Genomic DNA, 72,089 nt, shown 5'->3' with positions numbered 1-72,089 from the left:
CATTTTATATAGTTGTTGTTTACAAAAAAAAAATAAAAAAAATAGTTGTTCACATAATTGACTATTTATAGGGTAGTTCTAAACAAAATTTGATTTTTTAAAAAAATATAAATAAACATAATAAATATATATTTTATCATGAAATAAATTTTTGGATAGATATTAATATACAGATTTATAATATTATTTTTTATATAATTTTTACTGATGTTTAATTATATAAAGATTCAGTCTGTTTTGTGCGCAACTAAGCACACTATGTGGTAGCTTGTAGAAAAAAGTAATCCCTATGATATTGACCGATTGAATAACCTGAGTAATCCTCATAACACTAAGGGGGCGTTTGGTTCGCAAACTGGTATGGGGTTGGAATCAGGAATGAAACCATAGTGCACTTATTTGATTCTTGATACCATATGTTTAGTATGCTTATGGAATGCAATTTTTTTCTTTTATTTGATACCTAAAAGTATGGGAATGAGTCAAACCTACCTCTCCCCCAAGGTTTATAAACCTCATACCTTGGGGGTTTGAGGCACTAGTAGAAAAATTGCATTTGGCACCCCCCATATGGCACCGGTTCAGCCCAAACCGGTGCCAAAAACCGGCCCAAAATTGGGCGGGATTTTAAACAAAGGGAAAAGGCACCGGTTCAATTCAAACTGGTGCCAAAAATGTAAAAGGCACTGGTTTGAACCGGTGCTAAATGAACCGGTGCCTCATTTGAAAAAAAAAACCGCGTCTTCTTTCTTCCTTATTCTTCCTTCTCTTTCTCTTTCTTTTCATTTTCGCTGTTCAAAATTATCTTCTTCACTGTTCCATTCTCTAAACCCCTCACCTCACCTACGAAACCCCTCACCTCACCGCCGCAACAGTCGCCGGCCACCATCATCGCCGCCACCCCTGGCCTTCTCTTTCTCCCCTGCCATTCTCTTCTCCCCTGCCATTCTCTTTCTCCCCTCAGCTCAACCCCCTCCACGCCGACGTTACTTGGACCTCCAATGTTTCTGAATTCTTGCTGAAGGTTGCCGCCGCACCACCTCCCTGCTGTAGGTTGCCGCCGCACCACCTCCCTGCTGAAGGTTGCCGCCGCACCACCGCACCACTGACCACCCGCACCACTGACCACCGCACCACTTCAATTCAATTTGAGTGTTTTAGGTATAATTTTTTTTTATTCTCAATAATTTCCCATTTATGAACTTATATTAATTTGTTTTGCATGTTGAAGAATTGTTAGGCAAATTAAAATTTAGGTTACAATATAATTTAACTTCAATTTGTTTCAATAATTGGTTTTTTTTATTGGGAAATTGTGAAAATATTAGAAATTAGTAACTTTGTTACTCATTTAGTTGGATATTAGTATGTTTTAATGGTTAATTTAATTTGTTTTGATGTGTAATTTTGAATAAATTAGAGAATATTAGCCTTGTTACTTAATTAGTTGAATTTTGGTTTGGTATAATGGTTAGAGATTAGTAACCATTTTAGTTTAGCAATTTTGAATAATTAAAATGAAAAAAATTAGAGATTAGTAACCTTTTTAGTTTAGCAATTTTGAATAAAAAATGAATTTTGAACAAATTAAAGTAGTGAATACATAGTTTAGCAATTGTTAGTTCGATGAATGATGTGTTTTAGCTTATAAATAAATTAGTGAATTGACATGTTATGAGAAGTACATACATAATATTTAACCTAATTTTTGTTTTTTTTGTTTTTTAATAAATAGATTCATATGTGAATTGAAGCAAGAGTTTAATTAGCTTGAGGACTACATATTGAGCTCAAGTGGGTAGTTGCTATATTGGTATGACTACTAAACTTTACTTAGATATATTTCTTTCTATTCATCCATTTAATAAAAGTTTATTCATGAAATTGCAACTTGTGTATTGTTTAATTGCAAATAAATACAACAATATATAGAATACTTGAATTGCATCATCATATGCCTAGATACCCGTTCAAGGCTTTCTCATTAGGAGAAAGTCTTGAATAGTCCCCGGTTGGGACTGTTCTTGAATGTGTACTCTCACTTAGGTGGTGAATTTATGTTTTCTTTTCGATTTTAAGGAACATCTCGGCTTACCATTTCCTCACTATGTTCTCTGGGTACATATGTGGGTAATTAATTATCTACATCGTGTACTTGGAGAACTAGGGGGAAATGCTGCCGGATTTTCCTTAAAAATGGAAAGTTGACATACATTCACTAGTGAGAGTAGACATTCAAGGATGGGTTAGGTTGGAGTGATAAGGACCCTTTGGAAACATGCATTTTTTCACTATATGAATGGTATATTCACGTTTTGTACTTGAATTTGATTTACATAAAATATGTAGCACTTACACATTATAATTATATGGTGCTATATATATGTTTAGAGACAATTTACTAAATGGAGAAGGATCGTGGTTGGATGTATGGTAGACGCGATACATTGGAATTTTGGAATGGGGTTCAAGAGTTTTGCGAGAGGGATTTAGCTTATCAACGCACACTGGGAGGCAAAGGCCTTTATTGTCCTTGTGTTGATTGTAATTGTGTGAATGTGGTCGATAGTGTTGAAATCATTAGAGATCATGTATTATGTCCTAGGTTTAGGCAATTTTACCATGTGTGGATTTGGCACGGAGAAAGTGGAGAGTACAGTGGGGATCTTGATCGGAATGATGTGCGTGTTAGAAGCACTGAGATTCATGTGGACGAGGAATACGAGAATGATGAGTATATTGTTGATAATGGTGAGGATGGAGCCGATGAAGATCAGGCGGATGAGGTCGAGGATGAACAAGTGGATGAGATGTTGCAAGGTGTTGAAGGTGAAGTGTTTGAATTATTATCGGAGGCTTCCAAAAAGCCTTTGTATCCCGGGTGCAAAAAATACTCCAAACTATCGGCCGTGCTAACACTTTTCAACATTAAGTCGAAGCATGGGTGGACGGACATCAGTTTTACTTCTTTGTTAACCGCATTAAGTGATATGTTGCCTGATGGGAATGAAATTCCTAAGTCTTATTATTACGTAAAGAAGCTCATGTGTCCCTTTGGTTTGGAATACGTCCATCGTATGGGTCCTAAGACTTTTGCTGAAAAGAGACCTGAGTGGGCCGCTTCTGGTTTATACCCTAAAGCGCTTCTAGTGGCATCGAAGGAACCCTCTAGTTCCACGATCACTACCTTGGTGAGTCATGCTGGTGATTTATTTTGTTCTCTCCATTCGTTTGATGAGAAAACCGGAAAATGGTTCATCAAGGGTCCGGAAGCCAAAAAACTGGCGGATAAGCTAGTAAGTTACCTATGAATTGTTGAAATTAAGTCACTTTTGCATCTAATCACTGTACAAACCATTAACTGTTTTACTGACCTCATTTTTCCTTATGCTATAGCTTGAGCACACTCAAGAGATGGTGGAGGGAAAATTTGAACCAAGTGTGGAGAATGACCCTTTCACCATGGCTTTGGGAAGGCCATACCATCCAGGACGAGTAGTAGGTCGGGAGGGTCATTGCTTGGATGGAATAAGGTGATGGGTCCCGAATACACAAAATCGGGTACATCTCGAGCTAGTGTTAACTCACCGGGGGAGTTGGATGCCAAGGTGGCATCAATTAAGGAACAAGTACGCAACGAGTTAGTTGGTGAATTGAATGCTTGGGCGAAGCTGATGAACTTACCGACTTTGCTGTTTCTCACTCGTACCCCGGTCGACTCATGTTCTGAACCAAAAGGACAAGGAGAAGGTGATAGACATGGAGGAGATGAGATACGTGGTGAAGATGTGCTACCTCAGGTAAAATCAATTGGGTTATTAAAAGTTTTAAAATACCGAGTTAATTGAGATTTTAGGTGCAATGATTGATGTACTGTTGCAGGTTCCTACTCCTACACATGCGGACTCGAGGGAGCTTGAAAATCCAACACCGCATGAATTTCCAGAGTTACAGGTGATTTGTAACCCTCTACCTTAATGAATTTTGTTATATCTATGCTGTTGTAAAAGTCCTATTTAACTATCTTCTTTTTATATATATACTTGTGTAGGAAGACACCCGGTGTGCACTTCTAGCCCCGGGGCATGCAAATAGTACCGTGTTGAGTTTGGTGGCGTATGGTAGTGCCCAACCGACGACGGGTGCTACGGCGGGGCCACATCATTACTCGGTTGGGATCGATTCAGTGGTTGCGGGGTTCGAAGACATCCCACTACCCGTACCAATAGAGGAGGTTGAGATAACAGCGCTTTGGCAAGCTGTAGGTAGCTTCGTTGATTGGCCACGTGCATAGGTGAAGTTGATTAATAAGGAGGTAAATTAGCTACTCACTTGACTATTTTCTTCATTTCTCAACTTTTAAACTCCTTGCATATCAAAAAAAACTCATAATCACATATTTATAAGTGTTTGTCATTTGAAATTACATTAAAATCGCTAAGTTCTAAGGTTTTGGGTCCAATTCATCAAACTAAAGCCACTTTGAGCCGAAATGGCTACTCACTTGCCTATTTTCTTCATTTCTCAACTTATAAACTACTTGCATCTCAAAACAACTCATAATCACATATTTTAAAATGTTTGTCATTTGAAACTACATAAAAATCGCCTAGTTCTAAGTTTTTGGGTCCAATTCATCAAAAAAAGCCATTTTGACCCGAAATGGCTACTCACTTGCCTATTTTCTTCATTTCTCAACTTATAAACTCCTTGCATCTCAAAACAACTCATAATCACATATTTATAAGTGTTTGTCATTTGAAATTACATAAAAATCGCCAAGTTCTAAGATTTTGGGTCTGATTCGTCAAAAATAGCCATTTTGACCCGAAATGGCTACTCACTTGGCTATTTTCTTCATTTCTCAACTTATAAACTACTTGCATCTCAAAACAACTCCTAATCACATATTTATAAATTTTTATCATTTGAAATTACATAAAAATCGCCTAGTTCAAATTTTTTTTTTTTTTAAAAATAAGCAACTTCCGCCGCACCGGGACACCCGAGGGAGCCGCCCCCGCTGCCGGAACAGCAAAGGCAGCCCCAACGAGGCCACTGCAGCCCCGACAGGTGGCTGCCAAGGCTGTTCCGGCAGCGGGGGCGCCTCCCTCGGGTGTCCCGGTGCGGCTGCCGTTGCATTTAAAAAAAAAAAAATTTAAGCAATTTTCATCATTTCATCAAAAAGTAGCCATTTTGAGCCGAAATGGCTACTTACTTGCCTATTTTCTTCATTTCTCAACTTATAAACTCCTTGCATCTCAAAACAACTCATAATCACATATTTATAAGTGTTTGTCATTTGAAATTACATAAAAATCGCCAAGTTCTAAGTTTTTGGGTCCAATTCATCAAAAAAAGCCATTTTGACCCGAAATGGCTACTCACTTGCCTATTTTCTTCATTTCTCAACTTATAAACTCCTTGCATCTCAAAACAACTCATAATCACATATTTATAAGTGTTAGTCATTTGAAATTACATAAAAATCGCCAAGTTCTAAGATTTTGGGTCCGATTCGTCAAAAATAGCCATTTTGACCCGAAATGGCTACTCACTTGGCTATTTTCTTCATTTCTCAACTTATAAACTCCTTGCATCTCAAAACAACTCCTAATCACATATTTATAAATTTTTGTCATTTGAAATTACATAAAAATCGCCTAGTTCAAATTTTTTTAAAAAAAAAAAAAAATAAGCAACTTTCGCCGCACCGGGATACCCGAGGGAGCCGCCCCCGCTGCCGGAACAGCAAAGGCAGCCCCAACGAGGCCACAGCAGCCCCGACAGGTGGCTGACAAGGCTGTTCCGGCAGCGGGGGCGCCTCCCTCGGGTGTCCCGGTGCGGCTGCCGTTGCATTTTAAAAAAAAAAAAATTTAAGCAATTTTCATCATTTCATCAAAAAGTAGCCATTTTGAGCCGAAATGGCTACTTACTTGCCTATTTTCTTCATTTCTCAACTTATAAACTCCTTGCATCTCAAAACAACTCATAATCACATATTTATAAGTGTTTGTCATTTGAAATTACATAAAAATCGCCAAGTTCTAAGTTTTTGGGTCCAATTCATCAAAAAAAGCCATTTTGACCCGAAATGGCTACTCACTTGCCTATTTTCTTCATTTCTCAACTTATAAACTCCTTGCATCTCAAAAAAACTCATAATCACATATTTATAAGTGTTTGTCATTTGAAATTACATAAAAATCGCCAAGTTCTAAGTTTTTGGGTCCAATTCGTCAAAAATAGCCATTTTGACCCGAAATGGCTACTCACTTGGCTATTTTCTTCATTTCTCAACTTATAAACTCCTTGCATCTCAAAACACCTCATAATAACATATTTATAAGTGTTTGTTTTTTGAAATTACATAAAAATCACCAAGTTCTAAGTTTTTGGGTCCAATTCATCAAAAAAAGCCATTTTGACCCGAAATGGCTACTCACTTGGCTATTTTCTTCATTTCTCAACTTATAAACTCCTTGCATCTCAAAACAACTCATAATCACATATTTTTAAGTTTTTGTCATTTGAAATTACATAAAAATCGCCAAGTTCTAAGTTTTTGGGTCCAATTCATCAAAAAAAGCCATTTTGACCCGAAATGGCTACTCACTTGCCTATTTTCTTCATTTCTCAACTTATAAACTCCTTGCATCTCAAATAAACTCATAATCACATATTTATAAGTGTTTGTCATTTGAAATTACATAAAAATAGCCAAGTTCTAAGTTTTTGGGTCTAATTCGTCAAAAATAGCCATTTTGACCCGAAATGGCTACTCACTTGGCTATTTTCTTCATTTCTCAACTTATAAACTCCTTGTGTTTCGGGGTTTTTCGATGTGTCTTGCGGGAGAGTTACAATTCCAAGAATGCCCTTCGACGCCTGTGCCTGCAAAATCACGAAGACTCCTGGGGGTAGGAGCTCCGCCTTCGACGATCAAGTTAGTAAAGATACGGGAGGTAGAATGCACGTAATGTAGAAGTTACTTCTCGCGTAATGGGAGAATTCTGCAATTAATATTGCTCGGGGTAAGTGTTTTTCTTTTTGAGGAGTATTCAATGTGAACAACAAATGTTCCAGCCCCCATTAATGAGGGTCCTTCCACTATTTATAGTGGGGAAGGGATGGTTTCCCTTTTAGGGTTTAGAGGACACGTGTCAGCAGAGGATTGGAGCCCTGCTGACCAACGGCTGGATGCCACGTGTCACTAGGCCATTGGGCCACGTGTTTAGGGTATTTTTACCCCAAACATTTTCCCCTCACTGGTGCTGACGTGGCAGGGTGCCACGTGGCGCCGGTGAAAGGTTTTTTTTTTTTTTTTTTTTTTTTTCAACTCTTCAGATTCCTTTTGAAGGATGGAAAAGCAGAAGGCGAAGAGTCACGACTTTTCACCTTCTGGGACAAATTCTATAAATAGGAGAAGATGTCCCCCGAGCTCTCATTTACAAACTTTGCCAAATTTCTGAAAATTTGAGAGCAGCCGGCAATTTGAGAGTTGAGAGCATTCGGAGTTGAGATTCGTTGAGAGCAACCGGTCTACAGACCGTCTGGGTCGTTGCAAGCTAGCCAAAGGTTTTCGAGAGGGTAATCAGAGAAACCCAGCCGGATTTTGAACCGCCTGCGTCTTCGCAAGCATCCCAGAGAATTTCCAGATTTTCTTCTAGGTACCGTCTCTATTCTTTCTAGCTTTTTCATGTATTTCCGTTTGAGTCTTTTACTCGCATTTTTGTTCATTGGTCCCATAAGTAGATGGACCCCTTATACCCATACCCGGAACCTAGCTGTGAACTCAGCCGGTTTATTAGTACGGCTGAGTCTAGAACTGGGTCTGCCGCCTCTGTTCTTTGGGACAACCCTTTTTCAACACCCATATCGACCGACTCTGTGTCTGTGCAGGACACAATGGCCAGAATTCGGTCTACTGCCAGAGATCCCAACTACAGAAGTGGGAGCTCAGATGAGCAGCCGCCTGAGGTCCCAGCTTCAGGCGGTGAAGTAGAGCATGGAGAGGTAGAGCAGAGAGGCTCACCCGGGGGCGCTCCTAGCACCCCGGGTGATAGAATTTTAAACGAAGAGAGTGCTCCCCTCCAGGAGACCAGAGAGCAGGTAGGCTCTGATAAGGAGGTCTCCAACTCCCCAGCCGGCTCTGATGCCGGTCACATTCAAAGTAGCAGTAGCAGCTACTTAACCGAATCTGAGGATAGCGAGGAGGCGGAGAGGCCTTCTTGGGATAATAGGAACGATCCTCTCATGATCGCCGTCTCCTCTAAGGACCGCGAGCTCATGCGGGCTGCGCTGCCAGATTTTATCAAACGGCGGCCGCTGGGGGGTGACTATACAATAAAAGTCCCGGCTGCTCTGGGAACAATATTGTGGGAGGATGGACAACCGAACGCGAACGCTTGGTTCGGGTGCTACGAGGCGGCCTTCGTGGCCGGAGTCCGCTTCCCTCTCCACGACACAATAAAAGCCATACTTAGGGGGTATGGCCTAGGTCTCTGGCAATTAACCCCCAACTCATGGGTAAATATTTTAGGGTATATCGCCGCCTGCGAGATGCAGGGCCTCAACCCCGGCTGGGAGGCGTTTGCCCACATGCATTACTTGAGTAGGAGCCCAGGCGGCTGGAGAGCCTGGTATACCTTTACCACCCAGCCCAAATACCTTATGACCTTGGACAAGCCATCCAAATGGTCGGACTGGAAGCACCGGTTCTACTTGGTTAAGGCCCCAACTACGGCAGAGAACAGAGAATTCCGGATCTACAACCGGAAACCAGAACTCTTGGGGACCAAGTGCTGCCTGCCCCCTGTCCCGGAGGATGATAGAGAGACCATCCTTGACTTCGGGTTTTTTGAGTTAGTTCCTGACACCCTCTCATCCGGAGAGATAGTAAGGGTACCTAGAAACTGGGTGCCCAAACATGAATTTTTTAGGGACGAATGCTTCTTGTCCGCTTGTGGTCTAAGCAGCATGTTTAAAAAACGTATGTATTCGGAACTCAGCCGGTTTCTTTCGAACCGGATGCTTTTATTTCCTTGCTTATTTATTATTCTAACCGTGTGCCTTTCTCTGCAGAAGAAGCCAAGAGAATGCTGCCCACCGAGAAGACACCGGCTAGGTCGGCTGCCGACATCCGGAAAGCCAATCTCGAGAAAAAACTTGCTGCCCAGGCGGCGAAGAAGGTATAACCGTCTGATCCTTCTCGTTTATGTCAATCCTTTTATCCCATAACTTATATTTTTCTCGTTTACAGGACGGGAAGCAGATGCCCCGGTCCCTTCAAAAACAGGTCAGGCCTCCGCCGACCCAACAAGAGTCTGCATCCAAGGTGCAGAAGACAGCCGACCGGCAAACTACCAGCGGCAAATCAATAAGGGTCCCAGACGGGCCTGGATCTGCGGATGTGCTTTCTGCCATCCCATTGAGGACCGCAACCGGTCCCTTTGAAGGCCGTTCGGGCCGCCAAGGTAACTTCGACCTTACACTACTTGACCTGCCCATGCGGGTCAAGTCTTATTCACAGTCTCGATCGCAGCCGGGGGATTCTCCAATCAGCCGGCAATCTATAGGCAGAGCATATGCGAGTTTCTCACCGTCTGTTTCTGGTGCAGATAATTCTCCCCGCTGGCCGGACGGGGCACAATATGCCCGGGCCATGCTGAAAGCCGTCCCCAGGGACGAGAAGGAGGCGATCCCTGGGATCAACTCCTTTAATGCCGACCGGGTGCTGGTCGACCTGGCCGACGTATGCTCCAACAACCATGCGGTAATTTTCTTGACGTGCATTTTTAAATATGCAGTATTAACCGGCTGTATTTTTGCAGGCTATGCTGCGCGTAGAGGGGCTCAAACGAGCTTATACCCGCAAGTCTGAGGAGGTAAGGAGAAGCAAACGGGCTGTTGATGACGCCCATAATGTTGCTGACTACTCTTTGTACATGCATGGCTTAGAATCTAAATCTATACGCATGGAACAGGCGGAGAAGACCAAGGCCCTCCAACAGCAGATTGATCAGCTGAAAAACCAAGTTGACCAACTGCAGGCGTCCCTGGATGATGCCAATAAAAAGTTGGAGGAACAGACAGAGCCCCTCCAACGGCTGAGCAAGGCGGAGACTGAAAATGGCCGCCTTGCCAAAGAGAATGAGCGCCTGCGCAAAGAGGCGGCTGCTGCCAATGAGAACTTCAAGGCCACCTTGGAGTCGGAGCAGGAGAGGCTCATTGAAGAGAATGAGCATGACTGTGCAAACCGGATGCAACGGGCGTTTTCCCTCATCCACCCGGAGGCGGACTTCACCGTCTGGAAACTCGCCTTCAAATATTCTGATCTTGCCATTCTGGCCAAGGAGGCGAATGAGCCAGGGCCCGGACCCTATGACGCTTGGGTTAGGGAGGACATTGCGCGACGGCAGGCGGAGGCTGCTGAAGAGGAAGAAGTCGTTCCTGAAGCCGACGCAGCCGCTCACCCTGATCCAACCCAGAACCAACCGGAATAGGACCGGCTCACTGTTCGCCTGGAGTAGCAACTACTTCCCGGCGAAGAAATTTGCAAGGGTTGCCAAGAAGACCCCACCGGTAACACTGCCATCTGGGTCTTCGCAAACTAGGCGAAGAAATTTGCAAGGGTTGCCAAGAAGACCCCACCGGTAACACCGCCGTCTGGGTCTTCGCAAACTAGGCGAAGAAATTTGCAAGGGTTGCCAAGAAGACCCCACCGGTAACACTGCCGTCTGGGTCTTCGCAAACTAGGCGAAGAAATTTGCAAGGGTTGCCAAGAAGACCCCACCGGTAACACCGCCGTCTGGGTCTTCGCAAACTAGGCGAGGAAATTTGCAAGGGTTGCCAAGAAGACCCCACCGGTAACACTGCCGTCTGGGTCTTCGCAAACTAGGCGAAGAAATTTGCAAGGGTTGCCAAGAAGACCCCACCGGTAACACCGCCGTCTGGGTCTTCGCAAACTAGGCGAAGAAATTTGCAAGGGTTTCCAAGAAGACCCCACCGGTAACACTGCCGTCTGGGTCTTCGCAAACTAGGCGAAGAAATTTCGACCCAAAACCAAACCGGATGGCGTCTGGGTAATTGCCCCTGGATAGCGGTCTGGGTCTTAGCAAGCCAGGCGACTATCCATATGATATAGCTCGAATATGCACTAAGTGCCAACATTAGATTCGGGAGCCAGTCGGTTTATACTGAATTACCGGTCGGGACTTCGCAAAAGAATCACGCCAGATTAGGATGTCCATTCACCGGTTGGGCTTTTGCAAGCATACCCCTGAATGAATTATGGCCTAGACCAAATGTTTAGGCCTGCTCTTAGAGAGTCAGGCGGCGGTATTGAGTACCGGCTGTCCTTCCAAAAAGTGAGCCGGCTGCAAGTTTGGGGTTGCTAGCCTGCCCCTTTTTTTTTTTTTTTTTTTGGTGCGAGGGATCGTCAGGCGGATTTGTCCGCCTGTGTGATTGCTTAGAACAATTTACCACCCAAATGGGAGATGTTCTCTTCGATGAATTCACCCGTATGGGTGTCACCGGATGATAAAATTTTTAGGCCTGCTCTTAGAGAGTCAGGCGGCGGTATTGAGTACCGGCGGTCCTTCCAAAAAGTGAGCCGGCTGCAAGTTTGGGGTTGCTAGCCTGGCCTTTTTTGGTGCGAAGGATCGTCAGGCGGATTTGTCCGCCTGTGTGATCGCTTAGAACAATTTACCACCCAAATGGGAGATGTTCTCTTCGATGAATTCACCCGTATGGGTGTCACCGGATGAAAAAATTAGTTACTGGTGCCGCTTGTGGTAAGCACAAGACATGGAGGCTGTATACAAAATTGAATGTAATTCTCATTAATCATTTGAAAATTTTCAAAAGATGTACAATACTTAGAAGTAGTATTTTTTGAGGTTATCTACATTCCAAGTTCTAGGCAACTTTCTTCCGTCTGGAGTTTCCAGGCGGTAAGTGCCGTCTCGTACTTCTTCAAAGATCCGGTAGGGTCCCTCCCAATTTGGGGTTAATTTGCCTTGTTCATTGGCCCTACCGGTTGCCTCCATTTTGCGAAGCACAAAATCTCCATCTTTCAAAGGTCTTTTACGAACCCGCTTGTTGTAGTCTCTAGTCATACGCAGACGGTAGATCTCATGACGCAAGGCAGCATTCCCCCTTCGCTCTGGAAGAGCGTCTAATGCCAATCGCATGGCTTCCCAGTTAGCCTCCTCATCATATAACATAATGCGTAGAGTAGGCTCATAATGTTCAATGGGAAGAACTGCTTCAGTGCCGTATGTCATGAGAAATGGGGTTTCACCGGTTGCCCCCTTTTCGGTTGTCCGGATAGCCCAAAGGACATGAGGTAATTCCTCTGCCCATAGTCCACCGGCTCTTTCTACTTTCTTCTTTATCCCGTCTGAGATCAACTTGTTAAAAGCCTCAACTTGACCGTTTGCCTGAGGACGGCCAACGGATGCAAAACAATGGGAAATTCATTGGTCTCCCAACCAGGTCTTCAGGACAGGCGTTTCGAACTGCGGTCCGTTGTCGAAAACCATGGACATTGGAACCCCGAACCGGGTGATGACGTTTCTCCAGATGAAAGAAATCACGTCTTTCGTTTTAATCCCTTTTACCGCCTCTGCCTCAACCCATTTGGTGAAGTAGTCTACTGCTACAAGAATGTAGCGACGGCCGCCTGATGCAGGCGTATAAGGTCCCAAAATGTCCATGCCCCATTTAGCAAACGGAACCGGACTATGGATTGCCGTGAGTTCTGTTGCCGGTTGATGTATCAACTTAGCAAATTTTTGGCACTTGTCGCATCTCTTTACTAGATCCATGGCATCCGCTTCAAGAGTGGGCCAGAAGTACCCTTGCCGTCTGGTTCTTCTGGCCAGGGACCTGCCGCCAATATGCGAGGCACAAAACCCCGCGTGCAGATCTTCCAAAACTTCTCTCCCCCTATCCGGGGTTACACATTTCAAAAACGGCTGCAGGTATCCCTTCCGGAGGAGTTCCCCTTGATGCATAACAAAACTTGAAGCACGCTTCTTGAGCCCTGATGCTTCTGAAGGGTCATCCGGCAAGGTACCATCCGTCAAAAAGGACCGGATGGGATCCATCCAGGTAGCAGTTCTGTCCAAGACTCCAATGGGATCATTCTGAATACTTCGTTTTTCAATGACTTCCCAAAAGACCGTCCTAGGAGCATCACCGGAGGCTGATGATGCCAACTTTGAGAGGGAATCCGCCTGATTGTTTTCAGACCGGGGCACCTGTCGCAGATGAAATTCATCGAAGGACCCAGCCTCCTCTTTGACCGCCTGCAAATATTTGATCATAGCCGGATGGGTGGCTTCGTAGTCACCAAGGTATTGGCTAACGATCAGCTGTGAATCTGAGCAGGCGTCGACCTTTCTTGCACCGGCTGCCTTACACATGCGCAATCCGGCTAGCAGGGCTTCATACTCTGCCTCATTGTTGGAGGCTTGGAACTTAAACCGTAGTGCATATTCAAACTTATCCCCTTCCGGGGAATGACAGATAACACCTGCACCACAGCCGTTCACCGTAGAGCTGCCGTCTACAAATAACTTCCAGACCTGATCAGGGTTTTCCGGGTGCACCGGCCTAGTCATCTCGACAATAAAGTCGGCAAACGCCTGACCTTTCACTGCCCGCCTGGGTTCAAAAGTTATCTCAAGGCCTTGTATTTCAACAGCCCACTTGATCATTCTACCGGATGACTCTATAGCAGTCATCGTACGCTTGAGCGGTTGATCTGTGTATACCACAACCGGATGTGCCAAAAAATAAGGCTTCAACCGCTTGACTGCTACGAATAAGGCCAACCCAAATTTTTCGATCATGGGGTACCGGAGCTCAGCATTTTTTAAGACATAGCTGATGAAGTACACCGGCAGCTGAATGCCGTCTCTCTCAGCGAGGAGAACGGCACTAAGGGCGTGATCAGAGACGGCTAGGTACATGTACAGAACCTCCCGGGGAAGGGGGCTCACTAGCCTTGGCAAAGAATGCAAGTGCTGCTTAAGCCTCTGGAATGCCGCCTCTGCTTCTTCACCCCATTCAAACCTTGACCTCTTCCTGATTGCCTGGAAGAAATAGAGGCACTTGTCACCTGACCGGCTGAGGAACCTCCCCAATGCCGCCAGACAACCGGTCAACTTCTGGACCTCTTTTACAGTGCGGGGAGACTTCATGTCAATTACCGCCTGTATCTTTTCCGGATTAGCTTCGATGCCTCTTTGGTCAATCAAGAATCCGAGAAACTTCCCGGACTCAACACCAAATACGCATTTCTTTGGGTTAAGCATGACCCGGTGCCGCCTGAGTGTGGTGAAGGTTTCTCGCAGGTCTGCTAGGTGATCCGTCTGTAGCTTGGATTTGACTATCATGTCATCGATATACGCCTCTACATTCCTGCCAATCTGGTTGATAAAAACGGTGTTTATCATGCGCTGGAATGTAGCCGGTGCATTCTTCAACCCAAACGGCATCACCGTATAGCAGAATAACCCCTGATCAGTGACAAAAGCCGTCTTCTCCTGATCTTTCTTCCAGAGAGGTATTTGATGGAAGCCGGAATAAGCATCCATAAAGCTCATTAACGCATGGCCGGCTGTTGAGTCGACTAGGCTGTCAATCTTTGGAAGCGGGTAGCTATCTTTTGGGCATGCTTTGTTCAGATCTGTGTAATCCACACACATCCGCCAAGTACCGTTCGGCTTCTTTACTAGAACGACATTTGCCACCCAATCCGGGTAGTAGCATTGCCTAATGAACCCAGCATCCAACAGCTTTTTGACCTCAGCCGCTGCCGTTTGAGATCTTTCTCCACCATGATCCCTCTTTTTCTGCCTAACCGGCTGCTTTTTGGGATCTACGGCTAGCTTGTGGACAGCGAGATCCGGGCTGACGCCTGGCATCTCTTCCACTTCAAAGGCAAAGATGTCTTTGAATTCCTTCAGCAGCTGGAGCAAGCCTTCTCCCAACCGTTCGAAGGCTACCGTCCCGACCTTGACTGTTCTTTCAGGACGGCTGTCATCCAGGATGACATCAAGGCAGTCACCAGCCGGCTGAGGTCGCTGGTCATCTGACCTTTCCCCGGCTAGTGATTGCTATTTCTCCTTTTTGACGGGTGCCAGTTGGTCCGCCTTTCTTTTCATACCGGCTGCCCTTGGAGCCGGGACTGCTGGGTCGCAGTTATCAATATCTATGGGCTCGCCCTGGCCGGCTGCACCCATAGTTGTCTTGACGTCAGAGAGATAGCACTCTCTTGGCGTCTTCTGGTCCCCGCTTAGGGCACCGACTGTACCATCATCCTTTTGAAATTTGACCAACATGAGGGACGGGATGATGACAGCCTTAGATGCGTTGAGGGTAGGACGGCCAAATATCATGTTGTAGGCGGACAGCTCCTCCACAACTAAAAACTTGACTATCATGTGGCGTCCTTGCCCCTTTTCACCCAGCCGGATCGGAAGATCTATGCTTCCGACCGGATGCACTACTCCACCCCCAAAACCGACTAGTGGGTGAGGAGCCTGGTGCATGTTACCGGATGTGTACTTGAGCTTGGTCAAGCACTGATAACTGATTAGGTCAGACGAGCTCCCGGTGTCTATTAGGATCCGGCCAACCTTCTGGTTGGCAACCTTGCATTCGATGACGATGGGGTCATCATGAGGCCGCCTGACCTTGCCCCGGTCCTTTTCAGAAATAAGGACCTCAGGGAAGATGTCTTTCGACGCCTGGCCTTCATCCACTGAGTTGACCAGCTTCCTGATGTTGTCTTTGGTGCCCCGGATGGTGGGACCTCCTCCGGCAAAACCGCCTGCTATGGTGAAGATGGTCTCTTCATCCGTCTCGGAGTTTACTGGGCCGGTTTTTGCCGCCTGCCCTTTCTTGGCCTGGGTATTACCCTTAGCCTTGGGTAGGTAGGATTTTAGGGCCCCCTCATCTGCCAGACGGTCCAATAGCCGCCTGAGGCTATAGCAGCCATTGGTGTCGTGGCCAACATCCTCGTGGTATTGGCAATACTTTCTCTTGTCCCGTTTATTCACCGGGATTTTCATTTCAGCCGGTTTGTCGAGAGACATCCGGTCTTTGATTTCCAGGAGGATGGTGGAGCAATCTTTTGTGAACTCGTATTTGGGGACATATGGTTCTGACTTCCGCCTGATCTTCTGGGCCGGCTGTCCTGATCGGTCAGCTGCCCAGACCCCTTTTCTCTTTTCTTCCTTTCTTGCCGGCTGATGCTGTTGTCGGCTCTCTTTTTTATCAGACTTTTTAGAATCTGACGGCTGCTTAACAGCACAAAGCTCCGTCGCCTGTATATAGGCTTCAGCTTCAATTAATGCCTCTTAAAAGTCGACCCATCCTTCAGACCTCAAAAGAAGTCTGTATAGGCCACTTCGTCTGATAGTCCTGGAATCTGAATTCTCATCAGATTGAACCGTCTAACGTACGACCGGAGGCCCTCCCGGTCACCCTGCTGTATTGCCCCTAGGTCGAGGCTAGTCTTTTTGGCAGGAATATTCATTGAGAAATTTGACGTAAACAAGTACGCCAAAGTTCGAAAGCTGTTGATGCAACCGGCTGGTAGGTTACCAAACCACCGCTGGGCTATGCCCTTGAGGGTAGCCGGGAAGCATCGACACCAGACGGCATCATCTAACCCCTGGAGGTACATGAGGTTAGAGTAGGCCATTAGATGGTCTTCTGGGTTGGTGGTGCCGTCATAGGCCCCCACCAAAACATTCTTGATCTTAGGCGGCTGTGCCGCCTGGGTTATCTCTGGTGAGAACGCCGTTGGCTGTTCCCCCAAATTTAGCAGGCGCAGCTGCCAGTCCGTGGGTTGGAACGGCTGCTGCGCTTGCCCACCGAAAAGACCCGGTGACATGAAAGGGGATCCACCCAACCCATTCGGTGTGCCGAATAGGCCAGGCTGGATCACTTTGGGTCCAGACCGGGCAGAAGCTTCGCCCGTCTGGCTCCTAAGGTTCGTTCCCGTACGCCTGTGTGAGACGTCATGGAAACTGTCCGGGAAGGTCGACGTTGAGGCCGACGCAGACGCCTGACCTCGCTTCTCTTGGAGAAATGTGCGGGCGTCTGAGAAGGTTTTCTTGGAGCCATCCGGCTGTACGTGCCGGATGGCCTTTCGCAGCTCCCCTTGAGGAAAACGGAGTCTGCTTGGATCAAACCTTAAGCCTTCCCCCTCCTTTGGCTTGGGATGAGGGGTAGGAACTCGTTCTTTGACCGCCTTCTTTCCAGAAGGCTTCTTGGCCGGCTGACCCTTCTTTGGAGTAGCTGACCGGATGAGGCTCTTGATCTCACCCTTGAAACTATTCATGAAAGACATGAGTTCGTTTCTTGTAACGGGGGCTGAGCCCTCCACCGTTTGGGCAATTCCAGCCGGTTGCCCGGCTGGGTTGCTGGGAGCAGCTTGGCTGATTTCCCGTTCTCTTCTATCTTTAGCACGAGGGTGCTTCGTTCTGAAAGACCCATCCGGGGCCACATATGTTTCAATTTCGTCTCCACTTTCATGGTCCGTCTGGACCTCAGGCTCGACCACAGGCCGTTTGCCCTGATTCGGTGACACAGTATCAGAAGTCATCTTAGAAGTACTCTCCCCACAGACGGCGCCAAATGTTTCGGGGTTTTTTGATGTGTCCTGCGGGAGAGTTACAATTCCAAGAATGCCCTTCGACGCCTGTGCCTGCAAAATCACGAAGACTCCTGGGGGTAGGAGCTCCGCCTCCGACGATCAAGTTAGTAAAGATACGGGAGGTAGAATGCACAGAATGTAGAAGTTACTTCTCGCGTAATGGGAGAATTCTGCAATTAATATTGCTCGGGGTAAGTGTTTTTCTTTTTGAGGAGTATTCAATGTGAACAACAAATGTTCCAGCCCCCATTAATGAGGGTCCTTCCACTATTTATAGTGGGGAAGGGATGGTTTCCCTTTTAGGGTTTAGAGGACACGTGTCAGCAGAGGATTGGAGCCCTGCTGACCAACGGCTGGATGCCACGTGTCACTAGGCCATTGGGCCACGTGTTTAGGGTATTTTTACCCCAAACACCTTGCATCTCAAAACACCTCATAATCACATATTTATAAGTGTTTGTCATTTGAAATTACATAAAAATCGCCAAGTTCTAAGTTTTTGGGTCCAATTCATCAAAAAAGTCATTTTGACCCGAAATGGCTACTCACTTGGCTATTTTCTTCATTTCTCAACTTATAAACTCCTTGCATCTCAAAACAACTCATAATCACATATTTATAATTGTTTTTCATTTCGAATTACATAAAAATCTCCAAGTTCTAAGTTTTTGGGTCCAATTCATCAAAAAAAAGCCATTTCGGCCCGAAATGGCTACTCACTTAGCTATTATAAGTGATTGTGAGTTGAAAATTATTATTTCTCAAACTATTTCAGATTTCCAATGGAAGCAAAACTTCAAAGAGAAAGAGGGTGGAGAAGCCTAAAAGAATTGATCAACCTAAGAAGAAGCTTAGTGAACAACAGTCCAAGAGTGAACAAGCGTCGAAGTTGCACTCTTCGAAAGGTTCACCCATGCCACCTACTCCAATTGTTGAAGACATTGTTCTTCAATCGCTCTCTACTGACATGACCTTTCTTCACAACCGTGCTTGTCATTTGGTCGATCCCATGGAAGTTGCACTTCCTAAGGCAATGTTCCACTATGATGAGGATGCAATTGCATGGATCAGCAAAGAAGATGTGAAGGAATTTCTACGTGGTGCAAAGCTTAACATTTCCCTCATTCAAACATTCATGAGGTACTTCAATGCCCACATAAAGTTCATACTTTTTTCAAGTTATTCAAATTGATGGTGATTATCCTACATCTGATAAATTAATTAATGTTCATGCACGCAGAGCACTACAGGAGCACTTAACTGACACTGATTCTCCTTGTAAAGTTGGGTGGTTATGCCCCGAGCAGTTATCCACTACTAAAATCATAGGCAACCCCCATGACGTGTTGTACTATGTTGAACAGAGTATAAGGGAATCAACGCGTGCGGGAGACAAGTTCATATTCGCCCCATGTTATAGAGAGTATGACTAACCATGTCAAATTCAATCGATTTGGCCTCATTATATGTTGACTCCTAAATATTAATTACCTTGTCTATTGTGAACTTATGTAGGGAGAATTGGAACCTAATGGTGATTTGTAATTCCACTAACACAATTTATCACCTTGATTCAGCTCGATCATCGGAGAAGTGGCTCGTGAAGTCTATATTGCAAAAGTAAATATATATAGCAACCTATAGTGATGATTATTGCTAATAATAACTAATTTAGTAATCATACGACTAATCAAATTTGATTGTATTTTTTTATACTACAGTGTTATGAAGAAGCTACATTGTCGTGCTCCAAAGGGTCCAACATGGAAGACACCGTTGGTAATTTACATGATATTATTGTGATTATCTTGAAAATCTATGGTAGTAAATATTTGCTCATTTCCTTTGCATGTTTCACTGATGTGATTTGTTTGTCATATGATAGTGCGCACAACAAGAGAATGGACTTGATTGTGCTTTGTATGTGATGAGATTCATGCTTGACATTGTGACTCATTGTACGGACACTCAACAGCTTGATGAGGTAAGTCCTAAAACTTCTTGAAATGCTATATTGATGTGATTTCACGCCTTAGACACTTAATATTACCCAACAATGGCATGTTATGAGAAACAAAAAAAGCTATTTCACAAGAAAGGTAGAAAATGGGCTGAATAGAAGTCATATAGGCCATGTTAGGGCCATTTTGTGTTAATATGCTCTTTTGATGTGATTTCTTTTCTTATACACATATAACTAGATAATATTGACATGTTATGAGATAAATAAATTTCATTTAATAAGAAATGTAGGAAATGGGCAAAGTAAGGTCATATAGGCCATATTCGGGCCATTTTGAGTAAAAAGCGTCGTAAACCTTAATAAAATGCTCTCCTATACAATTTTAGGGCTTACACACATACAACTACCCAACATTGACAAGTTATGAGAAAGAAATAGTTCATTTGATAAGTAATGTAGAAAATGGGCTACATAGAAGTCATATAAGCCCTATTTGGGCCATGTTGAGTAAAATGCGTTGTTAAACTTCTTGAAATGCTATATTGATGTGATTTCTAGCCTTAGACACCTAATATTATCCAACAATGACATGTTATGAGAAACAAAAAGGCTATTTCACAAGAAAGGTAGAAAATGGGTTGAATAGAAGTCATATGGGCCATATTAGGGCCATTTTGTGTTAATATGCTCTTTTAATGTGATTTCTTTCCTTATACACCTATAACTAGATAATATTGACATGTTATGAGATAAATAAAGTTCATTTAATAAGAAATGTAGGAAATGGGCAAAGTAAGGTCATATAGGCCATATTCGGGCCATTTTGGGTAAAAACCGTCATAAACCTTAATAAAATGCTCTCCTATACAATTTTAGGGCTTACACACATACAACTATCCAATATTGAAATGTTATGAGAAATAAATAGTTCATTTGATAAGTAATGTAGTAAATGGGCTATATAGAAGTCGTATAGGTAATATTTGATAAAATACATATTTTTTGCCTAATTAATTATTTTTAAAATAATGTTTTTGTATTTCAAGTTTTGCAAGGTCCAAAAGGATGGTCCGTTGACAATCAAGGAGCTTAATGAAGTTCGTGACATGTTGGCGTCTTTCATCACCTTCAACATGTAAATGGCATGCATTGTAATTGTAAATTATTTATGTTAACTTTTGAACTATATATAACTTATTATTCATTATATTGTATTTAATATTATTTTTGTATATAATAATTAATAATATTATTATTAGTTATTATAATAATAAAATTATTAATTATTATATTTAATATAATTGCTGGAATTACAGGGTATTATTATTGCAGGTTTTTTTTTAAATATTATTGCACGATTGAAAAAAAAACGAAAAAAAAAAAAATTATACAAAAGGCACCGGTTAGAAAGGAACCGGTGCCTAAACTATCCACCACCCAAAAAAAAAATGGCGGGAGAGCAGTATTAGGCACCGGTTAACCGGTGCCTATTCTACCCTATGGCACCGGTTAACCGGTGCCTATTAAACCCTATGGCACCGGTTTTGAACCGGTGCCAAATAGGGGGTTTTTGGCACCCCTCAAATAGGCAGCGGTTCAAACCGGTGCCTTAGACCGGGTTTGAACCGCTGCCTAATGCGTTTTTTCTACTAGTGAGGTATGGGTTTGAAACTCTTAAAATCATAAAACAAACTTAAGGCATTGGTTTAAATTATTCTAAACTCATACCTTATACCTTAATTATGTGAACCAACTAACAAAGTTTCCCCTATAACACTAACAAAATAACCCTCAAGATGGTTGGCCATACGATATGACCAGCCACATATTAAAGTTGATGATAAAAGAAAAGGTCAAATTATTACATTAGCATGTGTGTAAACTTTGACTAAGTCATTTCTTTTGGTAAAGAGGGAGTAGTTTTATAAGTAGATATATATATCAATTTTTTTTTCCCTTTTCCTTTATATATGTATATATATGGGAAAACTTAGAAAAGAACAAAAGTAAATCATTATAAAATTAAGGCAAATTTGTAAAAAAAAAAAAAAAAAAAAAAACCTTTTAAAAGCACCATTTTGCAAAAAAAAAACAAAAAAAAAAACAAAAAAAAAAAAAAAAACCCTTTTAGAAGCTTTAAGGTTAAAAAAAATCACCACATTCATTTTTTTTTGCGAGAGGAAACCTATTCCCCTAATTACCCACCAATTAACTTAATTAAACTCTAAATTCTTCTAATTAACCTCTAACCCACCAACTAATTAATACTTTGTGTGTGTGTATATATATTTATATATATATATATATATATATATATATATATATATATATATATAAACCACCACCCCCTCCTTCCTTCTCCCTTCCTCCTCCCATGGAATCAACCCCTCTCCCCACCGGACCCGCTGTCCAAATCCCCCCACCTCCGGCGACATTCTCCACCGCCGAACGATCTTCCCTTTCCCCCTAACCATATCCCAACAACCATCTCCTTGATTTTGAAAAACCCTAGAAAATTCTTTTAGGGAATTTTTATTTGTGCGTCTTTCTTACAATTGATGCATATTTTGGCTTTGATTCTGTATGTATGTATGTGATGCTAGGGTGATTTAGAAACAAATAGGAATTGATTTGGACTTGATTTGAGCATATTTGAGTATATAAAATCCAAAAATTCGAAGGGAGGTGGTGGTCGCCAACGGGGATAAAGGGGAAAGGGATGGTCCACCGGCGGTGGAGGTAGGTCGCCGGAGGTGAGGGAATCTGGGCAGGGTGGTTGGTTGGTGGTTGGGGTGGTGGTTCTTTTTTTTTATGTATAAATTAAATATAATTATTAAGTAATTGGGTGTGTTAGTGGTTAATTAGAAGAAATGGGAGGAAATTAGAGTTTAATCAAGTTAATTAGAGGATAATTAAGAAAATCCTCTCGAAAAAAAAAAAATAAACGTGGTGGTTTTTTTTTTTAACTAAAAAGCTTTTAAAAGGTTTTTTTTCCGCAAAATTGAGCTTTTAAAAGGGTTTTTTTTTGACAAATTTGCCTAAAATTAAACCACATGTAAGAGAACCAAGATTTTTAGGTGGCATTTAAAAGTGGCTATCTTCCAACTTTCTCAATGGTAGAAAAGTGAGATGAAGTACTAATGTAGTGTTGTTATGCATTTACAAATACTAAAATATTAGAGCATCAATAATGGGGGGTTCTTAGGTGGTTCTTAAGGAGAGAGAAAATATAAGAGCTAGTTCTTAGGTGAGAAATGGGAGTTTCTAATTTAGAAATTGTGTTAAGGGATTCTGAAATAAGCAATGGGTCTTGAAAATAAGAACTGGTGATGAGTTGGCATTAAACGACATGGGTGCCACTATAATGTATGTGCGTTTTGATAAAAATATCCACCGAAACTCTGCATTTTGGCAGAGCAAATTCAGAGAAATGCAGATAGCCTCCAACATTTACACATGGAAAATGCATGCATGCAAAAGAGCTCCAACGGTTCTTTTACTGAATGCATGCAGGTAAATCACTTTTTTTTTTTTTTTAAAGAATTTAAGTTGAAATTTTTTTAACAATGTAATAGTAATATGTAACGGTTATTTAATTTGTTTTTACAATATAAAAGTAGATAACTTGATCACCAAAATTACCATACTTCAATTTTTTGTAAAAATTTTTTCCTTTCATAATTAATATATATTTCTCAACGTGGATAAAAAATAATCCAAATTATAGATTACCCAACTACACAACAAATATAAATTACCCTATAAATCCAAATTACATAATGGATCATCAAAATCTTCAATATTATCCAAACAATCAAAATTACCCCACTTATCAAAATTATCCCAATAATCCAAATTTTCCCACCCATCCAAACTACCCAATAAACCCAAATTTTCAAGTAAATCCAAATATAAATCCTAATATAAATCCTAATTTTCATCCTTCTATTAACCATCACCAAAACATGGGGAATAACATTTCAAATTCATCTTTTTCCCCATACTCCACTCGGAATTCTTCAAATTATTTTACAAATATGTTAAATGGTACAAATTTGTCAAGTGTCGGGGAATCTGAAGGTGAGGATGTGGTTAATCATGGTTGTGGAGGTTCGGGGTCCGGTGTATCTCTTAGTAACATTAACATTAATTCTGTGGCAGAAGAAGAAAATGAAGGTGATAATGATGAACCAACACCAACAACTGGAGGAGGATATCTTGGAATAAGGCCCAAGATAACCTTTTAATTAGTGGATGGCTCAATTATGCTCCTGATAAAGTAAATGGTACTAATCAAACCGGTGAAGCATTTTGGAGTAAGATAGTAGACTACTACAACAAGCATCGTAGTGGGGGAAGATCAAGAGAACTTCAACAACTCAAGTGTCGCTGGCAAAAAATACGACCTGCAGTTGCCAAATATGCAGCATGTGTTGATCTATGCAAACAACGAAATAAAAGCGGTGAGTGCACTTTAGATGTCATTAATGAAGCTAACGCTTTATTATTCTGATATGGAAGAAGATTTTAAGTTTGACTTTGCATATGAAAGATTAAAAAACCAACCTAAATTTATGAATGCGTTTGTGTACACCACCGATTCATCAACACCCTTATTTGATCCTCAAAATTATCAAACTCCAAGTGGTATCAATCAATCTGGAGGAAGTGAGGGGAGTGAAAAAAGATCAAGACTAGACGAAAGTGGAAATTTTTCTTCGTCATCTGCAGAAAGAACACCACAAAGTGCTAACCCCCTAACACGACCAGGGGGTCAAAAGGCAGCAAAAAGGAAATTGAAGATGAAGGCAACTGATGTTGTTGATCCTTTGCAAGAGAAACTTTCAAGTGTACAACATTCAAACGAAGAAACTGCAAAGGCAGTGAAGGAGTTCGTTGAGGTTGAACGAATTAGAGAGGAAAGAAAAAGACAAGCCCAAATCATGAAAGAACGGGAATTAAAATATCAACTACTACAAGCATTACTAAGTCGAGATACTTTATCAGAGGAAGATGAAGCTCGTAAATATAAGTTGTGGGACGAATTAATGACCATGTAATGACTTTATTTTTAAACATCATTGTTAATTTAATGTAATTGTTGTTTATCAATAGTTGTTATGTTTAATTACTACTAGTTAATGATATTAGTTAATCGTATCAGCATAATTCTTAATTGTATCAGTGTAATTCTTAATCGTATCAGTGTAATTCTTAATCTTATTCGTTATGTTGTATTGAAAAAACAAAAAAAAACATGCTTATGTTTGTAATTTTAAAACGACAAAAGACCAAATAGTACAAACATGTTGACATATGAGTCAAAAACCACGTACATAAATAATTTTGAGGCATTTTCTTTTGCAAGTGAATTATCGATGTACTCAGAGCTCTTCTGCCGACATCAATAGCATTGTATTGATATAATATGACTTTTGTGTGACAATGCATGGTGTGTCACGTGTCTTTCATGGCACATCAATTATTTACAAGCATCTTTAACTTTTCAAATCTATATAATAACACCTTGTACATTAATGTTTACACAACTTACAATTCAATTCCTCTCTTATTTCACAAAAATTTCAATACGCAGTATCTTCAAAAATAATTATGGCTTCTAGTTCAAGTTCAAGTTCAAGTTCAAGCTCTGCAAGCTTAGATCATGAAAATCCAAACCCCCATTCACAAGTCCGGCAAATGGCTCGTAATTGGGTAATGGAAATTCCACATCACAATCAAATTGTAGCTGAAACTGTTACCGAGCTCACTAGAAGGAGTTCCACTTCTCAAAGGCAGAGGAAGAATCGTTCTCCCAATCGACCAAGAGATCGTATTTCCGGTCACAACCGGTTATTCTTAGATTATTTTGCTGAGAATCCAGTATATACTGATGATCAATTTTGACGGAGGTTTAGGATGAAAAGGTCGTTATTTATGCATATAGTTGAAAGAGTCCAACAACGCGATCCATGGTTTCAACAAAAATATGATGCAGTTGGTAAGCCCGGTTTTTCACCACTACAAAAATGCACTGCAGCTATGAGATTATTGGCATATGGAGTAGCAGCTGACCAAATCGATGAGTATGTCAGAATTAGTGAGAAAAGCTCACTCAATGCCTTAAGTAGATTTGTTGATGTTATAATTGCCGAGTTTCAAGAAGTGTATTTGAGGAAGCCAAATGAAGAAGACTTACAAAGGCTATTGCACATTGGAGAGGTGCGTGGATTCCCAGGCATGTTGGGAAGTATAGATTGTATGCATTGGGAGTTGAAAAATTGTCCAACTGCTTGGCAAGGACAATTTCAAGGTCGAGATGGTAAATCTACAATAATATTAGAAGCAGTTGCATCAGCAGATTTATGGATTTGGCATGCTTTTTTTGGAGTTCTGGGCTCATCAAACGACATCAATGTACTAAATCGATCTCCAGTTTTTAATGATATTTTTGAAGGAAGAGCGCCACCAGTCAACTTTAAAGTAAATGGTCACCAATACAATATGGGATATTACCTAGCAGATGGTATATATCCAGAATGGGCAACTTTTGTGCAAGCATTTCGACTTCCACAAGGTCGAAAAGCAAAATTATTTTCGCAACGCCAAGAGTCGGTACGAAAAGATGTTGAGCGTGCTTTTAGAGTTCTCCAGGCTAGATTTGCTATAATACGAAACCCGGCACTAATATGGAAAATAGAAGTTGTCAAAAAATAATGATAGCTTGTATCATATTGCATAACATGATTGTTGAAGATGAACGACAAGGTTACCTTCACAATGAAGAGTACGGAGATTTTAGGCAGTTTGATCAAGCAGAAAATGATGATGACTCGCCAACTAATTATAATGTACGTTGGCGTGCCGATATGAAAACATACCTAAGGAATAGGATGAGAGTACGAAATAGGGAAACCCATATTCAATTGCGAGATGACTTAATGGAACATATCTGGGATCGGTTTGGTCATGATGGTGAGGAATAAAATGTATTTTTATTCCTATTAATTTTAATTTCTGAATGTATTTCTTTGTCTCTTTTAATTGTGTTTATGTTTTTTTTACTATTGTTAATGTGTTATTGTATGCAAAAGTTCTTATCTCCATATTCAATATTAATGCCAATTTTTTTTAAGTACATTATATAACTCATATTTAACAATACATTTGTATGTTGTTTAATACCAAAAAACAATAATTAAAAAAAAACAAGCATATATACTAGTAGTAGTAGCAATAATAATAATAATAATAATAATAATAATAATAATAATAATAATAATAATAATAATAATAATAATAATAATAATAATAATAATAATAATAATAATAAAAGTGTTCCTCAAAAAAAAAAAGTGTTGTTGGACAAATATAATAATGATGAAGCAATTATTAAAAGTAAGAGAGAGAAAGAAGAGAGAGATTAAGATATAGTGTTAAGACCTAGTGCATTTCTTTGGGTATATGAAGGGTGGAGCTTAATAAGAATTTATGATGATGTGGAACAAGAGAGAGAATAAGAACTACCATATAAGAAACAATGCATTATTGATGCTCTTAAAAGTCACATGAAAAAGAAAGAAAGGAAGAAAGTGATGTGTGGGACCACTTCTAATTATACCACTAAAAGTTTATATAATATTATTAATTATTTAGTGATACTATACCACTGAATGCATATATCAGTGTATGCATACATAGTACCACTGAAATATTCAATGGTACAATTTGATCACCCAATGATACTATTGATCATTCAATGAATGATACTAATCTAAAATCAAGCACTAAATTACGTGCAATTACACTCTTACCCTTCGTTATGCAATAATTCTTGCATAACAGGACTCCCTTTAAATAAGCACAGTGATACAATAATCAAAGAAAATTCATGCAAAACTTCATTGTTTCCAATAAATCCCATGTGTTAGTAGTTACACATTTACTCAAATACTATATACAACGTGTAAAATAAAGCTAGTAGCTAGACTTCAGGATTTTTGACAGAAAAAAATTTATTAATCTAGATTTTCAAGTATCTCTTTTTTCTTTTGCTCCTCCTAACAGATATGCAGGCAGCTTCTCTGTCCATCATGGTCCTGCATCATGACCTAGTCAGTAGTCACCTAGTCGCAAATTCCAACCGAATTTAAGGTTATTTCACTGTGACTCTGTCAATACTAGTTTTAGCATCATTTAAAGATTAAATCGAAATCAAGATAATATACCGAGGTTATATGAAATCGGTAGCATGATCAATTATGCCAAAACAACCAAACGAAGGTTAAAGATTTTTTATACGTATCATAATTAAGTTAAAAAATAATTCATGATTAAATTACCAGCATATATAATTAGTCAATAATCTTGTGCTTAGACAAAACACAACGAACATGAGCGCGAACTGCTTCAATTCTCGCCACCTACAAGTTTCATGTATTGTAATAAATTATTGGTTAAATTTACGACAAAATATTAACAAAATATAATGAAAATGCATAAATTTCAAAACTCAAGAAAGAACCTTGAATTCATTTGGAATCTGCCACTGGCTCTTCTTGGTATCTTTGTTATAGTAGTACCTGATATAATTTGGTGATGATGAATATATCAAGAAATTTATGTGTAATAAAATTATGTTATTGCAAAGGTGACATGAGTAATAAGATAACTCACTTGGTCCCATCACGAGACATACGCTCCCTCCAATTGGTACTTGCACAAGTAATTCTCTATTATGTTACACAAAATATTTGAAACTTAAATTAAACGCACATTAAAGTATAAAATTAATTGCGTTAAAATAGAAATTGACAAGAATGAGCAAGGCAACGAATACATAAGAATGCGACAAATTTTGTCTATGAGTACTAATTTTTAATTACCAACCTCGATACAAGTCATCTTTTCAAAAGGCTTATGCCATGTAGACTCCCTTATCTTCTTTTTGTGGTAGAATCTAAACCAATTAATAAAAGTCAGTCTCTCTGTACTATTGCTAGGAACAAAGAACAAAGATCACTAGTACGAAAACAAACATTTACTACGTATATGATTGATTTACAAAAGGCAATACGTTGATCATGATAACCTAAAACCATCTAGTTTAAATAACAGAATTAACTACAAAAGAAGAACAAACCATTGAACTTTTCTTAACCCAGCAAAACTAACAAAACTACATACCTCCTTCCCTCACTGGTGTGTTCTGACCAATCAGAGGATAATTTTACTGATTGAGAATCAACTCCCTGTAAAAAAGTGAGACTTAAGTCTATATCAAACAAGACTAGATACCCAAAATCGAACATCGAATTCATCAGGATTTACCCCATGGAACTCTTTGGTATTGCTGTCATTACAATACCTGTAACATTAAAATACAATGCACAATACATCAAAAACTTCCATATTTATACAAAAATTTACATAAGAAACTGAGAAGAAGGTGAAATAGAACAAATGAGAGAACTCACTTTCTTCTATCAGTGTAACCATTAACATTCATCTGCAATTTTAAGGAAAAATTAAGAACCCAAATTGACATATGGTAAAATAACCAACATAAGACACAAGGAGAAGAATTTAACTGTTTGGTAAGCCCTTGTTGCTTCTTCCCGTATCAACTACAAGGAAAACAACAATATAACTATGTTACAAGTCATACACAAAGTAGTTATATAACTAACCTGATTTCATTGATCGTAACTTCATGATATATGACTAATTATCAATAGAAGAGCAGAAGATGAGAGACCTTGAGCTCCTCAGGAATCGCCCACTGAGACTCGTTGCTAACTTTGTTATAGTAATACCTGGTAACGCGTTTTGTAATAGCAAATGTATATCAAAAACTTTCATTTGTTTTATTAATTTTAAGATGCTGCAAAAAGTGACAAGAGTATGTTGATCAAATAACTCACTTTTTTCCATTAGAACTCACATACTCCTTCCAGCTAGTAGTTGCTTTAGTCACCCTCTGTCATTGAAGAAGAACATGATCAAAGTTTAGAGATGACACAAACTTATCTTAGAATCTAGGTTATTTCTTCCGCCTAAGGAAGAAGCTAGTAGAGAATTAGATCACTAGAAACATTGTTGTGCTAGGGTATTAGATTAGAGGGTCGATAATAAACTACTGAAGGCTCAGTACAACATGTCTAACCAATTGAACAGGGAATATACAGGGTTTTAAAATCCATGTATATTCGGCTTCTCAGCAAATGGGAATAGCATGGAACTCTAGGCCATCTTAAAAAGTCTAAATAACAATCAAGCAAGGCTTAATATTAATCAGATAAATACAGTTCAAAGTTCGTTTTTTACACCTTTTCATGACATGAAGTGTAAGGCTGAGATAAGTGAGATACTACATTCTTCCCTAGTAACGTATAATAATGTAACAAGGGGAATAACTTAAAAATTCATTCCTCAAGTAAATACAAAGTATATTATAGAATTGATCAGTCATTATTTTAGAAAACAAGGGATTTATATTTTTGTTGCCTGAATTATTTTGGATGAACAAAAGAAAAAAAAAAGGAGCAAAGTATGTACAGAAGTGATAAACAATGGCCGAACTGCCGAAGGAACTTGATATAGTTCTCATTTTTTTCAATACAGTTCGATGCTTTTTTTTTCATCTTTTCATGATAGTACTATATAGAGCTTGTATAAGGCAATAATGTATGACATTGCATAAACTTGAACAAACTTCTGTTCGCTACATAATTACATATAGAGCTTGTTATTCCTGATTCTCTGACAACAAAGGCTTTAAACTATCAATGCGTGAGTTATTTTGGATAGACAGGATAGAAAAATAGAACAAAGTATGCATAGAAGTAATAAAGAATGACCAAATTAAGGGACTCGATACTAATACTTCTTTTCCCAAGTGGCAACAAAACCAAAGATCAATCAAAAAGTCCAACAATAAAGAGGAACAAATGAGACGACACCACAACATGAATGCATGATTCGAGCTATTAATAAACAGCCTAAAAAATCTGATATTTTGATAGAAGATAGTTTATCTAATCCCACCTCAATAAAAGTCATCAGCTCAGATGGTTTCTTCCCTGCAGTCTGCCTTGCTTTCTTGTTGCAGTAACATCTAAACCAAAAAAATTAAGTTGGTCACATTGAGTAAACAAGAGCAATCCTAATCACAATATAATCGCTTACCAAAACCACATACCTCCTTTCAATTTTGCTGGTGTCTTTTGACCACTTCGACGAAAGTCTTAGTGGATCAAAATCAGCAACCTAAAAGATAAGTTGATTAACATTATATCTAATAATGAAATCTAAACTGTTAGGCTGTATGTGGAAGACAAAACAGAACAAGAAACATAACGAAGTTGAAGATTGTACCCTTTGCTCTACATGAACACAATTCCAAATGCTTCGCAAAACCATGTCATGTACTCGTTTCTGTTATGCAATTATTCAATCATTAGCTCGTAGTTGATAATGACTTGTATTAACAATTTAACATACATTAGTTATAAGAGAAATTTGATAAATAAGTATTAAGCGTATCTCATGATTTTTTCAGGGTTGTAACAACCCTAAGCTGTCACAAGATGCACGTAGCTACCACATCGAACATAAGTAAAATTTCAGGACAAAACTCAAGTTCAAACAGAATATGTTCTAAATAGAAAACAAGTACTACCTTAAGGTCCATGAGAAAAAGTAAAGTGTTACAGAATAATCCACCTCCAAAACATTTTTTACTCTTCATATTGTCAATACTTTGCTGCAAAACATAAAAATTATTAGAAGCAATCAAAATTAGAGTCATTACAAGACTAGCTCATTAGGAATATTAGATTACAAGTATAAAAAAAAAAAAGTATACTTTAAAAGAAGACTAATCAATCAAGGAGAAAATTCACTTGATTCAGTAATGAAAATGTGTTAAGTTATTACTTGAGAATAATGTGATGTCATAGTGCTAAAGAAGGACTATCCCCTGAAAACATCTAGACGAACAAAACTAACTCATCTAAATCTAACATAAATACTAAGGCTCCATTCTCTTATACTTGATAATTGATAAAATGAAATTATAATTACTTACTGAATCGAAATTATTTTTACAGAGGTTTTTGCCAAAATAAATTAAATTATTTTTACGTAGCATAAATTATTTTGGGTTTTTCTACGTGGTACCCCTGAGTTATTGGGTTTTCTACATTGTACCCTTCTAAATCCTAAGTTCTACAAGGTGCCCTTGAGTTTTTGGGTTTTTCTACATGGTGCCCTTGAGTTGTAAATTAAATGACTCTAACTTAATTTGTCTCAAACCGAAACCATCTAAATGATCTATTTACCACTTCTATATTTATATTAGATGGAGGAATCACCAATCTTCATTATTTGCTGTTTAGTAGAACTTTTGTATGATCATTTGAGATGGAAGGTAAGAACTTTTTTTTGCTCATACTTTAACTAAAAGAGCTTGTTTTAGAGGGACTCAATCTGCTGTCAAAAAAAAATTTTTTTTTTTTTTTTTTTTTTTTTTTTTTTTTGCAATAAACATGTTAGTTGTGTATTTGATGGTGCTAAATAAGTCGTTTAGGTGGTGTGGGTTTGAGTCAAATTAATTTAGAGCCATTTATATTACTACTCAAGGGTACCATATAGAACAATTTAAAAACTCAAGGGTTTAATGTAAAATAAACTAATAATTCAAGGTCACCTTGTAGAAATCTGAATTTAGAAGGGTACAAGGTAGAAAACTCAAAAATTCAAGGGTACCATGTAGAAAAACCCAATTATTTTTGTAATTTTACTGATTCTTATAATATTTATTTGATTAAAGTTAATTAATTTACAAATTCTTATATATGGTTGGCCACACCGTGTAGTAAACCATCATTGTGATAACTTCATTAGCGCTATAGGGATTACTTGATTAGTGTTATAAGTCAATGTTTCGAGGGTTACTTCGCCACTGTTATAGAGGTTGGGGGTTACTTCGTAGTATTATAGGGACTACTTCGTCAGTAGTATAAGGATAACTCGTTCTTTTACAAATGGCCACATAGTGTGGCTAATCGCACACAAGATGATCTATTATTAGTTTGTGTAATTTTATTGGTTAAAAACTTATTTCTGCTGCATTGATATTTCTGCTAAGTTCTACTCAGTAGCACCAAAAAAAAAAAGTAAATTGAACCAGGCCTAGCTTTGAAACAAGCGACTATACAAATATGCAATGGAGGCATGAAAGAGTGAAAAAGACATTATTAAGGTGAAGATCAAAGCTAAAGCTAAACAAAAACATTGTTAAAAAAAATATACAAATTTTGTAACATTTTTATTTATTTATTTATTTTTTTACAAGTGTGACAATAACAATTGACTATTGTTTCAAAATTCGTTACGGAGTAGCACTTATTCAGGGATTATTAATTCAGTCTACAAAGTGCATCAGGGGCTAAATCAGCATCATTCGTAATAATAAATTCAAAAGTCATGTCCATAATTTTTTTTAGGTTTATGTTAGGATTAAATCTCGCAATTATACTTACAGCATGATCATATACGTATCAACATAATCAAAAGATCAATAACATCTCGTAAAATAATAATTAGATCATACCCTCGAGAGCACGATTTAGGCTAGCAAGTGAAAAAAGTAATTACCTTATTTCTCATGCGAACTGCCCTAGCTCTCGTCTTCTCGTTAATGTATTCTTTGGAAAACGTTGAAAATTTTCCATTTTATAATTTAATGAGAAGAAAGAAAAAAAATGGTAAGTTTACTTGATAGGAATTTAGAGAGTTTCTAAAAATAAAACCCTGATAAACCCTATTATGTTTTTTTTTTTTTTTTTTTTTTTTTTGGTGTTCCACCCGGTTCACCCTTATTATGTGTTTATGAGATATTCCAATTTTCCTAATTTAATGTTTCATACGTACTAATTATTAATCCGTTGTTTATACACACGGGTGTACTGTGCTCATCGTACACTCGGATAAATAAAAAAAAGGCTGAAAGAATATCTTGTGTTTCATAAAGAACATACATGTATTTGACAAAGAACATGTTTGTTTTTGATAAAAACATGCATTACCAAAGAACATAAAGATATAATAAAAAGAACGAGATAAAAACTTAATAAAATTTCTGAAAAATTACACATTATTAACGGAAAAAATTTAGAAGTGATAAAAAATCGAGTAGGGCCGGGCCATATCATAATTTCTCGTCCCAAACCCGTAGAAAAGTAGCGGGTTTTCGGGCTTTTTTCGAACCCGATTCGAGTTTTAACTAAAAATGCATTTTTAGGTTTGCCCAAACCCACCCTATTTCGGGCCAGTTCGGGTCGGAATGCGAGTCATGCCAATGTTGATCACCTCTTAAAAAGTCCTTACCAAAGATATCATTTCCCCAAAAAATAGTTTTCTATCTCTCCAAAAAAAAATTCAACTTCCCATAATAATTTAGTTTTTTTACTCTAATATTATTTTCAATTAAAAATAATTTAAGATTTCAATATCAAATTTCAAAATAACATATGTTAAAAGAACATAATTTATATTGTAAAGTACATATAGTTAATACCTAAATACACATTAATCAAACTCAAAGAATGTACGATAATAAAAGTAATTTAAATATGACATATGATAATAAAAATAGAATTTGGGCGTCACTACGACCTTAAAGAACATACACGCCAAATTCAAAGAACATACTTTGTATTATTAAACCCAAAAAAACATATATGTTTATCAACATAATTTAAATATCATAAGTTGAAATGTAAAGAACATATAATTTTACTCAAAGAACACATTGATCACACTCGAAGAACATATTAAAGGTATGTTCTTTGTCAAACATAGGTATGCTCTTTATCAAATACTATATGTTCTTTCTGCCTTTTTTTGTTTACCCGGATGCACCCGGGTGTATTATCTAATTTTCACTAATTATTTCCTAAATTTTAATCCATTGTTAAATCTCAACTTTGAAATTTCCAAGTAGTCGGTTTAGAGTCTGTTCACATTTACCAAATTGAACTGAACTGAACTAATTGGAGCTGAACTGAACTGATTGAAGCTGAACTGAAATTAAGTAAATGTGAGTAAACCTTTAGTTGTGTGTAAATCCCATGATAATATCATAATCATTAATCATCACTATAAAGGATCTATTAGATTCAGTTTAAAAAAAAATAAAAAAACAAACAAACAAACTTTGTTTAGTTCATCTTATTTTTACTTATTTCATAAAAAAAATAAGTTCAGATCAAATAAAAAATAAGTTTAAATCAGATCATCGTTTTATGTGCAGTTTTTTATCGTTAAAATATCTTTAATTTCGTAATGAAAAAAATTATGAAAATCACATATTAATAAAATACACACTATTACGAATCTAACAAGACCCAATTGAGGTGAACCAAACAAGCCCTAATTGAGGACCTCGCTTGACTTTAGCATTATATGCACACTTTCATTTGTAATGATAAAAAGAAAGTCAAACATGTCAATTATTTTGTGTCAAAAAAAATGTCAATTATTTAAGAAGGAAGGGTGTATATGTAATACAAACCATATTAATGTGAAATCTTATTGAAATTGTCACAATAAATACGATAGAGTATCATAATATCTTTGTACAAAATATAATTTTCAGAATTAAAGACATTGATTGTTAAAGATGTTCAGCAAGTACTATAATTAGGAGTAAGATACCCTTAAAGCAAATTTCTTTGGAGCTTCATGCGTAATCTCACACTAATATTTCCCAAAAGCAAAGGCTTATTTCAAGATTCAATCCTTTCTAAGTGATGCAAATTTTCAAAATATAAGGTGTACAATGTAAGGGAAAACAAAGACAGTAAGCAATAGGCCTCATTCAAAAGAATAAAGTTCACATTATGAAATTTAACATATGATACACTGGGACTCAATTCGGAGAATTTGATACTAGTTCCCCCAACAACAAAACGGGGATATCGAGCTCAAGTTTAGTTCCCATAGGATTGGAGTAGAAAATGCCTTATGAATAACATAATCATACAGGGATAAAAGCTTTATTTCACCTTGTGCAGTATAAATAATGTATGCAACTGAATTCTACAATGAACGCGAAAGAAATGAGATGTACAAAGCACAAGCAACACGAGATTTATTCTTGTATTTCCTGAAAATTCCACAAGGTTCTTCATATTTGCTTGGACTGCAACTAGAATATGAAGACAACACTGTCATGCACTCTGGACTTCTGGTTTTGTGCCACGCATTCTGAGATCCACATGAGATTTCTAATCTCTTGCTCCCTCAACCTCATGTAAGCGAAGAAAACAGCGTAATGGAACTGCATCACATACAATCAAGACAGAAATCCGGTAATTAATAGTTGAAGATGAAAATAAAATAGGGACAAAAGAAACTACCCCCAATGAACTACATAAATGCAACATTTTTGACATGCATTTTCAGTATGCCAAGCAAATATCACATGAAGTAAGATAGAAAAGGACCTGTTGTTCAAATGATAAGCATAGTCTCTTGACCTCCTCTTCATAGAACGCCTTGTCCAGCATCTGGCTTTCTCCGTAAGACATCTTAGAGAATATTGCCTGATATGGTGGATATTTTTCCATTACACCACGGACCTATAAGATAGGAATAAGTCAGAATCAGGACAGATAAAAATGACTGATACTAGAAGCTCCAAGCAGTGCAATCTAAGAATGTCTGAATCAAAGCATCCATGCTATAGATGCACCACATATTCTGCCACACATTTAAGACAAGCTGTCGAGCAGTAAAATTTATTTGAAAGAGTTAAAAAGTGAATATGAAGCAGATGATTTGGTGGCATATCCTCAAAAAAGATTAAGCAAAACAAAGCAGCTGGAGTTAAAAAAAAAATACAGAGATTTGAATCAAAATAATGAACAGGGCCACATGTGCATGCACCCGCACAGACACACACTACCCTATACCCTGAATAAAGACCACCTTCTAAACTGACCTGCGTCGACGCTCAAAACACAGAATCATTAGGCGAAATGGTATTTGATTTTCCTTGTTCAAGTCCTACCAAATTACAAACCATAAAGCTAACAGGTCACTATCTGCCTAGAATCAAAGACTCCACAACTTACATAAACATACAACCACCTAAATATTTGCATCCAGCTTCCTTCCACTCTATTACTACAAGTGTAGCCAGAACAAGTCACTTTTAAGCACAATCGTTCATTCATGACGTTAATTTAGATTTCAGTAAGCTCTCGATTATTGGTTTTTAATCGATTATTGGATCCCATTGCCTGTTAATAAGAGCCGCATACAATTAGCCTTGACATTAGCAATTTATCATTCCATTCAGAGAAGTTAGCAGAAAGAGAACCCCAGTGCCCCAGTCTCTTCTTGGTTACTTTTGAAATAAGCTCAAACTAATGTCAAGTGAACCACTGAACCCTGAAATTAAAGCTCAAAGACAGCTACAAAATGAAGCGTGAAATTAGCTTGGCCAATACTTGGCTTGATTGCATGAAAAAAGTGATGCAAATGGCAAATTCTCCAATTCGCTAAACAACAACTAAAAGTTCTTAGAAGGTTCCTGCAGCAACAAGTCCTCCCACATCTCATAGCTTTAACTAAGGTCCAAAGATCATACCTCTTGCACGCATCTTATCCATATCCTACTTCATAGTTACTGCTAAATGCAAAATAAACCTCTTATTTTTCCCGCCATCCAACAACTGTTCCAGTGTTCCCTCAAAAATCATTATCATCCACTTGAAGGCATCGTCTTCAAGCACAGCCTTAAGCTCCTAGGTCACTGTATTCCTCACCACAAGACTTTAATGATCCAACTAAACTTCATCAGCTTTTCCTCACAATGGAAAGAAAGCACCAGAGTTGAGCATGTTGTCCAAGTCAATAAACTATTAAAGCGATGAAACAACAGTCAGCTATAATCTTTTGAGATTGTAGTCCTAGTCATTTCAGTGTTGAGTCAAGAGACAACAATAACCAGAGTTGCGTTTCAGTTCAGGGCCCTAACGTCAAGCTCACTAGAAAAGCTTGTACTTCAAAATTAGCATAGTTCAAAACCTTTTTATTTTTATTTTTTTGGGTTCTCCTGAGTATTCCAGTAAACCAGAAGATGAAAAAAAGGTGGGGGAAAAAATTATCTTCAATGCAGTTAACAATAAAAATAAGGGTATGAATTAAGAAGCTTAGAGTCGATGGATAAAATATAGAGCAAAAACTGAAATATTGGCTAAAACATTAAGATGACGCAAACAAACATATCAAATGCATATAGATCATCATATCATTATTCTTGTATAACTTGTCAGACACTCAGAAAACAGCATATAATGGATATGCCCCCTTCAGCAGGCTGAACTTACTGAAGCCTCACATAATACCTCATTCGAAAACTCTTTTAAGGGTACCCCATAAAAAAAGCACAAGATCAAAAATATTTTCCAGTTATTATTAAATGATACTTCCTCCGTTCCCCAAATATTACGACATGTGGATGAGATGATTTTAAGAAGAGGAGAGAGATAGAGAGAAATAAAGATAGGGATCCATGAGATGATGAGAGAGAAAGAGAGAAAACAAGTGCAGATAGGGAAATGTTGTAATATAAGTGAAACTTCCTTAGTGGTAATTGTTGCAATATTTGTGGAACGGAGGACATTCATACTATCATAGAAGGAACATAGCAGGACTCAATGAAGCTTCATGACTCTATTTTATAGATAAGCTTTGTATTTCAAGTACAAAAATCTTGCTTTACAATTTCTTGGGTGTAGATATTCTGGGATGTACGGCCTTGTGCACCCATATTTGCACATGTATGCACTACCAAATTATACTCGAGAATTTAGCAGAAAAGATAAATACCCAATCCAACTGGCAGAAGATGGAAGGGTGTCGCAGACAAACCCCACCCTAACAACAAATCTAGTTTATATGATGAATCGCAGCAGCAATCTCATACCTGATCTACATCCTCACAAATAGCCAGCTCTTCATGTCCATAAGGATACCTGTAATGAGCAAACACATCAGTCACAACAATAGATAGATTTCTTGAGGATGAGTCGCAAATCTTAAAGACGCTTACAAGAGACCAAAACTTGAGTACAGCTTCTTACGATCTTCCCTCGTAAGTTCAGTTCCAATACTGCAAATGTCAAGAAGTAACTACAGTCAATAACCATGTCATCTACTGCTAATTGAGCCTAAGGCTCAACAAGGTCAAGAATCTAAAGATACATACAATACCCCCTCCCCCCCCCCCCCCTCGCTCTCTCTCTATTTAAGAGGTTTTTGAGTTCTCATTGTATAAAACTTACAAAATATGACGTCATTATCAAATTATCATTATGCTTCATTTCTAGTACTAACATATAAATCATGGATTATATACCTGTTAATTGTAATGTTGACAGCTCTTCTATCAGCCTCAAAGGAAAGAAGATCAGACATAATCTCTCCAGTAGCCCCACCAAGAGACTGTATTATAAAGATCAAATTAGATGAGAACAAAATCAGATACAAAATAGAGATGGAGGAGTGATGAATAGTGTGTGTGTGAGTCTTAGTAATATAAATCTGTGCTTAGTTTTTGGTGGGAAATGGGTTTCTTATAAAGAGACATTGCAATTTTACCTGACAAAAACGATAGAAGTCCTCAAGATATGCTTTGTAAAGGGTGTTTCTCATAATCTCAATGTTCATATCATCCAAGTCCTAGCAGGGACAACATAAGAAATTAAAAGGGTAAGTTAATCACCTAAAAGATATTACCAATCAACAGTAAAAGGTAAAATCAATTAAGGAAAGGTAACAAGTTAAGCAAAACAAATTGATATACCCCATTTCTTTTATATTACCCACCTCCAAAACCAATCATCCCATTTTCACTAGGTACAAGTAGTTATCATAAACACTTCAAACTATACAATACGTTCTTTTAATCAACACATAATCTCAAAGGAGAACTAACTAAACTAACAATACAATCTCGAGAACATCATATCCTTTAGCAAGATTCAGATTCCAAAGAAAGAAAACAAAACTGATCGCTGAGAGAGAGACTGAACTGTAAAACAAAAATGTAATGCTTAGTACCTCAGATGTAATACACTCGGAGAAGTATGGAGCCAAAGGAGTATCAACAAGCACCAATCTATATAGATCCCTCATATTCTGAGCAACTGCAAGGGTAGCAATACTGACAAGAAAGGAAAATAAGCATTGTTTGTGAGGAAAACATAAAAGAATTAACTTAACAAGAGAGGCAGTACCTGTCAAACATGCCCAAGGGATGACATTTCTCCAATAGCTCTTGCACATCCCTCTCATGCAAGGTTCCAGTAACAATCAGAACAACATTATCAATCATATGGCCATATCTGGAAAAGACAAAAGAGTACAAATAATTTACAAAGAGCGTGTCATAAAGAAAGTAAAGTACCAGACTGTTACTTGAAGTTTTTAATTTTTAAATCAGGTTCAGCTTATATTTGGAAAAGAGCTACAAGACATATTATTTGTTAGTTTGTCAAGAAAGAGTGCCCACTGCATGGAAGCCTGAAAGTTACTGGTCTTCTACGGTACAAAATCAGCTTCAGATGGTCACATAATATGATCTTAACAGCCATGGGAGTAAGTCAAAAGGGTACCAAATTCATCTACAAGATTGAGTTAAAAGATAATTCACATTAACAGACCCCGCAAATTTATCCCAACTGAATCATGAATCCTTTTATGAACTGGTCTTGTAAGAGTACCATTACAATTTCCAAAAAAAAATCAAAAATACTAATGCAGAAGATAGCTACAAGCTTAGAATGCATAAAATATGCAGATTATCTCTAAGATGTAGAGTTCTAGAAATAAAAGATACTCTTCGGTAAGATAATAGATGAAAATGTATGATGGAAAAGGGATTTGATAGAACAATTACACAAAGCTAATAATGCAACACTACATGGAGCATCTCCTTGGACTATACAGAATAAATATTCAGCAAAAAAAGATTATATTATTTTCTTATTCTATAATTTTCATCTACATTGACTAAAGAAAGAAAAGCACATGAGAGAACAAACTTCAAATACATATGCAGATAAGAATTAAGAAATTTATAGTCCCATAATTAATCCTCAAGTAGCAGTAAATCCACAAATAAGCAGTGAAGAAACTAAACTTTCATTTAAAATCTCATAAGCATCTCAAGGACATCCACCTAAATCACGTTAAAAAAATTTAGAAACAATCAAGAAGAAAACAAAAAGTGCATCATCTCACCACATTCCACAAATACTGTTGACATGAAGAGTTGTGGATCTTCAAATTTTAAATTGCAGGAAGTTTTTCACAGATTTACGTTTATGTCAAATAAGAACAGATGCCAACACAAAATTCAATCTGGGGCATAGTATTTAAAGAGTTAAAAAAAAAATACGGTAACTACACTTACGTGATGTACTCTAAGAAGGTTGACAAGGGTTCTGTAGCCTGGCACAACATGTGCTTGTATTCATCAACCAGCTTCAGTGTGCATTTCTCCACAAGCGTAGTTGTGTGTAAAGGAGAAGGTTCTATAGCCAAAATGAGCACCAAATATAACAATAAGCAACAAATATAAATCGTATATGTACCCATCTCCTTATCAAACATAAAGAAAAATTAAAAAAATAACTCCACCAAGCAAAATGCTCTACAGAAACAAGTCCTTAAATGATAGGAACACCCTTTGTAACTTTAAAAGATACACTTAAGTGCAAGAAGGAGGGAGGGAGGCAGACAATTGTTCGAAATGTCATGTATGTGACACCAATCAAATTCACATAGAACAGAGTCTTGCCTAGCAATTTCATAGAAAGATCATAAAGAGATACATTGCAAACCAAGCTCACATCCCCAATGCACCCGCACAAAAGGATATTTTCATCAAGGCAGTAAGCTGAAACTTACAAGAAATTACGAGAAACCAAGCGAGATTGCAAGCTTGCCCGTTATCGAACTAGAACAAGATTTCACAATCCATTACAAGAGTTGAAACCTCCAATTTGGTATGTAAAAAGATGTATTCACCCATTGACAACTTGATGCCAAACATTTGATTGATTGGGGAAAAAAGGCCTATAATTTACGATCTTCGTCACGACTAGGAAGACGGGGTAGCCAAAGATTAATTCCCTTTCACAAAAGGTTTTATCATTTCCATGATCTGATATGCTTGGTTAGCTTATCATCTTGAAATGCAGTCATTAATACATTCCTTAAGTACATTATCGCTATTGCTAATAATCAACTAAACCCAATTAAACGCGAAATTCAGAGATTTTGTTCGTCTCATAAACAATCGAATGCCAGAAAATTAGCAAAGTCAAGCATATAATTGCAAAATCAAAGAAATTCCAGAAAAACTCAGATCAAACAAATCAAATCAAAATGTAATCCAATTAATAAAGCAAGAAATTCAACCAAAATCAATAAAATTAAACCTGAAAAAAAATCATAATTAAACAAATAAATCATACCATTCTGAAGATAGGGGCCATAATCAGTAGCAGAGAGATGCATCTTGATATCATCAAGAGTCTCACACTGACACAAATTGTTGTAATCAGCAGCAGTTAACAATCCAGATCTGTGACCTCTAACAATGGCTTCCAAGTATCCGCCATGAATGTTGAAGGTCATAGCTTCGAATCCATACATCTTGGCGGAGAATTAAGGGTTTTGTTAGGGTAGATCGGGATGAAATTGGGGATTTTGATCAAGAACAGAGGAGAGAGAAAGAAAGAATGGGTGATTGAGGAGTTAGAAGAAGTGACAGGTGCGCAAAATGTTGGAGATTTAGCAGAAGAGATTAATTGATGATGATGAATGACGATAAGACAAATCGAGATTCTTTCAAAGGGATGGCATTATTTTGGTTTGGGGGAGATTTTTTGATCGGGTATAAGCCCAATCGAGAAGAGTTGTTTATGGACGGAATGACCCATTAAGTTCTGTTATCCAATATCCGAAATTTGAAATAATTTACATTTTTTTCGGATATCGAAAATCCAAAAATTTTTAAATTTTCGGGTCAGGTATTCTACTTTAGCGGATCAGATGCCTCGAATCTTCCAGCATACAAATAGTTTTACTCCATAGAAACAGCTTATTAGAGAGGGAAGGAGAATCAAAGAGTAGGTCTAACTAGAGTTACGCCTGAATCGAATGGTGAAAGACCATGTGTTATACGGTTATACCTGTGTAGCTTAGAGGTGATAATGAGACTGAGCTATTCGTGAAATATTCGAGCTCGATTCGTGGTGGCTCGGTTCGGGTTTGAGTTCGGCTCGAGACCTTAACGAGCCAAGCTGAGTTATGCCAAGCTCGGCTCGAAAAGTTCATGAACAAGCTCGTTTATTTTTTCCATATAAAAAATTCATGTATATAAATATAAACTTTTTTATCAATAGATATTACACAATAATAAATTAGTATTTTCATTATTAAAACAATAAACTCGTTATAAAGTAAAAAATTTAATAATGAACAATAAAGAAGACAAGTAAATTAGGGCTAAGAATAAATCAAGGTTGTTCGTGAACAGTTCGAGTTCGGCTCGGTCAACGTTTAGTCAAAGTTCGGCTCGGTCGAAACTCGACTCATAAAGGTTCGAATTCGGTTCGAGTTCGAACAAATTTAAACGATCACGAGCCGAGCTGACCATAGTTCGAGCTCGGCTCGCCCGATTAGCACCCCTAGTGTAGCTCGTGCTAAAGTGAGGCGTGCCTAGTTGCCTATGCCAAGAAAAAGTTAAGATGGGCCTAAGACGTCTAACTAGTGTCAATCTTTGCAAAACAAATCTGTGCACAGCTTGACACACATGCTGTGTTCGAGGGCCCTTATAGTAATGTTGTATGTTTTTGTAAATTGGTCAAGGTCAAGGGCCCCTACAGCTTGACACACATGCTGTGTTCAAGGGCCCCTATAGTAATGTTGTATGTTTTTGAAAATTGGTCAAGGTCCACAAGACTTGTTCATTTTGGAATTTGCCTAATTTTGAAAATAATGTCCATCCATAATTCATGACCCACTGACGTGCCTCTCATGTTGTATAGAGTTTGTGATAGTTTTGCTGGACAAATAATTTAACTTACTATAATTACCATAATTATTCTTTTTCCTTGTAGGATTAATGCATTCCGACAAATGAAGGGAAGGGTTTATCCTATTTTAATTAATACAGACCTACAATAATAAACAAGGTGAATATAAATCTTAGTGGAGCTTCTTCTTTTATCACTTGTTTCCACGCAAACCTCTTTGATTTGTGTTGGCCCATCTTTCCGACTTCTCTTCGATTGTGATACACTGATATTTTGATAATGTTTATCCACTAGGTTGCTTTCAGCTTCACGTATCACTATTCACTACCCTTGTACTCAAATGGAACATCACTCTTCTCAAATTCGAGTTCATACATCATAGCAACTAGCAAGGATGCAAATCTAAACAACACAAACAAGAAAGCTGAATTACACGATAGAACATTGGGAGTTGGACCATATAACTTCTTACACTTAGGAAACCAAGTGTACTCAGTGGGACATGATGCTATCTCTCCATTTTGTTGTGTATTGTATTCGATCAACGATTGTTGGTGAGGGTACTTCAGTCATTATCGCTTTGTATTTTACGAGTACTTCGTCTTAGTTGCTTGCTGCCTCAACAAATCATGAAAGATCCTTGACCTGAGTCAAAGCAATGATAAGATATCCCTTGTTGCATTACAGAATAACTGACAGTTTGCCTCTAAAATGGAAAGAGTAGAGCCGCCCTCAGCCCAACCTCCTTCAATTAACAAACTGGCATTCTTTTAATTATGGAAAACTAGTGAGTAAGCCCGGGCCCTGCCCCGGGTTTCTACTATTGTAGACGTTCAATTGATGATAATTTTTTTAAAAAGCTTTTCAAAACAGCAATAGTTACTGTCAAACTAAAATTGAGTTGTTCTTTAAATATTTTTTTTTATTATTTTTTAATTGAACCTTGTGACACTTATATGATTTATTTTCATTTAAATAACATAGTTAATATTGGCTTAGATGGTTTAATAGTTACATGTGTTATAAGAGGTTGAGGGTTTGAATTCCCTTATCCTTATGTTTTTATATGGTAATGTTAGTTGCTTGAGCGACGTGGCATTGTTGGTAATGTTAGTTGCTTGAGCGACGTGGCATTGTTTGAGTGGTTGCTTGGGTGATGTGGCATTGTTTGAGTGATGATGTGGCGTCATGAGATATTGGGAAGATGACGTGGCGCAACAAAATAGGGACTATGTGGCACATCAACGTTCTTAGGAATGCCTTTTAATATATTAGTATAGATTTGTTAGAAAGGTACTTATATATTCACTTTTTTGTGAAGAAGGACCTTATATGTTCAAAGTGGTGAAAAAGGCCTTATAAGTCACTTTTGTTGTGAAGAGGGACCTTGACATCGGAATATGGCCATTAATTTTACTTTTCTGGTGTTGACCATCACTCACATAGTCACATGGCACGTGATGTTTTAAAAAGACCCTTTCGTTAATTTTTTCCCCAAGTTTTCACATTTTCTCTCTTACTATCCCCAAATTTTCTTTCAAAATCCCTTCTCTTTCCTTAAAATCAAGAGAAAAAAAAAGAAGGAAAATACATTTTTGAAACATCACGTGCATATTGCATGATGGTCAATGTCGGAAAAGTGAAGTCGGTGGTCATATTCCGATGTCAAGGTCCCTCCTCACAACAAAAGTAACTTATAAGGACCTTTTTCACCACTTTGAACATATAAGGCCCCTTTTCACAAAAAGGTAAACATATAAGTACCTTTTAGACAAATTTTCCTTTAATTAATTATGATACTTGTTATAACAAGATCAATGCGTCAATTATAGTACTCCATACGTTTATAATGAATAGTTGACAATATTGATCCTCAAATCTGCGTATTTTAAATTATGCAAAAGGGCTTATGAAACAAACAATAAGGAAAAGAGAGGAAATTACATCTAAAACCAAAATTGTAGATATATGAAGAGAAAAAATACAGAAGATCAACTTCAAGATCATCATCACAAATCTCATTAACATAGATCAAGGAGTTCTGCTTTTCTATTTTTCCTTGTAATTAAGCAAGGATAAAAAAAAAATCACAATTGTAATGCCATTTTGGTAAACAGGCAAACCGTAAGGACTAACAAAAGTGTGATCAGTAGTCTGCCTATAAATCTGCCCTCCCTGGGTAACGCGGGAAAGGAATGACATCTCTGATGTTATCAATGCCAGTGGCAAAAAGAATCAACCTCTCAAATCCCAAACCAAATCCACAATGCTTTACAGTGCCATATCGCCTGAGGTCAAGGTACCACTCGTATGTCTCCAATGGCAATCCCATATCAGTAATCCTGCATGAAATGAAGCATTTTTGAGGATCAAATAGTTTTCTTTCTAGCCTTGACCATTTAAGGCCAAAAACAAACCAAAAGCATAAGGATAATCAAGATCAAAGTCCTCAAAATTTTAACAGCACAAACCCAAACAAAAGAAAATCCTACCTCTTACAAAGAACGTCATAACGCTCCTCTCTCTGGCTTCCTCCAACCAGCTCACCAACCTGAAAAATACAAACCAACAGATACATCTTAAAACCCATTATAACAAATATTGCCCTCATATACTACCATTTTAGTCAATTGGCTGCCACAAATATAACCATTAATTTTACAATAGATAAAGTACTCACTTTGCCCAATATCAATAGTCACTTGTACTGTTTTAAGTGATCTGGAAAATTATGTCACATTCCCTAAATACAGTACTGCTCGTATACATCTTGCATAGATTTTAAAACATAACCCAGTACCTCATGGCCCAATCTCTTAACCCGATTTTAACTTGGTATATTTTACAAATTAAACTGATTTATGATGATTCATAAGGTTCTTTTCTTACTAAATTCAATAAGTAAAACTGCATATTTTTAATAAAGAATATTCTAATTAAACCTTCACTAATACTCATAAAAAACAAATTTGCTAAAACTAAACTTATCTTCACTAATTACATTTTTTACACATGAAGAAACAGCATAAGTAGTGGAAAGGATGAAGAGAAGACAGCTATTATAAAGGGCATTTTTGGGAAATCAAATGAATCGTGAACTTGGGGCTACATGACTAGGGGTGTAATGAGCCTAGCTAGGTTGTGATCTATCACTCAAAGATTTTTAATGCTGAGCACAATAAAGCTCAACTTGAGAAGCTTGTGAACAAACTCAAACACAAATGTTGTAATTTTCAAGCTCAAGTTTAGTTTTGTGGTAAGTTGACCTGGAAATTTTAAGCTTGAAAAAACTCAATACTCGGCTGGTTTGAATGCAAGAGTAACAAATTATACAAGTTGTTTGAATAACATCCCCATACAGTAACTATATTTCTGCATGAAATGAATAAAATAAGACAGCAGATTTTTTTTTTTTTTTTTCCAAGTAGAAAATCTCATGTTGGTGAGGAAGCACACAATTATATAGCAAAGATCAGAAGCCTACCTTTGGCACGAGCACATCCATTGCAGCAACAGTTTTCCCATCATCATTGAGCCTCATATAAAATGCCTTAATATCTTTTGGGTAGTCATATACTATAACTGGCTTCTTGAATAAGACCTCACTCAAGTATCTACAAAGTTAGATTAACTATAATATCAGCTTTTGCAGTTTGCACCATCAAGAGAATTCACACAAACAGAGATTAACACACCTTTCATGCTCAGTTGCTAAATCAATCCCCCATTCAACTTTATTCTCAAATTTTTTATCTGTAACTTCCTGGAGCTTCTTCACTGCATCAGTGTAAGTAATTCTCACAAAAGGAGTTGAAGCAACCATTTTCAAACGATCAATTGCAGTTTTGTCTACAAATTTCACCATCAATTCCATATCATCGAGGCACTTGTCAAGTAACCGCTGAGAAACAAATTGTACATATGCCTCTGCAAGGTTCATATCATCCTGGGAAGAGAATGCAACCACTAATCAGTTCAATGTTGTTAGAACTTTTTGTGAAATCTTACATATAACATTGCATGCAGAGTTCATGGATTCTTGAGCATCTCATGACTAGCAGATAATTAAAAATAAAGATAAAAGGAGAGAAATAAATACACATAAGATTCACAATCCTTCAAAAGTACACTAAATATATATATATTAAAAAAATGAAGGAAAAAAAAAAGGTAAAGTAGTGCAGTACAGAATCAATGAGTAGTGCAGTACAAATTAATGTAACTCAAAATTACATAATTACGAATTAAAAAACTAGTGACTATCAACATGACTTCAGGAGTCACACTTGAAAAAAAAAAAGTATACTTCATAATAAACAAAAGTATGTCGATTTCAAGTTGAATAATTAATCAACTAGTACAGATGGCAGGCATGACTATCACAAATCATCATCATCTTGAATTTCAATTAAATCAAAGTTTTGCTCAAAAAAACATAAAACCAAGGCTCTACAAGTTCAAGTGAACAACACAAATCTGATCATGACATACATTATTCATGGACATGCACTAAATTCCGAAAAGGAAGAGAAGGAAATTACCTCGAGATCTGCAAATGCCATTTCTGGCTCCAACATCCAAAACTCAGCAAGATGCCTGGAAGTATGGGAGTTCTCGGCACGAAATGTCGGCCCAAATGTGTAAACACTACCTAGGGCACATGCAAAAGATTCAGCTTGCAATTGTCCTGAAACTGTCAAGAATGCCTGACGAGCAAAGAAATCTTGAGAATAATCTATTTTCCCATCTTTTTCGGGAAGCCCAGGTTTAAGGTTAGCTCTCTCTTCCAACTTGGCAAGATCATCTTTAGCTTTATTTAATACTGCAACAGCAGCCTTAATTTCCTCTTTGCTTGCCTTGTCTTCCTTAAGTTTCTTAACAGCATCCCCTTTCTCTTGAACAACAAGCTTTGCTGCTTCAATGTCAGCTTCTGATGGAGGTGGGTTCTCCTTCAACTCTTTCTCCACTCTTTCTGCTTCATTAATCAATGTTGTGACTTGAAACATCTCACCTGCACCCTCACAATCACTAGTAGTGATAATGGGTGTGTGCAAGTACAGAAAACCATGCTCTTGTAAGAACACATGAGTTGCATATGCAAGTTCATTGCGAATTCTACTAACAGCAGATATCTGTTACAAAGAAACGGCCATGTAATTAGAATCACCTAGCACTCCTTGGTATATTGATAAACAAACACATTATGAAATACTTCATCTGGGAAAAACTAGAGTCAGCCATATACAGGAACCCAAAGTTCACAAATTGGAAATTAGTTAAAACTGCTATAAGCTGAGACATCACTACAATCATTCATTTTTAAACCCCTTTCAGATTTACTCTGCATTTTCCCACAAAATAGTCAGACCAAATTTCAACAATTTTGTTTGCTCCTTATACTTCTGTAAAAAGTTCAGCCAATCTAGTTCAAACCAAAGATTGTGATTTTATTGTAATACACAGGTACGCTCCCAATTTCACAACAAAAAAAATAAACCACAAAGCATCCACAAGATAGCATACCTAGTAATGATCCATCGATCACAATTCAAACATAAAGATAACCCCATTATATTTCCTTCAAAAATGAAATAATTCAAACACTATTTGAAAACTATTATTCTCATAATTCCATCAGATAATACAACATACAATAACATAAAATTCACACACTTGTTATTATTTAGAACATCCCAAAAAACACACAGCTAATCAATCAATTCTTCAAATTAAGTTATGAATCAATAAATTCAGCTGCCCTACACAAAACACTCAGTGACCAATCGAATGTTATACCAAATACCAAAAGCAAATGTGCAAATCATTCCAAAAAAAAAAAACATAAAATCCTCATTCACTAATTCTATTTCTAACATCCTGAAAACACCCAGCTCAAATATGGCTTTCAATTTAAGTTCCGAATCAATCAATGTTGTAACTCATCCAATGAAATGTCCGAAACAAATGTGCAAATGACTCCCGCAAAAACAAAACAAAATTCAATAGAACCCAACACACAAACAAACACCAACAAAAATGCAATCAACAAACCATCACAATTCATAAACATGGACAAATAAAATATTACCAAATTAGTCCTCGGTCGAAGATGAAGACGATCCCTTAAAAACTCGAGAGTAAGCCGAGTCTTGGGCAAAGGATAAGTAGCAGGATCAGCAGGACCCAACTCCAAAACCTTATCAACCTTCAGCTCAATCTTCTGGCGGGTACCTTCGGGCGGGGTCTTAAGCGTACCCGAAAGCGAAACCGAGGTACCAGTATGAACAAGGCGGGTCAAATCGTAAACAGAAGCATCAACCATAACTTGTAGATTAGCAGAGCAAGAACCATCAGTGATCTCGAGGAAGGCGAAGGAGTTGTGGCCTTGCATTCTTCCGGTGCGAACCCAGCCGCCGATGATGACGGATTGGCCGTCGAGGGAGGCGCCGCCGTTGGGGCGGCTGAGGATGTTGGCGATTGGGACGCGTTTGGAGAAGCGAGCGAGGGGAAGGGAGGATGTGGGGGTGTCGGAAATGGTGGTTTTGGACATTTCGGAGGTTGGTGGAGGTGGGGTTGAATCGTCCGCCATTGTTGGAGGAGAGAGAAGGAGAGGGAGGTTGGAGATTTGGGAGTGGCGAATAAGTTTTAGTGGAAAGTAGAGTATACTCTTAAATAAAACCCTAAATTTTGATGGGAAAGTTTGTTAGTTTTTGACGATTGGAATTGGAAGAAATGAAGAATTAGATGCAAGATGCCTATTGTACTGTCAAAGATTGTTCCTAGACACGTAAGATAACAAATTAGTACCCCATCCATCTCAAAAAATAAAAAATAGAAAAAATGGAAATAAATAATCCCACATTTGCGTGGTCTAACAATAACAATTCCACCTTTTGATTATTACTAGACAATCCCACCTTGGTATGTCATCTTATTTTAATAGACTTTTTTACCTACAACCTGTTAAATAGGTATAAATGCTTCTTTTTTTTTTTGTAAAGCCACATGTCGCCTAGTAATTGGTCAAAATAAAAAAAATTAAAAACAAAAACAAGTAAAAAAAAATAGGGATTTTATCACTGGTACCCTCAAAGATCTGACTTTTATCAATGGTGCACCTCATTAAGTTTTCATTATCAGCGGTGCCCCTAAAACTTTCACCTAATTGCTACAGTGATCATTTGGTTAATAAAACGTTAAGTAAACGTTAATTTGGGGTTTTTGGCTTGTTTAAGGAGTTAGGGAGATGAAAATACTGAAATGCCTCTACCCCAAGAACTCCCTCCAAAATTCTGTTTCTTTTTCCCTCCCTTTTTCCCGATTTTTCCCTTTTTCTTCTTTCTCTTATTTAAACCCTTTACATCTTTAGAATTCCCTCTTCTCTTCTCTATTCTTCTCTTCTCTTCATTTCTCTTTTAAACTCATACTCTTCAATGGCTTCTTCTGGCAGGGATGCATCTTCAAGGAGCATCAGTTGAGAAGGTGCTTGGTTCAAAGCCATGAACTGCAATTGTCAACCAATAAGATATGCACACATTAGGTTTTCGAACTCAATATCGAATCCTAGAAGGCCCTATTATAAGTGTAGGCTTTGTGAGTTTTTTATGTGGGTAAGGGAAGACCCAGTTGTAAGAGACATTGGAGGGAGGCAAGGAGATGCAGCATATATACATGCATTAAGGGTTGAATTTGCAGAGTTTATGCACAAGACTGATGTTTTTGCTGATTTTATGTACATGGTGGTCAAATTGGATGTGGTGATGCATTTGGTGTTGCTTTTAGTTAGTTTGAAATAGATGAATTTAGTTGTTGTCTTGCAATTGTCAAACGCTAATGTAGTAGTTGCTTTATTTTGGAATAAAGACATGGGTTTAACTGTTTGTTTGTTGTGTATTACATCAAATTATTTGCAAAGTAAACAGCAGCAAATTTCAAGAAATGAAATAAGTACATTACCAATTCTTAATTTGCCAAAAGAAAAAGACTTAATTAATCATAAGTAATTGGTGCCAAAAACAAGAGGTCAACTGTTTGCACAAAATTTGTTCCAAAATACAACTTAATCATAGTTTTAAGTTGATGGCTAAAAACCTCTTATTAACAATAGTACATTAACACTTAAAATGATGAGCTTTTAAACAATTGTTCCAATCCAAAAAAAAAAAAGTTCCTTGATATTGTAAAATTAGCTAAACAGGACAATTAGCAGTTGAGCTTCATGGCTGTGATTGAGACAAGTCTTGTGGTTGGCTGGACATCTGAGACGATGAGATCTCTGTTGCAGCCCCTTGTGCTTTGGAATGAGCAGCAGCTTCCTTGGCAGCCTTTGATTGATCCTCACCCTTGGATTTTTAACCACAAATGCCTCACTTGATTTCAATTCCTTCCCAGTTAAACCCCCTTTACATGTCTTTTTGTTGTGCCCAAAATTTCCACAGCTGCTGCATCTCACAGTTCTTGCCCTCTTGCCTGGTTGCTCTTCACCCTCTTCCCTTCTTTTGTTTCTACTTGGCCTCCTAACAACTCTCTTCATCTTTGGTGGGGCAATCTGGTTGGGGTGGTTAGGATCAGGTGGTGGCCATTGAGAGAAATCAGGAATTGGGTGTATAGCATGGCAGTACACCTGCTTGTATGTTTTTGCAGAATACCATGAGCTAACATAGTTGTGAGGATCTACTTTAGCATGTAACATAGCTCTGATTGCATGTCTTCAGGGGATACCAGACAACTGCCAAGCTCCACATGAACATATCTTGTTGTTGAGACTAAGAGGAAACTGAGACTTCCCCTGATGAATCTCATACTCTCCAGGACTTGACTGATAGGCCCTACATGTGCTTGTAGCTTTGCTAATATCTCTTACCAACTTAGCAATTTTAGGACACAACTCATCATCATTCCAGCCTTGTGCTCTTTGATGCCTTGATGCAATTCTGACCATACATACTCTTCTAATACCTGTTTGACATGAAAAAAAAAAGAACATTAGCAACTAGATTGTACTCTGTCATATTGTAATGATAATATTCAGTTGAGCAGACATATACCTTCAAGCAATGTTAAAATTGGTCTGCATCTGTCTACCCCTAGTGTGGAGTTGAAACTATCAACAAAATTTGAGGTGTTGGAGTCATTGCACACATTTGGATCAAACTTATGTTTGCTCCATTTTGACTGATCACCCAAGTCAGCAAACCATTTCATTACATCAGCTCCCCCTTCCTTTTGAAGCCTTTCCATAGCCTTTCTGAAGTTGTACACATTAGTGGCATTGCATGCCCTCTAGAACAAAATGTACATCAAAGGCCCTGGAAATGCTTTCTTGTAATTCCTACTCAAATGCCTGCAGCAGTACCTTCTCTTTGCTTCTGGCCACACATTGGTCAGGGTAATATCTACTCCCTGCCATCAGCAAACATAAGCAACCATAAGCAAACACACATACTCAAACATAAACAAACAGTGAGGTTAAGACTTATACCTTCTGTCTGTCAGATATTATGGTCCAACCTTTCCTCCCTGAGTCCTTGACAATGTTGTATAATTGTCAAAGAAAGTATGACCAGGTTTCTTTGTCTTTCCCACTTACTATTGCATAAGCTAATGGGAAGATTTCATTGTTCCCATCTACTGCTGTAGGGAATTATAGGTACTACGCAGCGGAAAAACATGAATCATATTCGTACAGTACCTAATCCCAAGATCTAATGCATAACACATAAAGAACATATAATCGTACCTTTGAATCGTGATTCCACGTGCGATCGAGCAAGAACAATGGGAGATAAAGAACCCCATGTGTGATTCCTCTACTTAGTCCACGAGCATGGATTAAACCTCCACTAATGCTAGTTAGTTGTGACTGAACACTTCAATCAACCTTCAATGGAGATTTGAGCCACGAACACACCACAACAAAGCCCACGCGCCACCCAATGAGGAGGGGCCGTACGGACAGGGAGGAGAGAGAGAGGGCCGAGTAGAGAGAGAGAGAGTTAGGGTTTTTGGGAAACTTGGTTGCTTGTGTGACAATTCACTGTATGTCAATTGTTGTGTCATGCAACCCTAGGCATATATGGTTTATATTTATAGATCATATATAGAAATAAAACCATGTCAAGTCCAAAACCCATTAGACTCTTCTAACTATCTAAGCCCAATTATCAACATGGTATGTCATGAACTCATGAGGCCCAATAATGGGCCTCTAACTTGTTTAACCCAATACTCTTATGTGTGACCTTGTAGGATCCATTCTATAAGGCTTTGGGCCATTAAACTAGCGCAAAGATCAATTGTCATATCTAGCACCAAACATTGACGACCCTATAGAATGAACTAATTATCTCCATAATCGTGATCCTTGATATATCTAGTAATTGCACTTATCGAAGACATAACTCCTTCAATCTCTCACTTGTCTGAGACAAATGCGCAATATTCAAATTCCTTAAGTCAATGTGTGTCGATTTGATAATATGATTGCATCTCATGTCGTGATCATATCAGTCTACAAATCTTTTCTGAATTCTCCCTCTTCAAGGGGCCAAGACACATTCCTATTTAATAGGTAGACTCAATCCAATCTTGTGGCAACCAAAGCTCCCACTCAACTCATGAAGCAACCGGGAAACACCCTTTATAATCCCCAGTTACGGCTGGACGTTTGAGTGTACCACAGCTAAATCAATCATTGAATGGAATCAGTGTTCCACTCATGTCAAAGGAATCCACTAATATATTCGGAAGTTCTATACTTGAACTTCAAAGTAGGTCTATAGTTCGATCATGCATCATTCATGCATATCCATGTGATTGATCGAGAATCACTACGCTCCTATAGCCCATGAAACTGCGCTATCTAATCAATCTTACATGCTAGTCCATTAATTGAAATCATTTATGTCCAATTTAATGATTCCGAACTAAGAACTTAAATAATATATGAATTTAGTTCACCTATGGGGTTTCATTCAAAGGTCATCAACCTGATGAGCCCATCAATTCATAATTATTTTGGACATTTTATTTAATCTTGAAACCACGATTAAATAAGATTGAAACTTTGTTTCAATTGATAAACATAATTCTGCAAATGAATGTATTACACATGTAACTTGTTTTTCCTTAAAAACAAATACAACTTCTAATTACATCATTTGCCTCAATCCAATTTCATTAGCATGTTTCTCATGCTTTGGAAATGGAAGGGGTTTAGTAAGTAGAGTTCATGAGACATTCTCATAAACATGAATTTTTTAATTTCTAAATTTTAATAATATTCATCTCCATACACTAAGAATCTTCTTTAATCCCTTTACTAGGAATTTTGGAATTTCTAATTTGTATTCCAACATCACATTAGATTTCGATTGAAACCTATTATCACTTGTTCTAAATATACGTGAATCAAATAGACGAGTATAGTCCATGGCATGCATGATGCATCCTTTGCGAATTGCATAAGGATCATCACTCAAAACCTTAGTTTCATCAACCTTTCTCAAAGTATTGAATCATTAAGCAATGTGCCATGTTACATGGGATTGAAACTCCTTTCAATATAATGTTGAACCTTATAAGAATCTTATCAATATAAGCTTCTTAACCAAACTCAAACATCCTTCGAGACCTATTGTAGGGAATAATTTCAAGCCTTTAAAATCCCACTAGCTTGAACCCCACTGTGATCATACACTAAAGTACGGTGGCGTCCAAAAGGGAAGAAGATAGAGCAAAAGAGTCGCCAACAAGTTTTTAAGGAACTTGTAAACCGTTCACGAGGTGAAGGTTACACCCCTTAACGATCCAAGAGATCGTCAACTCCATAAGGTCATGAACCAAATAAGGGTTCGGGGATGAAGGTACAAATCCAACCTAAAAGAGATTGAACCTGCCCTAATAATAGGCCTCTACTTTATTCTGCTCGTATTCATGTGCGCTTTCTGATTAACATGCAATCAATAGGATTAACCCTAAACCTGTTTAATCTATGTTGGTTGAATTTAATGCACAAACAAATCTATTTTTGGCGATCACTTGAATTATAATCAAATTAAGCCTAACAAGATTATTAATTATCTTATTAAGCGTGATTACAAGTACCAAATTCCCTTTAAGCATGCAATAAAAGGTGTGATCAAGCAATAAAGAACATAAAATATGATACATATCAAGCAACATAATAAATAATCAATATCATGAATAATAATTATAATAATAATAATATCAATCATAATCATGTTAAAGCATAGCAAGATCCTAGGCATGATACTAACAAGATTAATAACAAACCCTAGCATGTCACTAAGCAATAAAAATCAAAGCTTTAGCCCTAACATGATACTAACAATCATAAATATTAGGAAGAGAATAGGAAGCATCATAACAATCATATTTAATATTAAAAATACCCTAGACATGATACTAGGAATATCATAATAACAATCTAAACATGATATCTACATCATAAATCAATTAATCAATAAAATCCCTTAAAGTACTTACTTGGATGTCTCGTACCTCTTTCTAATTACAAAATACACACGTTAGTAACTTCAAGGAAAATAATAATCAAAGCAATTAAATTAAATAATTGAAATAGAGATTTGGGACCAAACCCTCAGAAATTAAAACCTTTCACGTCTAGGGCGAAGGCAACTTCGAATATGGCTAGGTGTTTCAAGATCTTGTGAATGCGGAATTTTGTATTTGAAAACAAAGTTTAGAAAAGAGAGAGAGAGAATAATCAACAAAATCTTGATGAGAGTTGGTTAATGAATATTAATAATCCGTGAATGAAAACGGAGTTTTTGATACGATATTTATAAAGAAAATCATCCAAAAAAGATAATTTATCAAAACAGAGTCTGAAGACCACAAAACCACCTTGGCGCCAGGACCAGTGGCTAGCGCCAGGCGCCAATGGCTGGCGTCTGGCGCCAATCCTGGTTCCAGGCGCCAAGGCCTGGGGTTGGACGCCAAACCGGATTTTAACGCGTTTTCGAAATTTTGATAAAATTCCCGTACTAGAAGATAAAATAATATAATTTCAGTCGAAAATGCTATTTGATCTTGATTAAAACTCTGAAGAATCCTAATTGAATTAAGAATGATAAGAACCTTCTAGAATGTTCTAGAAGACCAAAACCATTCCTAATTACATTAGGAATGATAAATCATATTAGGCCCTCCCCTAGATCATTGGGCCGTACTTAAAACTCAAACCGGGCCCAGTTTAGTAAATTGGCCACAAATTCCTCAATATTCATCGGAATTGGGCTTATAATATATCGTTGGAAAGGTCTTTGCAAGCCCCATCCAACTACACCACTATTGGACCTATATCATGGACCAACCAAACTGGATTGGCTATTTTCTTAAAATAAAGTTTTCAAAAACAGAAAGAAAAGAAAAGAAATAAAACTTTCCGCAACACTAGACCTTTCCACACTTTCGTTTCATTCGATTATGATTCGACGTGAAAGGCACTCATCACCGGGTTTGGTTTTGGGGAGACACAAATGGGTGTCTACACCTATCACTAGAGATCTTGAATCCCAAATGTACTCATCATCCTCTTCAAGGTTTTTCATTCAAAATGCACTACCCACCACTTGACTCTTCAAGCAATGAATAATTTACTCTTTATACTAGACCAAGAAGACTTTATAGCTGCCACTAAACATCTTGTACACACAAGACCTTTTCTTCATTTTACGAGAACATCAAACAATTTGATTAACTAAAAAATTAAGAACATTAATCAACTCCATGATGCTAACTTCAATCCATTAAAGGATCTTTTATGCATCTTTAGGATTATTGGATTTTCAAACTTTTAATTGTATCATATACAAATCTTATTTCATGAACAATTACAAGAAAGCGTTTTGAAATCCATCCACCAAATCTTATAAGGTAGAAATCACTAAAATATCTTTAATAGATCTTTGCAACATGACTAATGTAAAGGTTTCATCGTAATCACAGTCATACTATGAATTTGTTGAATCCATTAACAAGTCTTTCTTTAGTTAGAAAACATTTTTCTTTCTTGACTATTTTGCTTATAATGAGTCTTACTCAATTATGCAAATTATTCAAGTGTCATACACTTGCTTACAGACTTAGAATCTATTTCAGATTTCCTGGTTTTTAAACCACTTGGAGTTATAATTTGTCAAATCATCTTTGTTACTTGCATAATCATCATGTTCTAAAACGAATGTTTTAAAACTCTTAATCAATATGAAATCATATTTCTTTGACTAATTTTTACATATGCTGGTCATCATTATGGGTTTTTATGCAACAATTGAAACTCATACAATAACTTTGTTTAGCTTTTAATGAGAAACGACAATTTGAGGATGTGCACTTGGAATGTACTACCTTCAACACATGGTTATTATTCCCATTACACTTAATGAGACCACGCGTTGTCATTTGTAACATGAGGTGAATCATGCTCATATTGTTGCTTTGATTCGATTATTTCTCAAATTTCTTCAAGATTTTCGAAATCACTTTTCTTGAACTCTTCAAGGTTCTCGAACTCTTTCAAGATTCTTATACTCCCACTTGCCTTTTGAGGAGGCACATTTAGCATAGGGTGAACCAACCATGGTTTGAACCATGTTTGTTTGTTGCTTTTCTCGAACTCTTTCAAGATTTACACTAATCCCACTTGACCTTTTGGAACAATTTCCATAAGGGCACCTACTTGAGCAACAAACATTTTGTGCTAAGTATGATTTGTGTAGTAGTACCCCGTGCTCTGTATAGGAATTGATCGTGCATTAAACGATTTAATACAACTTTTATTCCTTGCTTTGTAGAACGACTTTATAAGAACTCTTCTTATCCATATCACATATGAAACCTTTGCTACATTTTGATTTGACTTATGTATCTTTGTTTAGTTTTTTAGCTTATCTTAAAAGTATATCCCCTGAATAATGGTTGAAAGATAGGTAATTTTATCCATTATCAAAATATATCTCATATATATTGATAGTTCCCTTCATAAACACTTCACAAGGTTTTCTTTCGGAATTTGTCGTAAAACGATTTCACAACTCTTGGATGTTCATCAAGGTCTTGGCTTAAATTTTCTTTATTACGATCATATCGCAATATTTTGAATGTGTTTCTAAGTAAATGTCTTGACTCAAATTTTCACAATTACAATCATATTGTAATGCAATTATTATCTTGTCAAGTTGATACTGAACTTCATACTGAACATTTTGAACTTTTCAAAATTTTCATACTTATGCTTAAACTAAGCACAAGTAGTGATCGTATCACAAATGAAGTTTCATTGTCCGTCTCTAGCCTTTGAACCTTTGGTTTTCTTACATCGATATATATTTGACCTCGAGTTCACATCATCATTTCTGTAAATGGCGACTTTTCAAAATTTCAAATTAGAATGATAATTACATTTATCAATGGATTCATAATCTAATGATATTGAAATTCCATCCCTTTGGATCTTCCGCATGCAATGTTCATTTTCATTTGAATTAATTGACATTTTAGAGACAATTTATATATATAGAAGTGGTTTAATTATTTCTATCATATAGAACTTTGAACCTATTTAGAAATCTCAAAATACATTATGACTCAATGAAGCATAGAATAACATTTATTCCACGTTTTTGAATCTTCGATGCTTAGTCATTACTAACATTGAATGGTGTTTTGATAATGGCAAGAATGAATAACATTTATTTAATTCTAGCCAATAACAAGGTAAGGTGAAATATAGGTTCTACTTGTAAAGTTGCAACTTTTGCTTCCAGACTCGTAGATTCTACTTGTGAAGTAGCAACATTTGCTTCTAAACTTGTAGATTTATTTCTCCTTTAGCCATACTTCTTCATTTAGTTCAACCTCATTCTCAATGAGAGAGAACTAAACAAGACATCATATGTCCAAGAAGTAGCAATGTGCTAAATCAATTTCTATAATATACTTTTAAATTGCAACATTTCCATTCTTTTACCTTCCAACTATATGAGGTAGTTTCTAATCAATTGGAATTGGTCCATTTAATTTGAAACATTTGCTGTTCATAACAACTTTTAGCATGTAAGCAATTATAGGTTTGAGATGTAGCAACTTGTTTGCATTTCTTGACCTATAACTTCTTAATGCAATCCTCATATATTCCTAAACCTTTCCCATTTGAGCCACTTAGAACACTTCTCTTAGGTTCAAAATGATGCTTTGCTTAACTACTTTAAGCACATTTCATAATTTTGCTAAGTCTTATTCAATCATTATTCATATTAGAGTTTAATCAACTATTTAAATCTCTATGAAATGGATGAAGAATAATGTCATTTGATCAACTTTTGATCATAGAGACTTTCAATCACTTTCTTATATTTAATCATATTGAGGATAAGAGATTTTATTGGACTTCTATATTTGTCTTTTAGAGGGTCTGTACCTCCTATCTCATTATATCCCTTGAAACACTTTTCAAAATGAAGATGTGTTGGCATTTTACTCAAACATTTTGAATAAAACCAATCTTAGACATGTGACATGGATTTCTAAAACTTGCCTTTTAGAACCGTCTTAGCAAAATTAAAATATAGGTTTCTGGATTATCTTTTAACCTTTTGAGAACGTTTCTCAACTTTATTTTCAATCGAGGAGATTATATATAATAATAAAATTAGAACGACATGTTACTTAGAAGTAAACGCAAAATTCAATTATGTTTAATAAAATTTAAAGTACCATAAGCGAATTAAATATAGGTAACTTTAAAGCATTTATTCAATATTAATTTGATCCCACTTGAATAAAATGATTCCAAGATCCTTTATTTGTGCAATAATTGACCAGACTTTGTCCCTACCATCAACCATTACATTTTCAAGGTGAGTAAACTCTTTACTTATTACAACTCTTTGTAATTCTTGGTTGAATAATTAACCTTCACATGTTTAATTATTACTCTTAGCTTCAAGGTTCTAAACTCTTTAGGTAACCTTGTTGAGTATAACCAATCAAAAGTGTAAAATTTGTTTTACCCCCACTCCCCTAAGATATAATATGACACCCTGCTTTGGCATGACCCATCATAAATATCGAAGATTTCATCGGGTTTTTGATTGGAAAAGCAACCTCAATATTACTGGGACCTAGATTTTTTATGTTGTGATTAAAAAGTGAAATCTAGCGCATCATCACAAAACATCAATAAAATCTAACATGCATAATAAACTGAATGCATAAACAAGACATAGCATGGCCCCTAATCCTAAGAAACTAATAAAGCAAAAAGCTCCCACTTGAACCTTCATGGATCTCATCCATCTTGCTCATTTGGGCCTTCACTCCATGGATTTCTTAGCTTAACTACAACCTGTACTTTTACTCTATTCTATCTACTACTTATATAAAATGAAATAAAATTACAAAAATACTTTATCGGTACGTAGACCTTACTAAGATTACAAAAATACATCACGATGCGCAGATCGTATTTAGCAATCTACTGGGCCATACTAGTCATTATATAGCAATAAACAACATCGTATATTATAAAATTGCCACATAATAAATCACTCATCATGCTTTCCTAAACTACAACATCGAATGTTCACAATTAAGGAAACATGGCACCAAAATATCTCATATTTTAATTAATGCAATTAGATAATATCATATATTATTCATGACCATTAATAAAATATCATATATTCTAAATTAGTCATGAGATAGAATCATATCTTATTTTAATCTTAAAAGATAAATCATATTTATCCTCAAAGATTATCCTAACAATGTTAGGAAATTCTATCCTAATTACTAGCCAATCACAAAATTTTAAATCAATTATATCCAATATTAATTATGGGATAATCACATTATTTAAATAAATTATTATCCTTTTGGAATATGCTCAGAATATCCTAACAAATCTTATCCAAAATTAACCACTTTAATTATGGATAATTACCAAAATAACAACTTTAAATATGGATAATATCAAATATAATAACTTTTGAATATTTGATTTTATCCAAATAAAATCGATTTTATCTTTCAAAATAAAAGATCATATTTTCAAAATATTTTATCTCATCCAAAATAAATCATATTTATCTTGAAATATTTTTAAAATAAAATAATAATAATTTTTTTTGGAAAAATGTGTACCACCACACCGGCCACCGTGGTTGGCCAGCCAAAGCTAGCCACGGTGGCTGGCTGCCAACAGCAGCCACTGCCGCAAGGGCAGCAGCGTGGCAGCAGCACTAGTAGCCGTGGTAGCAGCCGTGCAACGCTTGCACGCTGCTGCCCACAGCCACCTTGGACCGCCGCCCTCCCCTCCCTCCCTCTTGGACTGCCACCAGGTCGACAGCCGCCGTGGCTGCGCCACCCAGCCGCGGCTGCCAGCCTCAAAACTATTTTTTTTTCCAATTTAATTAAAATAACATTTATTAAAATTTAATCAAATTAGTCTAAACATTAAAATTAAATCAACATTCAATCTTAAAATTAGGGTTCATCATAAAATTAATCCCAATTTAATTTTAACTTTTAAAATTAAATCAATGATCATACACAAAACGTTTTTTTATGCATAAATCAATCCGATTAAAATTATGAAACATAAATCGAATCATATCAAAATCAAGCACAAAAATCACATTTTAGGCTAGGAATTTTCGAAATAATTCGAAATTAGTTTAGGGTTTTCGAAAATCCAAAACTAGGGTTCTAGGATTCGAAATTTTTGAATGGTCTAGGGCTTAATTCAGTCCTCTTCATGGCTATTTTGAGCATAATTAAATCACATTTAATCAATTCCAAGAGTTAAATCACATTTAATATAATAATTGACCCATAATTAAATTATTCTCCCTCCTAATTGAATTAAAATTGTGGATTATCAAAGAATTATATTCAATATGCGTAAATGCAATAGGCTAACGATACCACTGTAGGGAATTATAGGTACTACGCAGCGGAAAAACATGAATCATATTCATACAATACCTAATCCCAAGATCTAATGCATAACACATAAAGAACATATAATCGTACCTTTGAAGCGTGATTCCACGTGCGATCGAGCAAGAAAAATGGGAGATAAAGAACCCCACGTGTGATTCCTCTACTTAGTCCACGAGCATGGATTAAACCTCCACTAATGCTAGTTAGTTGTGACTGAACACTTCAATCAACCTTCAATGGAGATTTGAGCCACGAACACACCACAACACCACCCGCGCGCCACCACACGCGCCACCCAATGAGGAGGGGCCGTACGGACAGGGAGGAGAGAGAGAGGGTCGAGTAGAGAGAGAGAGTTAGGGTTTTTGGGAAACTTGGTTGCTTGTGTGACAATTCACTGTATGTCAATTGTTGTGTCATGCAACCCAGGCATGGTTTATATTTATAGACCATATATAGAAATAAAACCATGTCAAGTCCAAAACCCTTTAGACTCTTCTAACTATCTAAGCCCAATTATCAACATGGTATGTCATGAACCCATGAGGCCCAATAATGGGCCTCTAACTTGTTTAACCCAATACTCTTATGTGTGACCTTGTAGGATCCATTCTATAAGGCTTTGGGCCATTAAACTAGCCCAAAGATCAATTGTCATATCTAGCACCAAACATTGACGACCCTATAGAATGAACTAATTATCTCCATAATCGTGATCCTTGATATATCTAGTAATTGCACTTATCAAAGACATAACTCCTTCAATTGCAACTGCACTCAACAAGATACCCCCATAATTTCCTTTCAAATGGGCCCCATCAACCCCAATAATCAAAGGTCTGCAACCTGCAAGAAATCCTTTTCATTGTCTAGCAAAGCTAATGAACATGGTGGTGAACAGGTTCACCCTAGGTATACTCTCACTTAAGGTCCAACCAACAAAAAACGTAAGAATCAGGGTTAGTTGCACATAACATGTCAGCATACCTAGGAAAATGAGAGTAAGACTCATCATGGCCACCAAACAACTCTTCAATCACATACTTCTTCAGTTTGTACAGTGAGGCCTGCTTCATTTAGATATCAAACCTTTGGAACAATAGCTCATTTAAAGCCTTCCTTGGAATATCTGGAGTTGCCCTGATATCTTTTATTACCTTTGGAGCAGCCCACTTGACAGTGCATATAGGGTTGTAGGTCTCCAGAACTCTACAGTTATGGACATCTGGCCAAATCTTCTTGATTGCCCATGTCTTCCCATCAGACAACCTACTAGCATGAAGTCCCATTCACAACACTCTGCATAGCATGTGACAGTGTACCTAGAGTTGTCTGCAGCTATGACATTCAAAGAAAAACCCTCTTGAACTGCATAATCTTTTAGTGTCTCTCTCAAATGGGCTTTTTCTATGAAAATCATCCATGGTCTAAGAGTAATTTTTCCAAACTTGACCTCTTCATACATTTCTCCCTGCCCATACAGCTTCTTAAAGTAATCATCAACATCATCTGAGTCCACAAACCCAGCCCAAAACCCAGCCTCCCAGTTGTCTTCTATGTGGGGTACATAGTTGACTTCCACCCTTTCATCTTCAGGTACATCTCCATCGGGGATTACCTCAAGATCAAAATCATCATCAACCTCAAAAGCATCAACCTCAAAATCATCATCTTCACTGTCATCACCAGAAGAACTGCTTGACTCACTAGGCTCACCCCCACCATCTCCATCATTGCTAGCATAGGTTATCTTCCTCCTAGCTTTAGGTTCACTAGGCTCAACAGTTTTTTTTACATCAAGTATTCCCTTACCCTTAGAACCAGTCAAACTCCCTTTCCTTCTAGTAGTATTCTTTGCTATTTTCCTACCAAATAGACTTGGGTCAGTGATAGGTGCAGACTCTCTAGGGTGAGGACTAGTGGAAGGAAGCACATTGGGTTGAAGTGTGGTTTGGATTGGTGAAAACCTAGGGCTTCTTCTAACTGGTAGAGTTTTAAATACAGTGTGTGGGGATAAGGGAGATGGGGGATATTTCTCACCACCAGAGGTTATTACCCTCTCCATGTCAATCTCTGCTTGCACTTTCCCTTTCCCTTTCCTTTTCACAGTCACAGTCACTTTCCCTTTCCCTTTCACACTCACTTTCCCTTTCTCACTCACTTTCCCTTTCCCTTTTCCACTCACTGCAACTGAACCACTGCCAAGTTCTTTCTCCTTTCCATCTGCACCAGAACAGCTACCCTTCCCTTTCTCCTTTGATTTTTCCCCAGCAGAACTGACTGTAGCATTAGCTTTCTCACAAACCTTCTCAAACTCTTTCCTCCCCTTAGTATATTCCCTCCTAGACTAAGCAGTTTGCTTCACATTGCCCTCCTCATTGTCTTGCATCATATCAACCCAAGTCATATCTGGATCAAAATTAAACTCAGTACCTAGTATACTTACTAGGGGGGCTGGTAGGAGCTTCAACATCATTACTAGGAACCACTGAGTTACTAGCCTCATCAAGGTATTTCTTCACTAACTTCCTTATAGGCTTAATCTTGGTGGTCTCACTCTCAACTGTATACTTAATGGCATAATTGGGTGAAGCTGGTACATGAGTAGGTTGTGGTGAGTGTGTTTCAATTGTAGGAGGTGGTGGTACCTCACCTAGTTCAGCAACTAGTGTGGATGTCTCACCATTAATATCATACACATCAGATTTAGGAACATAGCTTGGGTCATTTAAAAGGGGGGGGGGGTGAGTATGGTTCATGTGTTGGAGGTGTTGAAAATTTCCCTACTTCAGCAACTAATTGGTTTCTCCTAAATTCAGAAACAAGGTCATTCATGTAACTACTTCTAAGAGGGTTAGTACCAACTATAATCTCATACATTTTTGCCTCAGGGAATGTCCTAAACATCCTCTGCACACCACCATCATCATCAATAGGCTATGTTTCTCTCTATATGCATAAGCAAATATAGATTCACTATTACTACCCCTCTTTTCTGTAACTCATCCTCAAACTCTATGATCAAATCCATGAGATTACATCTATCAACATCCACTTCAATATCAACTTTATGCACTTTATACTTAAATTTGAACAAAACCGTGTCATCCATTCTGCACAAATAATAGTACACTACCATTTAAACACTACACAACACAATAAATCATCACACACTCAAGAACAACACTATAATAAACCTAGGTTAAAAAATTGACAGAACTCTAGCATGCATAACACAAAACCACATAATCGAATTACATAGGGAAAAAAACCAACTTTATGCATTAACAGTACCTAAATACACAACACAATAAATCATCACACACTCAAGAACAACACTATAATAAACCTAGGTTAAAAATTTGACAGAACTCTAGCATGCATAACACAAAACCACATAATCGAATTACATAGGGAAAAAAAACCAACTTTATACATCAACAGTACCTAAAGTGCAACTCTAGCATGAATTGAACAAAAATCAAAATACATTACTCATAATTCCATATTCGAACTAATATTCGAACACCCAAACAAAATAGCATTCACCAACCTAAAACATAAGAATTTAATGAAAAAAAACCAACTTTATGCCATTAACATTACCTAAATTGTAAATCTAGCATGAATTGAACAAAAACCAAACTACATTACTCATGATTCCATATTCGAACTCATATTTGAACACCCAAACAAAATAACATACACCAATCTAAAACAAAAGAATTAATACAAAATAATTCACAAAAACAAATTCGAAGATGAGTACGAACCTTAAATAGCAATTTGTCAAAGCAATTCTCCACAAATTTTGCTTCAATTAGGGCTTTGTTGCGTGCTTCAAAATAGGGGAGAGAGTATGGAAGATGAACAATCAAATTTTTTTGCTTCACTTTGTGATAAATGCTGTTAGTTGTGTAGGAGTTTATAGGTACTACGCAGCGGAAAAGCATGAATCATATTCAATCTAGTACCAATCCCAAGAATCACATGCATAACACACAAGACACAGAATCATACCTTTGACGCGTGAATTCCACGAAGCTATTCGACAGGCAAATCAGGGAGAGAATAGAGCCCCAAGCGTTGCTCCTCTACTTAGTCCACGAGATTCGAACGAGCCGTCCACCAATACTAGATTGGTCGAGTGATTGAGGAAAACCGCGATCACCACCTTTACGGACAATCGACCACCGCACGAACCACCACCACCGCGACACACCACTGGCGCCTAGGAGGAAGAGAGAGCCGTGTGAGAGAGAGAACTATGAGAGGGGGTTGGGTTTCGTGTTTGCTAATTAAGGTTTGATCACACTGATCAGTTAATTCGTTTCTTGCTACAAACCTAGGCACCTAGTCTATTCATAATCTCATTATATTTAGACTAGGGCACGAAGCCCAAAACCACTTCTTAATCCCCATATGGTCGACCACCTAGAGTGACGAGGCCCATGACGGGCCTCGTCCTCTAATGCTCGATCTAGCCCCTTTGTGTGACCTTATAGGATCCGTCCAATTGGGCTTTCGGCTATTTTACTAGTCCAAAGATCGTTAGTAACTCTAGCTATGGCAAAACGACGACCCAAATGTACGAACTTAATTATCTCCATAATTTGATCCATTTATATATCTAGTAATTGCACACGACGAAGACATAACTCCTTCAATCTCCCACTTGTTTGAGACAAGGGTGCAATATTCAAATTCCTTGAGTCAATATATGTGTCGATTTGATAATATGATTGCATCACATGTCGAGATCATATTAATCTACAAATTGTTTCTTGAAATCTGAGTTAGAATTACAAAAACAAATGATTACTGTGTAATGCATTTGAACGCGGCCACGTATTTTCTGAATTCTCCCTCTCAAGCGGCCATGACACATTTCCTAATTTAATAGGTAGACTCTATCCAATCTTGTGGTAACATGGCTCCCACTCAACTTCTGAAATAACCGGGAAACACCCTTTATAATCTCCAGTTACGGCTAGACGTTTGAGTGTACTACAGTCACAACATCCATTGAATGAAATCAATGTTCCACTCATGTCAAAGGAATCCACTAATATATACGGAAGCTCTATACCTGAACTTCAAAGTAGGTCAATAGTTCGATCATGCATCATTCATGCATATCCAAGTGATTGAACGAGCATCTCTATGCCCCTATATCCCATGAAACTGCACTATCCAATCAATCTTACATGCTAGTCCATTTATTGAAATCATTTATGTCCACTTTAATGATCTCGAATTAGGAACTTTAAATAATATATGAATTTTGTTCACCTGTGGGGTTTTAATTCACCAGGTCATCAACCTGACGAGCCTATCAATTCATAATTATTTTGGACATTTTATTTAATTTCCAAAACCATAATTAAATAAGAGAAATAATAATTTCTATTTTAAACATAATTCTGCAAATTGATGCATTTCTCATGTAATATGTTTTCTCAAAACATATACAACTTAAATTACATAACTTGCATCAATCCTAAGACTTTAATATGACTCTCATATCTTAGTCCATGGAAGGGGTTTAGTGACTTCTCACTCATAATAAAACTTTGCAGAACACGACCTTCCGCTGGTCAATGATCTCATAATTGAGGTGATATCTCATATCCTTTTGTTTGGATTTGTGATGTGACTCTAGCCTCTTTGTTCTTGGGCAAAGGTGACCTATTAGTCACATGACATTCTAATCCGAACTTCCTCTGTAACTATCTGACTATAGTTTAATACACATATTCTGACATTGAGTATGCAACAGTGCTTTGCTTTGAACTCTTCAAGGTCACTGTCCTTTTCCATCCAGACACAAATATGCATTTAGATCACCATCTAGAATCATCTTGCCTGTTTGGAAACTTGCATTCGTGTAACCTTTTGACAACTTTCTTAAATTACCATTTAACACAATAGCTAGAAGAATTCCTTTTAGTGCTTCTCAAGCACTCAAAGACTTTTCTTGGTAATTCTCCGTGTGCTTATTCTGAATTTGCTTGAATTCTGCTACACATGCACAAGTCATATGCAACATCTTGCTTTGTACATTTCATGGTATAAGTAATGGACCCTTTTGCAAAAGCATGAGGTACATTATCCATACAACTCAACTCTATTAGCTTTTGAAGGCACTGAGTCTTACTGAGTGTATTACCATGAAACATGGGAAGATATCCTATCTTAGAGTCTTGCTTCATGAAATTGTCAAGATCCTTATCAACATAAGTCTCTGTATTCATTCCAATCATTCTTCAAGATTCACTTCATGGATCTTAATTCCCAATATGTACTCAACATCTCCTAAGTCTATCATATAGAGACAATCTTTCTAACCATTGCTTGACTTATTCAAGCATTGATATATCATTTCATATGAACTGTATGTCAACTACATAGTAGACTAAGAAGACCAATTGCTCCCACTAAACTTCTTGTCTCTACAAGAATTCTTTCGTTCTACTAAGGAAATCAAACTGTTTGATTGCCTAGTCAAAACGAATGTTCCAACTCCCTGATGCTTACTTCAATCCATAAATGAATTTCTGAAGTTTGCAAAACTTTCTAGGAATTTATGGATTTCAAAACTCTTAGGATGTATCACATACATACTCACCATCAAGAACATTTCATGAAGGTGACTTTGATTTCCATAACTAGAATAATCCGAATAGGCTTACCCAACTAATAGGTTTGACCCTATTTGTAAGACTATTATGGACTAACACATTTTTACAAACATGAATTCCATACTGGATTTCATGGCTTTAAGTCATTTCCTGAGTTGGCATTTATCCAAAGCTTGCTTGTAGGCATGGATTCCAACCATTCCAATAGGAAAATTTTAGAATCCACCTTTTCTCGGAATTTCTGCAAACTATTTATTTTGATCCTAAGTCACCTACGATAGGTATGAGCGACAATAAAATTATTCACTTCAACTCTTTGAAGTCTTTCATTCTAGTGGGACGATAGAAGCCTCGCTAGTGGAATTAGCTTGCTTCGACACATGGTTTATCAAATTAGCTGATTTCATATGCCTTCGTGTTTGATGTAGTGTTATCCACATCCATTTGTTGCTCGTCTCGAATCTCATCAAGATCTAACTTTACTCCCACTTGGCTTTGTAGGAAGACATTCTTTCTATAAAGACACTATCGCGAGCAACAAACACTTTGTTTCTACGCGATTGTAGGAATAATACCTCTTAGTTTCCATGAGAAAACCCATGAAGAACTATTTTTCTGATTTAGGGTGTATTATGTTATCTTTGTAAACATTTTACATTGATTTCACAACCCTTAATCCTATTTAGAAAAGATAACTTTTGGAACATTTCCAAATCATAACTCTTATGACATATTTTCTTCTGCTTTGGTTAAGTTTCCTGTTTAGTATATTCGCAATTGTTGTTATTCTAATGCATATCCTCAAAACGATATTTGTAAATCATTAAATCTTGGATCGAATAATGGCAAGCAAAGTTTGATTCCTTCTTCATAAACATACAATTTAATTGTAATGTTTCTGGATTGTGAATAAATTCAACAATTCCCTTTAGATGATCATTCCTTTTTGAGTTAAATATTTATCGCAACAATCATATTGTGGTGTTAAATTGTTTATCTCAAACTAATTTTACATTTCATTTTTGGAATTTTGAACATTTCAATGTTTCCAAGCTTTACTTCATTAAGTAATTATCGATATATTTACTTAAATCGTTAGTAAAGCAATGAAGTAGTTAAATCTCTTTGCTAATTTTGTACTTATTGGTTCATATACATCATATGTATGAGTTCCAAAAGGTCATTTTAGCTTCTTTTACCCTTTTTACTAAAAGGCAACTTGGTCATTTTAACTTTTATCAAGCATGAATTCTAATTCTCAAGTGATTCATAATCATATAAGAATAAGAGTCCATCCATTACTTTGGATGTGCAAATAGTTAATGTGACCTAACCTTACTTGTTATAAGTAAGTGTACTTTAAATCATCTAAATGTACTTTTGTGATCTACTTATATCAATGTCAAAAAAAAAATTTAACTCATATCTAGCAAAATGAAAACAATTTATTACCTTGGTCATGGATCAACGCTTGTCCAAGCCAAGTAAACCAAATTCAGTATTCAAAACAAGAAAACCGAAATATTGTCTCATCAAAACTGGAAATTGTTCTAAAATCATGATAAACTAATCAAAATTTGAAGCTATTTCTAATCACTCAAACACTTCTAGTGAACCTTTAAGCTCCATTTCCTTGCTAGCTTCACTTGTTTGCAATTCATGCGCAACATCACTTTGTTAAGCACTGCAACTTGGTATCATATACCTAAGTGAAAGTTAAAATGTTTATAACATTATACCTGAGGTTGATGCTTCATTCTTCTTGAGGAAGTCATGGTATTTCTGGCAATTTCGCTTCCAATGCCCCTTCTTCTTGCAGTAAAAGCATTCACTTTCACTTGCAGCCTTGGGCTTTGGAGTCGTCTTAGGCTTTTCAAGAGCCTTGGCAACTTGCTTGCCCTTGCTCTTAGCACTAGCCTTTTGCCCCTTCTTCTTGAACCCCTTTCCCTTTTGAATCATAAGAACTTCCTTCTTAGGTTCCTTAGGGATTTGTTTCTCAGCACTAACCAGCATTACATGCAATTGATTCATAGTCTTTGCAGTGGCAATCATGTTAAAATTCATAATAAACTGGTTGAAACTTTCTGGTAGTGAATGGAGAATGATTTATGTTGCCAAATCATCACTGTATGGGTGCCCCAGTTTTTCCATACTTTGAATTAGGCCGATCATTTTGAAAACATGATCATGAAATGTGGCTCCCTTCTCCATCCTCCAATCCAGAATCTCACGATGGAGCTCGTACCTTTCAACTCTAGCTTGTTTCTTAAACAAAGCTTTGAGTTCTTGCATGATTGAGTAGGCATCCTGGTCCTCAAAACGCTTTTGAAGACTAGGTTCCATGGTAGCAATCATTAAGCAAGTGATAGGTACAACTCTGTCATGAGCTTCCTTGTGCTTCTTGATCTCTGCCGCAGTTGGATTTTCTGGCAGAGGTCCTGGCAATGGGGTGTCAATAATATCCTCTTTACCCTCAGATTTCAGAACAAGTCTTAGCATTCTTTCCCAAGTGGAAAAGTTCTCCCCTGTCAACCTATCCTTCTCAAGGAATGGTCGAAGGTTGTAAACGTTGTTGTCATTGTGGTTACGGCTACCCATCTATGTCAAAATAAGGCAAAGTTCAATAATTATGTTTAATTTAAAATTAAAGTACCATAAACGCATTTATTTGGTAACTTTAAAACACTTTATTCAAT

General features: G+C 37.4%; 3 protein-coding genes, 1 long non-coding RNA gene and 1 pseudogene across 4 annotated transcripts; 2 read left to right on the top strand and 3 right to left on the bottom strand.

Moving 5' to 3' along the window:
- The first annotated feature begins 24,127 nt into the window (after positions 1-24,127).
- Positions 24,128-24,700, top strand: LOC110723461. The gene has a single exon (XM_021902817.1). The coding sequence runs from the start codon at positions 24,128-24,130 to the stop codon at positions 24,698-24,700; it is 573 nt and encodes a 190-aa protein (XP_021758509.1).
- A 553-nt stretch (positions 24,701-25,253) lies between these two features.
- On the top strand, positions 25,254-26,795 carry LOC110723460 (annotated as a pseudogene).
- Positions 26,796-29,397: 2,602 nt separating this feature from the next.
- LOC110723374 lies at positions 29,398-30,753 on the bottom strand. The gene is made up of 3 exons (XR_002511716.1): positions 30,687-30,753; positions 29,564-29,619; positions 29,398-29,455 (listed from the first exon to the last, which is right to left on the bottom strand). It is a non-coding gene; the product is annotated as an uncharacterized LOC110723374 (long non-coding RNA).
- Positions 30,754-35,501: 4,748 nt separating this feature from the next.
- Positions 35,502-42,603, bottom strand: LOC110723409 (V-type proton ATPase subunit d2). The gene is made up of 10 exons (XM_021902765.1): positions 42,197-42,603; positions 41,131-41,251; positions 39,953-40,060; positions 39,777-39,879; positions 39,315-39,395; positions 39,073-39,158; positions 38,767-38,826; positions 38,641-38,689; positions 36,152-36,286; positions 35,502-35,985 (listed from the first exon to the last, which is right to left on the bottom strand). The coding sequence occupies exons 1-10, from the start codon at positions 42,375-42,377 to the stop codon at positions 35,854-35,856; spliced, it is 1,056 nt and encodes a 351-aa protein (XP_021758457.1). The 5' UTR covers positions 42,378-42,603; the 3' UTR covers positions 35,502-35,853.
- Positions 42,604-45,702: 3,099 nt separating this feature from the next.
- On the bottom strand, positions 45,703-50,351 carry LOC110723408 (asparagine--tRNA ligase, cytoplasmic 1-like). The gene is made up of 6 exons (XM_021902764.1): positions 49,851-50,351; positions 48,304-48,894; positions 47,458-47,708; positions 47,247-47,376; positions 46,255-46,313; positions 45,703-46,104 (listed from the first exon to the last, which is right to left on the bottom strand). Exons 1-6 carry the CDS (start codon positions 50,349-50,351, stop codon positions 45,921-45,923), a joined length of 1,716 nt encoding a protein of 571 aa, XP_021758456.1. The 3' UTR covers positions 45,703-45,920.
- Between the last annotated feature and the right edge of the window lie 21,738 nt (positions 50,352-72,089).

Source organism: Chenopodium quinoa, unplaced genomic scaffold (assembly GCF_001683475.1).
Source record: "Chenopodium quinoa cultivar QQ74 unplaced genomic scaffold, ASM168347v1, whole genome shotgun sequence".
NCBI lineage: Eukaryota > Viridiplantae > Streptophyta > Magnoliopsida > Caryophyllales > Amaranthaceae > Chenopodium > Chenopodium quinoa.
This window is presented reverse-complemented; position numbering and strand designations above follow the sequence as displayed.

Coding starts and splice junctions, on each gene's coding strand:
- LOC110723461 (XM_021902817.1), top strand. CDS start 24,128: ATGAAGCTAACGCTTTATTATTCTGATATGGAAGAAGATTTTAAGTTT.
- LOC110723409 (XM_021902765.1), bottom strand. CDS start 42,377: ATGTATGGATTCGAAGCTATGACCTTCAACATTCATGGCGGATACTTG. Junction 39,880..39,952: donor CCCTTGGGCATGTTTGACAG/GTACTGCCTCTC, acceptor CTTTCTTGTCAG/TATTGCTACCCTTGCAGTTG. Junction 39,396..39,776: donor CCGAGTGTATTACATCTGAG/GTACTAAGCATT, acceptor TGTCCCTGCTAG/GACTTGGATGATATGAACAT.
- LOC110723408 (XM_021902764.1), bottom strand. CDS start 50,351: ATGGCGGACGATTCAACCCCACCTCCACCAACCTCCGAAATGTCCAAA. Junction 48,895..49,850: donor TTCGACCGAGGACTAATTTG/GTAATATTTTAT, acceptor TCTTTGTAACAG/ATATCTGCTGTTAGTAGAAT. Junction 46,105..46,254: donor TATGACGTTCTTTGTAAGAG/GTAGGATTTTCT, acceptor CATTTCATGCAG/GATTACTGATATGGGATTGC.